Source organism: Mus caroli, unplaced genomic scaffold, assembly GCF_978045245.1.
Source record: "Mus caroli unplaced genomic scaffold, Mus_caroli_1 scaffold_22, whole genome shotgun sequence".
Classification (NCBI taxonomy): Eukaryota; Metazoa; Chordata; class Mammalia; order Rodentia; family Muridae; genus Mus; species Mus caroli.
In genome coordinates, this window is record NW_028227277.1 from 843055 (window position 1) to 904002 (window position 60948).

General features: G+C 38.7%; 1 protein-coding gene and 1 pseudogene across 1 annotated transcript; both read left to right on the forward strand.

The window, feature by feature from the left end:
* Nucleotides 1-39187: 39187 nt before the first annotated feature.
* LOC146999996 (vomeronasal type-2 receptor 116-like) lies at nucleotides 39188-48157 on the forward strand. Its single transcript, XM_085834300.1, has 6 exons — nucleotides 39188-39512; nucleotides 40802-41084; nucleotides 41462-42265; nucleotides 43103-43327; nucleotides 44467-44590; nucleotides 45745-48157. Exons 1-6 carry the CDS (start codon nucleotides 39304-39306, stop codon nucleotides 46650-46652), a joined length of 2553 nt encoding a protein of 850 aa, XP_085690426.1. The 5' UTR covers nucleotides 39188-39303; the 3' UTR covers nucleotides 46653-48157.
* Nucleotides 48158-55358: 7201 nt separating this feature from the next.
* On the forward strand, nucleotides 55359-56264 carry LOC146999997 (uncharacterized; annotated as a pseudogene).
* Nucleotides 56265-60948: the final 4684 nt, after the last annotated feature.

The window sequence follows — 60948 nt, forward strand, 5'->3', positions numbered from 1 at the left end:
ACCCCAGATATTTCTCTTCTTAACAATAGAAATTCAGACTTGTTTCCAATAGAGAGCTACAGACCACTAATATACACAGGAATCTAAGATTTTCTAAATATTGTCCTCTGGGAGTAGACTTAATAAGTCTATTTAATTGGGCCTAGATCCTTCTGTTGGGATCAAAGGGATTCTAATCTACTGCCTCTGATTGACCAGAGAACCTCAGATTTCATTTTACCCAAACTGTCTTCAAATATGCCTTCTGACCAAGGAGGAGGTTGCATTGTCCTCCTCTGATTTAGGGTCCTCAGACATTCCCCACCCTATCTTTAGGACCTATAATATTTCAATCTACCAGAAGCGACCTCCAGAACACCCAGAGTTAAAGTTTCACAGCCTAAGCTTAGCAAGTACAGCCCAGAACTGAAGCTCATTGCCTCAAGGCAGAAACTACAATGATATGTTCCCCACATTTCATTCCTAGACCTAGTGGATGAACATATTCTTTTTTTTTTTTAAATCAAAGGCATTTTAAATATATGAACATTTTCTGTGCTATATTGGTAATATTTTTTCTTTTTGCAAAGCATCATTTTTAAAGTAAAATTCAAAAAAGTATTTTATATCTGGTCCCTGTTGATTTATATTAGTTTAAATGCTAATATTTCTTTTTTTTTTGATTTTTAATATTTTTATTACATATTTTCCTCAATTACATTTCCAATGCTATCCCAAAAGTCCCCCATAGCGCCCCCCACTTCCCTACCCACCCATTCCCATTCTTTTGGCCCTGGCATTCCCCTATATTGGGGCATATAAAGTTTGCAAGTCCAATGGGCCTCTCTTTCCATTGATGGCCGACTAGGACATCTTTCGATACATATGCAGCTAGAGACAAGAGCTCCGGGGTTCTGGTTAGTACATCATGTTGTTCCAACAATAGGGTTGCAGATCCCTTTAACTCCTTGGGTACTTTCTCTAGCTTCTCCATTGGGAGCCCTGTGATACATCCAATAGCTGACTGTGAACATCCACTCCTGTGTTTCCTAGGCCCCGGCATCGTCTCACAAGAGACAGCTATATTTGGGTCCTTTCAGCAAAATCTTGCTAGTGTATGCAATGGTGTCAGCGTTTAGAAGCTGATTATGGGATGGATCCCTGGATACGGCAGTCTCTAAATGGTCCATCCTTTCATCACAGCTACGAACTTTGTCTCTGTAACTCCTTCCCTGGGTGTTTTGTTCCCAATTCTAAGAAGGTGCACAGTGTCCACACTTTGGTCTTCATTCTTCTTGAGTTTCATGCGTTTAGCAAATTGTATCTTATATCTTGGGTATCCTAAGTTTTGGGCTAATATCCACTTATCAGTGAATACATATTGTGTGAGTTCTTTTGTGATTGTGTTATTTCACTCAAGATGATTCCCTCCAGGTCCATCCATTTGGCTAGGAATTTCATAAATTCATTCTTTTTAATAGCTGAGTAGTACTCCATTGTGTAAATGTACCATAATTTCTGTATCCATTCCTCTGTTGAGGGACATCTGGGTTCTTTCCAGCTTCTGGCTATTATAATTAGGGCTGCTATGAACATAGTGGAGCATGTGTCCTTTTTACCGGTTGGGACATGTTCTGGATATATGCCCAGGAGAGGTATTGCTGGATCCTCCGGTAGTACTATGTCCAATTTTCTGAGGAACCGCCAGACTGATTTCCAGAGTGGTTGTACAAGCTTGCAATCCCACCAACAATAGAGGAGTGTTCCCCTTTCTCCACATCCTCGCCAGCATCTGCTGTCACCTGAATTTTTGATCTTAGCCATTCTGACTGGTGTGAGGTGGAATCTCAGGGTTGTTTTGATTTACATTTCCCTGATGATTAAGGATGTTGAACATTTTTTCAGGTGTTTCTCTGCCATTCGGTATTCCTCAGGTGAGAATTCTTTGTTCAGTTCTGAGCCCCATTTTTTAATGGGGTTATTTGACTTTCTGGAGTCCACCTTCTTGAGTTCTTTATATATATTGGATATTAGTCCCTTGTCTGATTTAGGATAGGTGAAGATACTTTCCCAATCTGTTGGTGGTTTTTTGTCTTATTGATGGTGTCTTTAGCCTTGCAGAAGCTTTGTAGTTTCATGAGGTCCCACTTGTCAATTCTCGATCTTACAGCACAAGCCATTACTGTTCTATTCAGGAATTTTTCCCCTGTGCCCATATCTTCAAGGCTTTTCCCCACTTTCTCCTCTATAAGTTTCAGTGTCTCTGGTTTTATGCGAAGTTCCTTGATCCACTTAGACTTGATCTTAGTACAAGGAGATAGGAATGGATCGATTCGCATTCTTCTACATGTTAACAACCAGTTGTGCCAGCACCATTTGTTGAAAATGCTGTCTTTCTTCCACTGGATGCTTTTAGCTCCCTTGTCGAAGATCAAGTGACTGTAGGTGTGTGGGTTCATTTCTGGGTCTTCAATTCTATTCCATTGGTCTATTTGTCTGTCACTATACCAGTACCATGCAGTTTTTATCACAATTGCTCTGTAGTAGAGCTTTAGGTCCGGCATGGTGATTCCACCAGAGGATGTTTTATCCTTGAGAACAGTTTTTGCTATCCTAGGTTTTTTGTTATTCCAGATTTATTTGCAGATTGCACTTTCCAATTCGTTGAAGAATTGAGTTGGAATTTTGATGGGGATTGCATTGAATCTGTAGATTGCTTTTGGCAAGATAGCCATTTTTACAATGTTGATCCTGCCAATCCATGAGCATGTGAGATCATTCCATCTTCTGAGATCTTCTATAATTTCTCTCTTCAGAGACTTGAAGTTTTTATTATACACATCTTTCACTTCCTTAGTTAGAGTCACGCCAAGATATTTTATATTATTTGTGACTATTGAGAAGGGTGTTGTTTCCCTAATTTCTTTCTCAGCCTTTTTATTCTTTGTGTAGAGAAAGGCCATTGATTTGTTTGAGTTAATTTTATATCCAGCTACTTCACCGAAGCTGTTTATCAGGTTTAGGAGTTCTCTGGTGGAATTTTTAGGGTCACTTATATATACTATCATATCATCTGCAAAAAGTGATATTTTGACTTCATCTTTTCCAATTTGTATCCCTTTGATCTCGTTTTGTTGTTGAATTGCTCTGGCTAGGACTTCAAGTACAATGTTGAATAGGTATGGAGATAGTGGACAGCCTTGTCTAGTCCCTGATTTTAGAGGGATTGCTTCAAGCTTCTCACCATTTACTTTGATGTTGGCTACTGGTTTGCTGTAGATTGCTTTTATCATGTTTAGGTATGGGCCTTGAATTCCTGATCTTTCCAAGACTTTTATCATGAATGGGTGTTGGATCTTGTCAAATGCTTTTTCCGCATCTAACGAGATGACCATGTGGTTTTTGTCTTTGAGTTTGCTTATATACTGGATTACGTTGATGGATTTCCGTATATTGAACCATCCCTGCATCCCTGGGATGAAACCTACTTGGTCAGGATGGATGATTGTTTTGATGTGTTCTTGGATTCGGTTAGCAAGAACTTTAATGAGGATTTTTGCATCAATATTCATAAGGGATATTGGTCTGAAGTTTTCTATCTTTGTTGGGTCTTTTTGTGGTTTAGGTATCAGAGTAATTGTGGCTTCATAGAATGAGTTGGGTAGAGTACCTTCTGTTTCTATTTTGTGGAATAGTTTGTGAAGAACTGGGATTAGATCTTCTTTGAAGGTCTGATAGAACTCTGCACTAAACCCATCTGGTCCTGGGCTTTTTTTAGTTGGGAGACTATTAATGACTGCTTCTATTTCTTTGGGGGATATAGGGCTGTTTAGATCATTAACCTGATCTTGATTCAACTTTGGTACCTGGTATCTGTCTAGGAACTTCTCCATTTCATCCAGGTTCTCCAGTTTTGTTGAGTATAGCCTTTGGTAGAAGGATCTGATGGTGTTTTGGATGTCTTCAGGATCTGTTGTTATGTCTCCTTTTTCATTTCTGATTTTGTTAATTAGGATGCTTTCCCTGTGCCCTCTAGTGAGTCTGGCTAAGGGTTTATTTATCTTGTTGATTTTCTCAAAGAACCAGCTCCTTGATTGGTTGATTCTTTGAATAGTTCTTCTTGTTTCCACTTGGTTGATTTCGCCCCTGAGTTTGATTATTTCCTGCCGTCTACTCCTCTTGGGTGAATTTGCTTCCTTTTGTTCTAGTGCTTTTAGGTATGTTGTCAAGCTGCTAATGTGTGCTCTCTCTAGTTTCCTTTTGGAGGCACTCAGAGGTATGAGTTTTCCTCTTAGAAATGCTTTCATTGCATTTCATAAGTTTGGGTATGTTGTGGCTACATTATAATTGAACTCTAAAAAGTCCTTAATTTCTTTCTTTATTCCTTCCTTGACCAAGGTATCATTGAGAAGAGTGTTGTTCGATTTCCACGTGAAGGTTGGCTTTCTATTATTTATTTTGTTATTGAAGATCAGCCTTAGTCCATGGTGATCTGATAGGATGCATGGGACAATTTCAATATTTTTGTATCTGTTGAGGCCTGTTTTGAGACCAATTATGTGGTCAATTTTGGAGAAGGTACCATGAGGTGCTGAGAAGAAGGTATATCCTTTTGTTTTAGGATAGAATGTTCTGTAGATATCTGCCAGATCCATTTGATTCATAATTTCTCTTAGTTTCTCTGTGTCCCTGTTTAGTTTCTGTTTCCATGATCTGTCCATTGGTGAAAGTGGTGTGTTGAAGTCTCCCACTATTATTGTATGAGGTGCAATGTGTGCTTTGAGCTTTACTAAAGTTTCTTTAATAAATGTGGCTGCCTTTGTATTTGGAGCATAGATATTCAGGATTGATAATTCCTCTTGGAGGATTTTACCTTAGATGAGTATGAAGTGTCCCTCCCTGTCTTTTTTAATGACTTTGGGTTGGAAGTCAATCTTATCAGATATTAGAATGGCTACTCCAGTTTGTTTTTTAATACCATTTGCTTGGAAATTTGTTTTCTAGCCTTTCATTCTGAGGTAGTGTCTATCTTTTTCTCTGAGATGAGTTTCCTGTAAGCAGAAAAATGTTGGGTCTTGTTTGTGTAGCCAGTTTGTTAGTCTATGTCTTTTTATCGGGGAGTTGAGTCCATTGATATTAAGAGATATTAAGGAAAAGTAATTGTTGTTTCCTGTTATTTTTGTTGTTAAAGTTGGCGTTCTGTTCTTGTGGCTGTCTTCTTTTAGGTTTGTTGAGGGATTACCTTCTTGTTGTTTCTAGCGCGTGGTTCCTGTCCTTGTATTGTTTTTTTTTCTGTTATTATCCTTTGAAGGGTTGGATTTGTGGAGAGATAATGTGTGAATTTGGTTTTGTCATGGAATACTTTGGTTTCTCCATCTATGTTAATTGAGAGTTTGGCTGGGTATAGTAGCCTGGGCTGGAATTTGTGTTCTTTTAGTGTCTGTATAACATCCGTCCAGGATCTTCTGGCTTTCATAGTCTCTGGTGAAAAATCTGGTGTAATTCTGATAGGCTTGCCTTTATATGTAACTTGGCCTTTTTCTCTTACTGCTTTTAGTATTCTATCTTTATTTAGAGCATTTGTTGTTCTGATTATTATGTGTTGAGAGGTATTTCTTTTCTGGTCTAGTCTATTTGGAGTTCTGTAGGCTTCTTGTATGTTCATGGGCATCTCTTTCTTTAGATTTGGGAAGTTTTCTTCTATAATTTTGTTGAAGATGTTTGCTGGTCCTTTGAGTTGAAAATCTTCATTCTCATCCACTCCTATTATCCGTAGGCTTGGTCTTCTCATTGTGTCCTGTATTTCTTGGATGTTTTGAGTTAGGATCTTTTTGCATTTTCCATTTTCCTTGATTGTTGTGCCGATGTTCTCTATGGAATCTTCTGCACCTGAGATTCTCTCTTCCATCTCTTGTATTCTGTTGCTGATGCTCGTATCTATGGTTCCAGATTTCTTCCCTAGGGTTTCTATCTCCAGTGTTGCCTCATTTTGGGTTTTCTTTATTGTGTCTACTTCCCTTTTTAGGTCTAGTATGGTTTTGTTCATTTCCATCATCTGTTTGGATGTGTTTTCCTGTTTTTCTTTAAGGACTTCTACCTGTTTGATTATGTTATCCTGTTTTTCTTTAAGGATTTGTAACTCTTTATCAGTGTTCTCCTGCAATTCTTTAAGGGATTTTTGTGCTTCCTCTTTAATGTCTTCTACCTGTTTACCAGTGTTCCTTTGTATTTCTTTAAGTGTGTTATTAAAGTCCTTCTTGATGTCCTCTACCATCATCAAGAGATATGCTTTTAGATCCGTGTCTAGCTTTTCTGGTGTGTTGGGGTACCCTGGACTGGGCGAAGTGGGAGTGCTGGGTTCTGATGATGGTGAGTGGTCTTGGTTTCTGTTAGTAAGATTATTACATTTACCTTTCACCATCTGGTAATCTCTGGGGTTAGTTGTTGTCGTTGTCACTGTTTAAAGATTAGAGTAGAAGCTGTGTTCCACTCACCAGAAGTCTCAAAATCCTGTGGCGGGGGTTGTCGGTAGCTGGCGGGTGTCAGACGACCCTGCGCCCTAGATACCCAGGTGCTTTTCTGACCGGAAGAGGCTTGTGGCCCTACTCAGGCCGGATTTCTGCCTCCCCAACCAAAGCAGTCTCAGGTCCCGCATGATTGGACTGGAGCAGAAGCTGTGTTCCACTCACCAGCAGTCTCAAAATCCTGTGGCGGGGGTCGTGGGTAGCTGGCGGGTGTCAGCCGACACTGCACTCTAGCTACCCCGGTGCTGGTCCGGACAGAAGAGGCCTGTGGCCCTACTCAGGCCGGTTTTCTGCTTCCCTAACTAATGCAGTCTCTAATGTCCTTTTGGGTCTGAGTTACCTCACTCTAGATAATATTTTCTAGTTCCATCCATTTTATTGCAAAACTCAGGATGTCTTCTCTCTCTCTCTCTCTCTCTCTCTCTCTCTCTCTCTCTCTCTCTCTGTCTCTGTCTTTCTGTCTGTCTGTCTGTCTGTCTGTCTGTCTGTCTGTCTCTCTCTCTCTCTCTCTCTCTCTCTCTCCTCCCTCTCTCTCTCTCTCTCTCTCTCCCCTCTGGCTGCCCCTCCCCGTCTCCCTGTCCTTCTCCCTCTCCCTGTCTCTCCTTTCTTCCTTTGTTTATTTATTTATCATTGGTTATATTATTTATTTCTTTACATTTCTATCCCTATTCTTCTTTAAGACAGGAACAATATCCATCAGAATTGTGACTGTGGGGTGGTATCCCCATCACTTACTTGAGCTTCCTGCTGGAGGTGGGTTCAAAAGTCCCTCTCTCTACTGAATGCGCTGGGTTTCCCCAAACCTCCTCTCTCCTGAGGTTGCTTTTTTACATTCTTTCTGCTGGCCCTCAGGGTTTCAGTCCTTTTTTCAGCCAATCCCAGACCAAGTTTCCCTCTCCCTCCAATTTCCCCCACCCTGTCCACTTTCCTTCCCAGGCCCCTCCATTTCTCCTCATTGTGTCTTTTCACATAAATGTAAAGAACCTTATGTTGTAGGCACAATTTGATATGCATTGTCCCTTTAATAAAATATTTCTTTCTTTGTAATGTTATCTGACATTCTTAACATCTGCCTAGTACATTTTATAGTTATTCCAAAGTACAGCGCTTCTGTGCTGTCATAGGCAATACTGTCATGTACTTCACACTGCTAATATTCACGCTTGTTTCTTATTTCAAATAAGTGCCTTTTATTGCAACAGGATTCCATGATATTTTAAATCTCATCAGAAACAATTTACCATTTTGTTGATATTTTATATTCCGTTGTTGTAAACACACACACACACACACAGTGATCAAAAGAAGCTTGGGGGCAAAGTGTTTATTTACTTATGTACCTTGGTCACAATATATTGAATGAAGCCAAGGCATGAAATTGGATGCAGGCACTCCATGAAAGCATGACGGATAATGGCGATGACTGGCTTTATGTCAATGTTGTCTTCAGACTTCTTTCTTATAACTCCTAGAACAACTCACCTACAGATGGTAGTGTTCACAGTCAGTATGGTCACCTTATATTAATCGTTAATTAAGTTCTTGGTTTACACACAAAACCACAGGTCAGGATGATGGTAGCATATCCTCAGTTGAGATTCCTGGTTCTCAATATCTTCAGAATTGTGTCCTTATGAATGAGACCATTTTTCACCAAAGTTTTGTAATTGGTATTACGATAGACAGTTCTGTACTGTTTCTTAGTTAAAATTTGTATATTATTTAAATTTTTATAAGATTAAGTACTAATTTTGTTAAGACAAAGAAAAAATATGTTGAGTATCATTTAACATTTTCATAGTATGAATATTTCAATAATGGAATTTATCTTTGTACTTACGTATAAAATTTGAATCTGGTCTAACTAAAATAACATAACACTTTGGGACAAAGATACACATTAGCAACCCTGCACTAGAAGCCAAGATTGAGAAAACCACCACAACCACCATGAACCTCCCGCTGGTGCTGTGGTAGACAGGGAGGAAGGTGATCCAGACACTGCAGAACACCAGCATGCTGAAAGTTAGGAACTTGGCTTCATTGAATGTGTCAGGAAGGTTCCTAGCCAAGAAAGCCAAAGTGAAGCTCACCAGAGCCAAGGAGCCCAAGTATCCCAGGACAATGTGGAAGGCAATGGTAGAGCCTTTATTGCAAAGAATGACAATCTTCCCATGTTCAGATTGTATATCTCTGTCAATAAAGGGAGGAGATGTTACCACCCAGATTCCACAGAGAACAAGTTGGATTAGGGTACAAATGGGAATGACCAACTTAGGAGCCCCTGATACCAAGATCCCTCTCATTCTTCTTCCTGGAGTAGTGAGCTTGAAAGCCATGACCACAGTTATTGTTTTGGCCAACACTGTAGAAACAGACACAGTGAAAAATATTCCAAATGTGCTCTGCTGCAAGATGCAGGTGACCTGGTCGGGATGTCCAATGAAGAGCAGGGAGCAGAGAAAGCAGAAGACTAGAGAGATGAGCAGGATGTAGCTGAGAATGCGGTTATTGGCCTTCACAATGGGAGTATCCTTGTACTTCACAAATGTGATGAGGACTAGAATTGTGATGGCCGAGAAGGACAGTGCCATGCAGCCTAGGGTCGTCCCCAGTGGATCTTCATAAGCCAAAAATGATATAGTTCTTGAGAGACAGTAGGTTTGCTCTACGTTGGCATACTTATCATCTGGACACTTCACACACTGTTCCATATCTGCTGGTAAATGTACATAAACCCTTATAAGATATCATAATTACATAGGTAATAATTTTATATTTGTGTTATTCATAGCAAATATTAATAAATAATTTAGTGTTGATGATCTATTCCCTTCCTTTTTGCTGTAGAACCACTAACTTAAAATTGCCCAGTATTGACCTATGCATTGTGATTGAAAAAAAAAATCATGGAAAGTGGAACAGAAAAATATTCTTATTGAACAAAAACAAAAATATGATGAATAATTATATGCATAATATCAGATTATTTAATTCCTGTAAACATAAATTCACTATTCACAGACAAGGGTAATGTGCAGACATCGGTACTGGTGTCAGTTGATGAAATGCATCACATACTTTGTTTGCTCTGTGGTTTGTGCCTTTGTATCTACACATAGGAACCAGAATATACAATTCCTCATTCAAATACTGTTTGCATAAAGGAATATTTTCGTTCTTGTAGCTGTACACCTCATAGACCTATGCATGTCGCTTTCATTGTTTTCCAATCTCTATCTTGCCAAATACACATTCCATGCTATATGGCAGGAAGCTTATGGATGTTCACATTTATCCCTCTTTCCTTATCTAAGATCTAAGCCATCTCTTGGTGCATTATGAAATCTTCACTCTTGTTCTATTTCTTTAAGAAGAAATACTTAATCTTTTGTCCATCTAACCTCTTAAAATATATTTCATTAAACAACAACCGTTACCCTGAGCATCTGGTCTTTTTCACTGTGTAAGCTGGGTGATAGAGGGAAAGATCGTGGACTGATCAGGTGGTCAACTTTCTATGTACAACAAATCAAAGAAAAATAAACATATGCATAGATTATTACATCTAAAATGTTTCTTTAAAACATTGTTATACAGGTATGTCCTCCTAAACACTTTCTATATAACATGAAAACAGTAACCATCATATTGTGAGAGAAAGGCCTTGTTTCAAGAAAATATTGGCCTAGTCGGCCATCACTGGAAAGAGAGGCCCATTGGACTTGCAAACTTTATATGCCCCAATATAGGGGAATGCCAGGGCCAAAAGAATGGGAATGGCTGGGTAGGGAAGTGGGGGGCGGTATGGGGGACCTTTGGGATAGCATTGGAAATGTAATTGAGGAAAATATGTAATAAAAAATATTAAAAATTAAAAAAAAAGAAAATATTGGAAGTTTTTTGCTGGGTCCAAAAGAAGTTGGCACTATTTAACTGATTATGTTTTCAGTCATGGAGATGTTAGGTCTTTAGTTTGCATCTAGGCCATTTCATATTTCTAGTTTGGATAGAGAAGGTATTCAAATTCAGCAAATTTTCTTCTGCATGCAAGCATGTACCTGTTTCATTGGAAACCTCATTTTCTGGGCACTGAACACAATCAAAGCAGCAGTCTGATGTTTCTTTCTGATAAATTTTCCTGAATCCAGCAGTACATATCACACTACACATGGAGGAGGGAACCTGAGGCAGTGCATAAATATTAGATAATATTCACGTGAGTCTGTGTATTTCATGTATTTATCATATGAATAATGACCCCATAGATTGATATATGGAGCACTAACAGAAATGGCTATACATATTCCTCTGATAACCTGTATCACTTTATAATATCAGGCACATTTTATTCATATTACCCTGCAACACACTGAGTGTCACACAAAAATTACTACATCATGTAATATTATTTATGTATCATTCAGGTTAGAGCAATTCATAAATGTACCTTCCTAAACTGATCAATCCAAAAAGAATGTTTAGGTGGCACAAGTTTTTCTCTCATGATTTATAAATTACAAAAAAGAATACTGTGATATATGGAGGGAGAATGTAGGGTAAATCAAGAGAGAGTAGTTTGATGACTATGAACAAAACATTTTAATAAGACTCCCATAATATTAATGAAGTACTCCTAAGTGTAAAAGAAAACCTTGAACAGACTATCCCTTTCTCTCTTTCCCCTGCATCTATGAGGGAGCTCCCTACCCACCCACTCCTGCCTCCTCACTCTAGTTTTCCCTGTTCTGGGGCATCAAGCCTTCCCAGGACAAAGGGATTTCCCTCCCACTGATGCCAGATAAGGCAATCCACCACGTAGGAGGGGAAATCATGAAGGAAGATAACATTTTAAATGTAAATAAATAAAAAACAATACAAAATATATAAATTAAAAAGAGAAAACCTTCAATATGGAGAAACGTTTTTGTTAATGAATCCATGATATACTTAATTAGGTTATAAATATATTTCTACAGAATTAAAAAAGTCCCATGTTAATATATAGTTAAAAATTTTCATTAATCATATATACATGTACATTATACTATAAACCCATTATATATATTCCTGTATTGTTGGTAATAGGCAATTTGGGTACTATTGAACATGGAATTCAGAGGCCATTGATCCATCCATTACCAGATATACTTGAAATTGACAATTATCAAAGTTTGATTATTGTAACTTTGGATGGTGTTTTGCAAAAGTAGCAATTGGTCTTAAACACAAAGAAACATATTTTAAAATTCAAATATCCTGAAAAAAATTATGGTATACCCACTGATGTTCCTCCCATGGCCCATTCCAAATCATCAGATATATGAAGTTGTTGACTCTTTTGAAAACAAGGTATATAGCTTCCTATTTTCACTTTTAATCCAAGGCCTTGTGGAAAATTCCAAATGATGAAAGTATCATACTCTGTACACTGATTTTCCCTATGCTTCATGTTCACCAGTTCTCCAACAGGGTTCGTAATACCCTGGTTTTCATCAAGAAAGACACCTAGAAGAGATTCATGCTTCCAATATCAATAAAGCATAACAATAAAGGTAACGCAAAATTGAGAATTCCCTAATTTCTTAATGACTTTCAGAAAAAACAGATGTATTGAAATAAACGTGTGTAGAAAAAAGCAGTATACCTCATTGATAAATGAAAATTTATATACTTCATATAAATGATAGCTGATAAATTGTGCTAGAAAAAATGATTACTGGTAAATAAGTAACACAGTGCATGAGTGTGAGTGTGTGTCTGTCTGTCTGTCTATGTGAGTGTCTGTGTGAAGATTCTTGTCAAAAATACTTTTTTAAAAAATGAAACAGTATATGAGAGACTGAAGGGGAAGTCTGAATACCTGGCAATTGTGAAAATAAACAAATCATTTTCATGTACATATAGTATATTCATATATTAAACGTAAACTTAATAAAACGTACAGTCTTAGTCATTTATGTTATTGTAAATTGTTAATGTAAATGGATAAATAATAAGCACAGCACATGGATCAATTTCTGAGAAACTATTCTTTAGCCAAACATTCCAGTCTAGTCATCACTTAGGCTTTTATGATAATACTCTTGGCTCCTATTCTAAATTTTGAACTCATTTAGTGAAATGTGAGACACCTTGTCACAAAACTCACTGATATTCATAAAAATGTATTGCTTCCTATTAAATATTATATTTGTGCATGATATTCATCCATGCAAAAGGTTTATTAGAGAATTTAAAGAATAATCTCTAACAAATGTACATTTGTTCCTCTGGGTCCATTTAAAAGATCACATTGATATATCTAAGCATAATGCAATGTAAGACACTTTACCTGCTGACAAGCAGTGAAATGTCTTTTGTGTTCTGGCTTTTTCTGAGACTCTACTTGTTGAAGAATACATTCATGGTAGGTGTGGGCCACAGCATAAACAGCATTATACAGATTGTAACCTTCATCACTCATGGCCATATCATAGCTGTGCAGTGCTGTCCATTCCAATGTGTTGTTGAAGGTAATATGATTCATTTTACTGCTGTTCTTAGAGAATGAACAATTAAAATAATTCCACTCCAATATAGTATGATTAATATGTACAGGGTATTTGGCAGTTTTCTTTGTTTGCATAAAATTCCTAAATTTAGGAATCTCAACTCTGTGGTGTGCAAAAGTAATAGAACCATGGAAGAGATTAAGGGTGAATTCTTTTTTATGTGTGATGACATCCCATTGTGAGGTTGTGATCCAGATTCTCTGAGCACCTAACTCTTCCCATCTTCTAAAACTTACTTCTAGAGTAGAGTTTATTTCACCATAAATGATAACAACCTTTGCTGAAGATGTCATAATTTGTTTATCATATATTGTAGCCCTTGTCATGTATATCTGCAAGCTTTCTGGGATCACATTAACAAAAGCTAAACAGATCCCATGACTTTGGCTCTCTTCTCTTACATCTGAGAGAAACTGAATACCCTGATCATCATCTGAGATGACCAGTCCTATCCAAGTCCATCTAAAATGAAACATCAAGGACACCATGCCACGTGATAAAACTGTGTCCTTGGTGGCTACCTGATGGACATGAGGTAACCGGTCAAGGTCGCGTAGGTTAGGATTAAATGGTCCAAAGAAAACCTAAAGGATGTAGAAGAGAGGATGAAACTTCCAATGAGGAATATGATTATTAGGATGTTTGTACTCATATACATGTAATGCTACTCACCTTCCTGAAATCCTGATAAAAAGAGTAAGATTGTACTATACATGTCATGTATCATTCCTATTAGATTCTAGAATATTCCTGACAAGTCTGAAATTCCAAGTACACAGTTTTACCTGTCTGTACAGTAAATCTATGAACTGATTATTTAATTCATACACACACACACACATTTATATATGTATTTATATAAATATATATATATATGTATATATATAAATGTGTGTGTATGTGTGTGTGTTTGTGTAGCAGCCAACTCATAAATGCATTCTGTCCAAGTTTTCTTGAAGGCACCTGTAAATGTGATTTAATGTTCTTAACCCATTCAGTGTCACAAATTCTTACCAGTGGCATCGAAGAATGCATTGCCAGTTTTAAGGATGTTTTCCATGATGGTCCTGTCAGACCTATGGTACATGAATGATCTAAATAACAGAAATAATTAACAAAATGCATATGTCCATATGTTTGTGTATATTCTTGATCCAGATCTCTCAATAAATTATGACAGTTTCCACCAATGATGGAGAACATCAAAGTCATGTTGGGTAAAAGATTAGGATTCTTGTTGATCTCATCAGTAGCAAAAAACATTACCAGAAGAAGCTCATATTCACTTGCTGCAATTCTACAAGAGGGCATAGTGATGATTAAGGGAGATGTGTGAAATATAAAATTTCAACTGCAGTAAAGTTTGTAATATGAGATATACTAAATTTCTGTCTAAATGTCTTGAAATAAGCCTGACATATTAGGGATCTTTAGAGCCGAATACAATTTAAGAATTCATACACATTGGGCACTGTGATATGATACATTTTGTATTCATGAAAATAAATGAACATTGTTTTATCTCTGAATGCCATCCTTGAACTAAATTACAGTCCTATTGTGTGAGACTGCTATAAAATAACCTTGGAGATGTAATTCCACAGATATATAAAAGAGCATGACTTCCACTACATATGAAATACCTAACAGATTGTCCTTATAATTTTTATTTAACTGTAATTTATACATCAATCATCTTAATATAATTGAAAACTTTGGGTATCAACTAATATATCTGTTTTTTTCAACTTTTTTATCCTTATCCTTTTATCATTTATGAATATTTAATAATATCCATAACTGAGGATACTAAAATATCATTTATGAATATTTAATAATATCCATAACTGAGGATACTATGTCTAATGTTCACTACTAAGTTATTACAAAACATACAAAATACTCTTTGGGAATTAAGCATAATAAAGGAGCATAAAATTTTATATAGTGAATCATTAAGAAATATATTCAAAAGCCCTTATTAGATACCACCTGACAGTATGAGAGTATTCAAAACCCACTATATAGTTGTGTTTCTTGACAAACAATCAGCTTACTTTAAGAAGATTATCAGTGTTTCAAGTAGAGAAAATATTTTATCAGTAAGAATATTTTACATATTTCCAAATAACAAAAACTCTATGAACTTAAGCATTATGAAATTGCTAATTTTATTCACAGGAAAAAAATTATGAATAATATGTTAGAACATGTTTTATAATTGTTTTGTATGTTTTTAGATCATGCTTTTAATATATTCAAATGTTAATATCACCAATCAGGCTACTCATTTTAATATCAATTTTATTTAATTTTATTTATCCATTTCAAGATATACACAATGATACAATATACCATATGACCAGAAGGGTCTTGTACACATCAAGTTCATGTTGCCTTTTAGTGTGTTCTTACTATTTCTATCTTGTAAAAGTTTTATCACATTTCTTTTAATACCTCAATCTTCCTAATACTTTGAGATCCTTTAAGTGATGTCTGAGCACAGAGAGCTTCTCTGCCCCAGCACAGTTGGCAGTTCATCTGTTATTCTCTATTGCCTCTTATCAGGAGTAAAGACACCAAACATGGTCTTTTGCTAAAATTTGTATTTTTCAATTAAGAGTTCAGCGCTAAGTTTTTCTTTCTAATCCAGAAAAGTTCATATATTTGTAATTTTAAAACTTATTTTGGCTTAAACAATTGTCATCAATGAGAATTTCCAAAATTTTTGCCAATAGGTGTGGAAAAAATGCAGAATACATCAGAAATATAATTCCTACTCACCTAACACTGAAGGATAATAATGTGAAGCAACCATCACAATCAGAGTGCACAGTGTACTGTGGCTACCAATTGAAAAATGTATTCCTTTATTCCCAAAGACATGAAAATTGAATAGGGGATGGGATGAGAGCCAAAAACATAAAAGCACAAGAAACCTTGGTTTATAAAAGAAAGAAGTAGCAGGCACATTGATTCGCTAAAAGGTAAATGATTTCAACACTCTTTTCCCGCATGATCTGCAGCCACAAATGATAACACCTCACACTTTGTTTCTCAGACCTAATAGCCACATGGAGAACAGATTCTTTTCCACTGGAATACAACAATTCTCCTAGACTTATCTTTTCAGACCTCAGATGTAGAGATTAAGGCCAGAATTTTCCCTATGTATCCAGGGCACATGACATAGGATGAATGGAAAGGAATTGTGAATAAATTTTACTTACTAAAAAATGTTAAGTTTATTGAGTAGTTAACAGAAATATTGACCTTGTATAAGATAGTGATAATAAGCCTAATCTGTGCCTGTGCATTTGTGTAATTGGATAAAAAGATTTTTCTGGTAACAGAATATGAGATTAGCATTCTTTTTCCTTATTCAGTATCAAATTCAGAACTGCAGGATGAGACTCATTTAAAGACTATTTTTAAAGCAAAGTATATGTATATTCACAAGTATATAAGTAATGTTATATATTTAACCAGGTATAATAGATGAAAATATTCACAAATATTTCAATGAAATGATGCATGTTCATCTGTCAGAAATCAGTATTAGGTAACACTTTTTTGAAGGCATTTAGAAGCATGATCATAATGAGGCATTGGCAGACAATTGAATATAGGCAGTGATGCAGTCTCTTCATATTGAGTTCTTGACAAAGGAGGGGATTGTGAATTCAAGGCAGATGAAGAGATATCTTTCAACATATATTATCCAAAAACACTCAAGAGAGAGAATCCAGATTTTCACATTGTCCAACATTGTAAACTGGAGTATAAAATTGCACTAAAACTCTACTAAACTGTGACACATTTCGAAGTATTAAAATAGTGATTGAAATAATAATTCGTTTTCAGGGGTTCTTAAAGTTACATGGTGAGGAAGAGAACAGAACCCACAGTTTCTGTATACAGCTAAATATGTCAAATTAGTGACATTGACAAAGGAAATAAAGTTAATGACTTACCGAAAACTTAAATCTGAATTATAAAAATTATCTTCAATAGGTTCATCATGTAACCAAATGTAAAAATGACATTCCCTTTGCAAATCTCCATCATTATCTTCACTATTCTTTATCCTCCAAAAGCACCTTGGTTCAGTCAAACAGCACAAGATGAGAGAAAACTTCAGAAACAAAAATGAAATTGTGAAAGCACAGAGCTTCTTCATGTCTGCTAGGATCTGAGATTGAGCAGTTGTGAAATCCGTTTCTGATGTAGAAAGACATCACACACACAGTTACATCTATGTTTCTGTTTTAAGGCTACTGCTGTTTGGAGATTCACTTATTATATTCACAGTTCCTTTCAATCCCTCCTATTGCAGGCTCCCTAGATACATAGGGAAAATTCTGGCCTCAGGTTCTACATCTGAGCTCTGAAATGTTTTCATCAACATATTTTTGAAAACATGTTTTGAGATCATGCTTTCTACCCTCAGGGGCCATGACTGCATTCATGTGCATAGAGTAAATCCCAAGGACAATCTTCTCCTGCATAGTTCATACCTGACCATGTGTCAACATCCATTATGTACGAACACAATGGATTGCATCAGAAGTTCTATACTGTGACAGAAGTTGAGAAGGTCATAAAAGTTCCATATCATTCAGATGTTGAGTTTAATCATGGAACATTATGTAACACATTGTCTAGTTTAGGGAAGGGCAGTCTCACATGCACCATTGAGCCTGGAGTTGACCATGCTCTCGGTTGTTCATATACTATTGTATGCTACTCATGTATACACAATCTCCTCAAACTTCCTGTGATTCCTGCCATCTGTAGAACACGTCAATATGCTAAATCCAAAAGTACCTGTATTTTACAGATTCAACACCCATCTGGTCTAATATCAGTACCTATGCAGACATTCACTGATATGCTGAACTTTTTCCTGATAATCAGTCCCTGGCAGTCAATGACATTTGATGAAACATTTCTTTGATTGATGTATGTTCACACCTCATTAAGAAGTTAGAGACTAATTTCATATGTTTTGCTCAAGGGAAAGAATTTAGGTGTCATTTAAGAGGTAGAATTTTATTGCTAATGCTGGCATATACCTCACACTTTTCATTTTTTTCTACTTGGCATTTGTTTTGAAATATTTCTATTTAGATTACATTTCAATAACATAGATGTTAGCTGCTAAGCTAATTTATGTAATTTGATTAGATTGCAATGAGTGACAAAGATGAAGGATTGATTTGATTTGTTATTTTTTTAACTACCTTATATTTTTGTTCAAAATGTCCATACTGAATTAAGTGAGTCTTACACTTCATTTTTGGAATGGTTGGTATGTCATGGTCTTATAATAAAGTCCTGCTATGGAATTTATTTTACTATCGTTGTTACTATGAATAAACATTTGTTTCATTCTTTGGTTGAATTACGACTATTTCATTGCAAATTTGTTTCAGTTCAAACCAATAGACTGGGTAAATTAAGTGTTCTGTTGTCATATTCTATAATTGTTATATACCTTGTGCTAATACCATGTCAAATTAACTGGGAATGTGCATGGAGGCAGACTCTTCTCTCCACTGTGACTGCTATTGTTTTGCCATCCTGGGCTGTGGCAGTCTTTTGGAAGTAATTTTGGTGCACATGAGCAATGGAATGGGTTCCATTCCATACTCATTAAAACAAGACTAAAGGTCAAACATTCAGGTCTTTAATAATCTTAAATTTGGGTTTGCTCATATTTAGAGGTGAGGCTCCATGTGCTTTTCTTCAGAGACATCCTCCATGTTGCATGGAACAAAAATAGTATTTCTTAAAATTTCTTTGCTTTTTGCCTAAAGCTCATGTTATGTACTTGATTTGGAGGCAAGAAGGCAGAGCACACATCATCGTGTCCTTCCTGATTATCAAGGCAATATTTATTTTCTATTTTCCTTTAAGTTATTCTGTTGGGTTGTAATCTTAAGCTATCCACTACAGTACTTTGTGAGTTTATCAAACAAAGTTTTCTTCTTTTTCACAAATAATATTCAATAGCTTCTTTCCAGTTGCTTGTCCCTTTATTTCTTGTTGAAATCGGATATATGATTCCATGTTATTCTATGTGTAATAGGTGATAGCCTCTATCCTATTTTCATGTCAGAGAATAATCTTAGAAGTGTTTCTGTTGTATATTCAATAAATTCAAATATCATTTAATATCAAACCATTCTTATCCTGTTTTTCCCCATTAATCAGATACTGATTTGTGATTCTTCAATCACTTGAAACAAGGTTTGATATGGCCCAGAAGTACCATTTATGCAAAGCATTGAAGCACTATTGAGGATGTGCACTAATCAATCTACATGGATGAAAATATATGTAATAGCAAAGATGTTATTCATGAACCACAGATATTTGAAAGGCAATGGGATGGCCATTATACAACTATGCACCAACAAATATAATTTCAGTTTCTTCATTACAAATATTATCTTAGTCTATTATAATTTAAATGATTTTTGTACAAAATTCAACTTATTCTAATGAAACCAAATCTGACATGTTATAGCTTGTTTACACTCAGTATTTTTAACCCAATGCATCATAATTGGCATGCCATATTACTTCACTAACACTCAACGTACATGCAGGATGCCTGATGGTGATTCTTCCAAGGTGTCCCCTAAAATCCCTTAATCCATAGAACTTAGCTTACAATAAAGGGTCCAATTTCCCTTCCAATCTTCATTGTCCAATATACATAACTATACTAATATTGAATACCAAAATTAGAATTTCAATATTATATAAAAATTTTACACTTGAAGGATCTCTGCAGTCTGAACTTATGAAAGCAGGGTATACCTCAATGACCTACCAACCTACCTGCCTAACAGAAGCTCTTCCATAATTAGAAACATGGGGGAACCCTTTGGCTGAATTCCCACATCATTTAGAACCTCCACAGAGATATGCACATGAGGTACTTATGATAAGTAAGTACCACTGAGGCATAGGATGAAAGTAGACATCTCAAGTGTTCTGCTACCAACTTGATGGGCTTGCTCTTCTCTTGATCCTGTCAATCTTTTTTCTAGTTAACCCCTTTGGAAATAAAGCACACCATTTTCCCACTGTTCTTACACGGAAAAAAAAAAAGCTCATTGTCTGAGATCTCTGGCTTTTGAAAAGGAGGTGATCAGTATTTATGTCCCAGGAGAGTCTCCAGGATATGCAATTCAGCTTCTGTTCAGTAGAGGGAGAACTTTAACAGAAAGGCAAAGCCTGTTTCCCATGACATAAACAATTCCTTGTCTGAACATTCTATTGTATCCTGGAGAGGTCTTGGTATCCCCTGTGATGTCATCAGTGTTGTAACAACACCAACTACACTTAGGGATTTCAAACAGTCCCTAGAGAGTTCAACCACATTTATGTTTGCAAGATGGTGGAGGAGTCTCCTTGAGAGTGAGAATTGAGAGTTTAGAGAAATAAGAGAGAGACCTAAGGAAGCTGGCTTTCCATCTCACTGTAAAGCATCAAGGAAGATGTGGTTCTGGGACTGACACAGTGAGTCAAGGAACAGTGATGTGAAAATTCCTGGAGTAGGCATACTTGAGTCTGGCTTCCCAGTAATGAATAACAGAAAATGCTGCCACTGTGAATTTAAGGAACTTTCCTGCTTATCATAATTCCTGAATGATGAGGATTCTAGTACATTATTTTGTCCATCCAGGGAGACAGGAGCAGGCAAGTCCAAAGCTAGTATAGTGTGAATTTTTATATTTTATTTTATTGGATTTTGGCTTGCCAAAAGGAGACCATAAAGAGTCAGGGAGGAAATGATATTTCCCAGTTTATATCTGTTCAATATTTTACTATATTCCCAGTTTGTTCTTCTAGTTACAGTGGCTATCAGACTGTACTAACTCAGAGCAAATTATTCTTATGAGACATTACATTCTCTGAACTCCTCTGAAAACCAACCCCTGAGAGTGACATCCTATGCATCCTGAATCAGCAGTTTGTGTGTCTGACATGTCTTTAATAGAGGAAAACAACTGTCAGAATCAGAGACAGGTACTTTTTCCAATTCAAGATTATTTAAGTCTTTCAATTGGATGAATTGTTCAGTCTTTTGATGATCGTTTGCCATACATAACTACTTATTCCACAGTCATGAGCCCAGATTTTTTTCTTTTAATTAGGTGTGTGCATTAGGGATCAAAGTCCCATTCCAGATGTCTACTGTATGTGAGGTCTATTAGATACCTTAAGTACTGTATGCATTTACATATGTTTATTCTTCCTGAATATACTATACCAGATAGGGAAATCCCATTTATGTCAATGGGATTGAATCATTCAAACATATTTACATAACATGATTTTGAGGAACAAACCTGAACTTTATGGTAAATATAAATGTTTAATCATCATGGTGTATTTTATGCAAGTAATACTGTGTCCTACATACTTTTCAATGATTGCTGAAGAGAAAAGGACCCGAGCGTTCATCCTTTCATGTGGTTCAATTGTGAGAAAATCTGTTCAATCTATTCTCTAAATGACTTTTTCTAATTCGATTCATGTAATATATATCTCCTTAAAATATTGGTAAAAAAAATCCATATTTTAAAAGTAACCTTTATAAAACAAAGAGTTATCTATTGATTTTAGAGTATGACTTTAGAGAGATCCCCTGAACCAGAGAGGTTATCATAGGATTTTAGATCAAAGTCAATTTGTTAAAAATCATTCATTACAGAAGAGCTGTTCTTGAAAAATAATGCTATGATAGGGCCTGCTCATGTGTAGAGTACCAAATATTCAGTCACATTATGCTCCAATGAATATGAATCTTGTTATGAAAATCCTGGTATGGAAAACACCCAACTATGAATACAAAGCATTTTATAATGAAACTTGGATGTGGAGACATTAGATAAATTCTTTATTGCCAAGGAGAAACCCATTAATTTTTCCATTTTTTTCCTTTTTTTATTAGATTTTTAAAATTTTACATTTCAAATGTTATCCTCCTTCCTGGTTTCCCCCTCTGAAAACATCCTTTCAGCATAGAGCCTTCTCAGGATCAAGGGCCTCTTCTCCCATTGATCTTCAACAAGGCCCTCTTCCACTACATTTGCAGCATGAGCCATGGGTCCCTCCATGTGAACTCTTTGGCTGGTGGTTTACACCCTGGAACCTCTGAGCTACTGGTTGGTTCATATTTCGCTCCTCCAATGATACTGTGAGCTGCTTCACCTCTTTGATTCCTTCCTCTAGCTCCTCCATTGCAGACCTTGGGCTCTTTCCATTGGTTGGCTGTGGGCATCCACCTCTGTATTTGTCAGACACTGGCAGAGCCTCTCAGGAGACAGCTATATCAGGCTCCTGTTAGTTTGTTGGCATCCACAATAGAGTCTGGGTTTGGTGAATTTATATGAGAAGGATCCTCAGATGGGGCAGTCTCTAGATGGTCATTCCTTCAGTCTCTGCTCTACACTTTGTATCTTCCCCATGGATATTTTGTTTCCCCTTCTAAAAGGACTGCAGTAGCCACACTTTGGACTTCTGTCTTGTTGAGTTTCATGTGGTTCATGAATTGTAACTTGATTATTCCAAGCTTCTGGGTTAATATCCACTTATCAGTTAGTGCATACCATGTGTGTTCTTTTGTAACTGTGTTACCTCAGTCAGGATGAGAATTTCTAGTTTCTTCCATTCAATGAGTTCATTGCTTGTAATAGTTGAGTAGTACTCCATTGTGAAAACGTACCACATTTTCTGTATCCATTCCTCTGTTGAGGGACATCTGTGTTCTTTCCAGCTCCTGGCTATTATAAATACGGCTGTGATACACATTCTGGAGTATGTGGCCTTATAACATGTTAGAGCATTTGTTGGTTATATGACCGAGAGTGAGAATTTGTCTTAATACAACTGAGTATAATATTTTTCCTGCAGATACAAAAACACAGTAGATGGCTAGGTTTTATGCTATTACAAAATTTAGCAAGTGATTTGTATAAACAGCAGAAATCTCAGTTGGACTTATCAGCTGAATATGATGAAAGCAGGAAAATATTCATAACTTTATTTGGGATGTCATGTATATATTATTTTATACCTTTCTAAATTTTCATTTTAAAATATGCCATGGACAATCTTAAAGTAAGTTGTTGTCGGGATGACTCTTTCAGGAGATCTGCTTAGGCCATCCTCTGCTACATATGCAATTACAGGCACAGTTCTGGGGTGTACTGGTTAGTTCGTATTGTTGTTCCTCCTATAGGGTTAGTAACCCCTTTAGCTCTTTGGTATTTTCTCTAGCTTTTTATTTAGGGGCCATGTATTCCATCCAATAGATGACTGTGAGCATCCACTTCTATATATTGCACTGGAATAGCCTCAGAAAAGAGAGCTATATCAGGGTCCTGTAAGAAAAATCTTGCTAGCATATGCAATAGTGTCTGGGTTTGGTGGTTGTATATGGGAAGGTTCCACAGGTGGGGCAGTCTCTGGATGGTCCCTTTTTCTTTTCAGCTCCAAAATTTGTCTCTGTAACTCCTTCCTTGGGTATATTGTTTTCCATTCTAAGAAGCAAGGAACTATCGACACTTTGATCTTACTTCATCTTGAGTTTCATGTGTTTTGCAAATTGTATCTTGGTTTGTCTGTTTCTGGGCTAACATCTGCTTATCAGTTAGTGCAGACATATGTGTTCTTTTGTTATTGGGTTACCACACTCAGAATGATATCCTCCAGATACATCCATTTTGCCTAAAAATGTCATAAATTCATTGTTTATAATTGCTGAGTAGTACCCTATTGTGCAAATGTACCAGAATTTCTGTATCCATTCCTCTGTTGAGTGACATCTAAGTTCTTTTCAGCAACTTGCTATTATAAATAATGAAATAAATATGAAAAAAATAGTCTCTTATCTTCTCTCCTGCAAAGGGGATGATATTGCGATGTCATCTACAACATTAATTCACTCTCTCACACAGTTTGTGTTTTCTCTTAGCAGTCAACTAATTCCAAAGTCACACATTCATTCAGATTCCAAAATAAGGTATCTGAGTTCATGTAAACTGTCATTCTGAATCAGAGTCAGAAAGGAATACTTCCAATGTGTAGTTACACCCAAGAGGTGTGTGTGTGTTTGTGTGTTTGTGTGTGTTTGTGTTTCTGTGTGTGTATGTAAATGTAACAAATGTGTTTGTAAATTAGGTAGTTATTTGTTTTATATATGTGCAGAGGGAATATAAGTGTGAGAGATCAATGTTGTAATATTTTAATATTTATCTTTGAAAACTGCGAAATTAGATATAACATGCACCCATTTGCATCCTCACCTGACTGTAGGGACACTGAAATCTTGAGAATTTTTAGTAAGTAACAATAACCCTATCGCTGAATGTAAAAAGGTCTGTTCTAATCATTCTTTGATTTTTTTTCTGGTTTATTTTCATTTCAAATGTTATCTGCCTTCTAGATTTCCCCTTTGAACACTCCCATTCCACCCTCTCATCTGCCTCCATGCCTGTTCTCCACCAAACATCCACCCACTACACTTTTCTGTGTAGCCTTGGTGTCCCGGAACTCACTTTGTAGTCCAGGGTGGCCTCGGATTCAGAAATCGGACAGCCTCTGCCTCCTGAGTGCTGGGATTAAAGGCGTGTGCCACCACTGTCTGGCTCTCCACATGTTATTAAGTGAGTTGTGTGTATACCTAGTGCTCACGAAGGCCAGGAGATGGTTCTTGGGTCTACAGACACCTGTGACCCAGGTTTTCTACAAGAGCAGCAAGTTTTTTGTTTTTTGTTTTGTTTTTTGTTTTTTTCGGAAGAAGAGAAGGACAGAAACAGAGACACAGATAGAGACATATATATATATATATATATATATATATATATGTATATATATATATATATATATATATATATATATATATATAGAGAGAGAGAGAGAGAGAGAGAGAGAGAGAGAGAGAGAGGGGGTACACAGAGGGAAAGAGAGACAGAGACAACGAGAGTCAGAGTTTATGCAACCTTGACTGTCCTGGAACCCACATGACTATTTTGACATCTTCTTGACTTAATTCTATTTTATAATTTGATTAGACAGTCCTTACCCTTCTACTCCCCAATAGTCATGTCTCCCTTGGCAAAACACTTGAGATTTCCATGGCCTTGATCATAATCTAGATATATTAAACAAAATAATTATTATAAACCAAAATAAATGAAGAAAGTATAAGCTAAAAATAACTGTCAGGTTATGTCTGAGGTAATTACTATGCTCTGCCAGAAATGAATTTTTCAAGGTTACTCTGGCCCTCATCAAACTTTGATGTGAATTGGTCTTTGTGATTTTTGCCTCTAAAAATGTTGTTCCCCTGAGCTTAGGTGCCGAGAAGCACTGTGGCATGAGCCTGCTCTTTGATGCTGGCTAGTAAAGGATTCACATTCATTTGGGGCATGGGCTTTGAGATAAGGTTCCATGTGGAGCCCTGCCTGTACTCGAGCCAGCTCTACAAACCTGGCTGACCTGAAACTCACAGAAATCCACCTGCATCTATCATCCAAGTGCTGAGTTTTTAATTAGGTATTTTCTTCATTTACATTTCCAATGATATCACAAAACTCCCCAATACCCTCACCCCCTAGTCCCCTACCCGCACATTCCCACTTCTTGGCCCTGGCGTTCCCCTGTACTGGGGCATATAAAGTTTGCAAGACCAATGGGCCTCTCTTTCCAATGATGGCCGATTAGGCCATCTTTTGATACATATGCAGCTAGAGACACGAGCCTCGGGGTACTGGTTAGTTCATATTGTTGTTCCAACTATAGGATTGAAGATCCCTTTAGCTCCTTGGGTACTTTCTCTAGCTTCTCCATTGGGAGCCCTGTGATACATCCGATAGCTGACTGTGAGCATCCACTCCTGTGTTTGCTAGGCCCCGGCATAGTCTCACAAGAGACAGCTATATCTGGGTCCTTTCAGCAAAATCTTGTTAGTATATGCAATGGTGTCAACATTTGGAGGATGATTATGGGATGGATCCCTGGATATGGCAGTCTCTAGATGGTCCATCCTTTCGTCTCACCTCCAAACTTTGTCTCTGTAACTCCTTCCATGGGCGTTTTGTTCCCAATTCTAAGAAGAGGCAAAGTGTCCACATTTTGGTCTTGGTTCTTCTTGAGTTTCGTATATTTTGCAGATTATATCCTTTATCCTGGGTTTTCTAAGTTTCTGGACTAATATTTACTTTTCCGTGAGTAAATATCATGTGAGTTCTTTTGTGATTGTGTTACCTCACTCAGGATGATGCCCTCCAGGTCCATCCATTTGCCGAGGGATTTAATAAATTCACTCTTTTTAATAGCTGAGTAGTACTCCATTGTGTAAATATACCACATATTCTGTATCCATTTCATCTCTTGAGGGACATCTGGGTTCTTTCCAGCTCCTGGCTATTATAAATAAGGCTTCTATGAACATAGTGGAGCATGTGTCCTTTTTACCAGTTGGGACATCTTCTGGATATATGCCCAGGAGAGGTATTGCGGGATCCTCCGGTTGTACTATTTCCTATTTTCTGAGGTATCATCATACTGATGTCCAGAATGGTTGTACAAGCCCACAATCTCACCAACAATGGAGGAGTGTTCCTCTTTCTCCACATCCTTGCCAGCATCTGCTGTCACCTGAGTTTTTGATCTTAGCCATTCTGACTGGTGTGAGGTGGAATCTCAGAGTTGCTTTGATTTGCATTTCCCTGATGATTAAGGATGTTGAACATTTTTTCAGGTGCTTCTCAGCCCTTCGTTATTCCTCAGGTGAGAATTCTTTGTTTAGCTCTGAGCTCCAATTTTTAATGGGGTTATTTGACTTTCTGGAGTCCACCTCCTTGAGTTGTTTATATATATTTGATATTAGTCCCCTATCTGATTTAGGATAGGTAAAGATCCTTTTCCAATTTTTTGGTGGCCTTTTTGTCTTATTGATGGTGTCTTTTGCCTTACAGAAGCTTTGCAATTTTTGAGGTTCCATTTGTCAATTCTCGATCATACAGCAGAAGGCATTGCTGTTCTATTCAGGAATTGTTACCCTGTGTCCATATTTTCGAGGCTTTTCCCCACTTTCTCCTCTATAAGTTTCACTGTCTATTATTTTATGTGGAGTTCTTTGATCCATTTATATTTGACCTTAGTACAAGGAGATAGGAATGGAACAATTTCCATTCTTCTACATGATAACTGCCAGTTGTGCCAGCACCATTTGATGAAAATGCTGTCTTTTTTCCACTGGATGATTTTAGCTCCCTTGTCAAAGATCAAGTGGCCATAGGTGTGTGGGTTCATTTCTGGGTCTTCAGTTCTATCCCATTGGTCTACTTGTCTGTCGCTATACCAGTACCATGCAAATTTATCACATTTGCTCTGTAGTAGAGCTTTAGGTCCGGCATGGTGATTCCCCCAGAGGTTCTTTTTATCCTTGAGAAGATTTTGTGCCACCCTAGGTTTTTTATTGTTCCAGATGAATTTGCAGATTACCCTTTTTAATTCGTTGAAGAATTGAGTTGGAATTTCGATGGGGATTGCATTGAATCTGTAGATTGCTTTCAGCAAGATAGCCATTTTTACTATATGGATTCAGAAAATCCATGAGCATGGGAGATCTTTTTATCTTCTGAGACATGCTTTAATTTCTTTCTTCAGAGACTTGAAGTTCTTATCATACAGATCTTTCACTTCTTTAGTTAAAGTCACACCAAGGCATTTTATATTATTTGTGACTATTGTGAAGGTTGTTGTTTCCCTAATTTCTTTCTCAGACTGTTTATCCTTTGTGTAGAGAAAGGCCATTGACTTGTTTGAGTTAATTTTATATCCAGCTACTTAACTGAAGCTGTTTATCAGGTTTAGGTTCTCTCTGGTGGAATTTTTAGGGTTACTTATATATACTATCATATCATATGCAAAGAGTGATATTTTGAGTTCTTCCTTTCCATTTGTATCTTCTTGATCTTTTCTTTTCAATTTGGTCTGGCTAGGAATTCAAATACTATGTTCAATAGGTATGGAGAAAGTGGGCAGCTTTTTCTCATCCCTGTCTTTAGTGGGATTGCTTCCAGCTCCTCACCATTTACTTTGATGTTGGTTACTGGTTAGCTGTAGATTGCTTTTATAATGTTTAGGTTGGGCCTTGAATTCCTGATTTTTCCAAGAATTTTATCATGAATGGGTGTTGGATTTTGTAAAATGCTTTCTCAGCATTTAATGAGATGATCATGTGGTGTTTGTCTTTGAGTTTGTTTATATAGTGAATTACGTTGATGGATTTCCATATATTAAACAACCCCTACATCCCTGGAATGAAGCCTACTTGGTTTGGATGGATGATAGTTTTGGTGTGTTCTTGGATTCCGTTAGCAAGAATTTTATTGAGTAATTTTGCTTCGATATTCATAAGGGAAATTGGTCTGAAGTTGTCTATTTTTGTTGGATCTTTCTGTGGTTTAGGTATCAGAGAAATTGTGGCTTCATAAAATGATTTGGGTAGAGTACCTTCTACTTCTATTTTGTGGAATAGTTTGTGCAGAACTGGAATTAGATCTTCTTTGAAGGTCTGATAGAACTCTGCACTAAACCCATCTGGTCCTGGGCTTTTTTGGGTTGGGAGACTATTCATGACTGCTTCAATTCCTTTAGGGGTTATGGGACTGTTTTGATCATTAACTTGATCCTGAGTAAACTTTGGTACCTGGTATCTGTCTAGAAATTTGTCCATTTTGTCCAGGTTTTCCAGTTTTGTTGAGTATAGACTTTTATAGAAGGATCTAATGGTGTTTTGGATTTCTTCATGATCTGTTGTTATGTCTCCCTTTTCATTTCTGATTTTGTTAATTAGGATGCTGTCCCTGAGCCCTCTCGTCAGTCTGGCTAAGAATTTATATTTCTTGTTGATTTTCTCAAAGAACCAGCACCTCGTTTCATTGATTCTTTGAATAGTTCTTCTTTTGTCCACATGGTTGATTTCGCCCCCAAGTTTGTTTATCTCCTGCCGTCTACTCCTCTTGGGTGAATTTGCTTCCTTTTTTTTTTTTTTTTTTTTTTGAGCTTTTAGGTGTGTAGTCAAGCTGCAAGTGTATGCGCTCTATAGTTTCTTTTTGGTGGCACTCAGAGCTATGAGTTTCCTCTTATAAATGTTTTCATTGTGTCTCATAAGTTTGGGTATGTTGTGGCTTCATTTTCATTAAACTCCAAAAAGTCCTTTTTTTCTTTCTTTATTCCTTCCTTGACCAAGGTATCATTGAGAAGAGTGTTGTTCATTTTCCACATGAATGTTGGCTTTCCATTATTTATGTTGTTTTTGAAGATGAGCATTAGTCCATTGTGGTCTGATAGGATGCATGGGACAATTTCAATATTTTTGTATCTGTTGAGGCCTGTTTTGTGACCAATTATATGATCAGTTTTGGAGAATGTACCATGAGGAGCTGAGACGAAGGTATATCCTTTTGTTTTATGATAAAATGCTCTGTAGATATTTCTTAAATCCATTTGTTTGATAACTTCTGTTAGTATCACTGTGTCCCTGTTTAGTTTCTGTTTCCATGATCTGTCCATTGGTGAAAGTAGTGTGTTGAAGTCTCCCACTATTATTGTGTGAGGTGCAATGTGTGCTTTGAGCTTTACTAAAGTTTCTTTAATGAATGTGTCTGCCCTTGCATTTGGAGCATAGATATTCAGAATTGAGAGTTCCTCTTGGAGGATGTTACCTTTGATGAGTATGAAATGTCCCTCCTTGTCTTTGTGTGTGTGTGTGTGTGTGTGTGTGTGTGTGTGTGTTATGATCATTTGAAAGGTTGAAATCCTGGAAGGATAATGTGTGAATTTGGTTTTGTTGTGGAATACTTTGGTTTCTCCATCTATGTTAATTGAGAGTTTGGCTGGGAATTGTAGCCTGGGCTGGAATTTGTGTTCTCTTAGTGTCTGTATAACATCTGTCCAGGCTCGTCTGGCTTTCATAGTCTCTGGTGAAAAATCTGATGTAGTTCTAATAGGCTTACCTTTATATGTTACTTGACCAATTTCCCTTACTGCTTTTAGTATTCTATCTTTATTTAGTGTATTTGTTGTTCTGATTATTATGTGTCAGGAGGAATTTCTTTTCTGGTCCAGTCTATTTGGATTTCTTTAGGCTTCTGGTATGTTCATGGGCATCTCTTTGTTTAAGTTTGGGACGTTTTATTCTATAATTTTTGAAGATATTTGCTGGCCCTTTAAGTTGAAAATCTTCATTCTCCTCCACTCCTATTATCCATAAGTTTGGTCTTCATATTGTGTCCTGGATTTCCTGCATGTTTTGAGTTAGGATCTTTTTGCATTTTGTATTTTCTTTGATTTTTTTGTCGATGTTCTCTATGGAATCTTCTGCAACTGATATTCTCCATTCCATCTCTTTTATTCTGTTGCTGATGCTCTCATGTATGGTTCCAGATTTCTTTCCTAGGGTTTCTATCTCCAGCGTTGCCTCACTTTGGGTTTTCTTTATTGTGTCTACTTCCCTTTTTAGGTCTTGGATGGTTTTATTCAATTCCATCCTGTTTGGTTATGTTTTCCTGCAATTCTTTAAGGGATTTTTGTGCTTCCTCTTTAAGGTCTTCTACCTGTTTAGCAGTGTTATCCTGTATTTCTTTAAGTGAGTTATTGAAGTCCTTCTTAATGTCCTCTACCATCATCATGAGATATGTTTTTGAATCCAGGACTATATTTTCGGGTGTGTTGCAGTGCCCAGGACTGGGTGGGGTGAGAGTGCTGGGTTCTGATGATGGTGAGTGGTCTTGGTTTCTGTTAGTAAGATTCTTACATTGTCCTTTCGCCATCTGCTAATCTCTGGAGTTGGTTGTTATAGTTGTCTCTTGTTACAGCTTGTTCGTCAGGTGATTATATTAGCCTCTATCAGCAGACCTGGGAGACTAGCTGTCTCCTGTTTTTCAGTGGTCAATGCACTCTCTGCAGGCAAGCTCTCCTCTTGCAGGGAAGATGCCCAGATATCTGGTGTTGGAACCTGCCTCCTGGCAGAAGTTGTGATCCACTCACCAGAGGTCCTAAGGTCCCGTGGAGAGTCCTCTGGGGACCTTGGGGGTGTCTGAAGACTCCACACTCAAGGTGGCCTGATGCTTGCATGGATCAGAAGGGATTTGTGACCCTGGTCAGGCTGGGTTTTCTGCTTCCCTAATTAATACAGTCTCATGTCCCACACAATTGAATTGGAGCAGAAGTTGTGTTCCACTCATGAGAGGTCTTAAGATCTCGTGGAGGGTCCTGTGGGGGACTTTGGGGATGTCCGTAGACTCCACAGCCAAGGTGCCCTAGTGCTGGCTCGGACCGGAAGGGCCTCTCCCTACCTCTTTATGGTCTCCTTTTGCCAACCCACGATCCAATAAAAGAAAATATAAAAATTTACACTATTCTGGTTTTGGACTTGCCTGGTCCTGTCTTCATGGATGGACAAATTAATGTACATGAATACTCACCATTCAGGAATTATGATTAGCAGGAAAGTTCATGAAATTCACAGTGGTACCATTTTCTGTTATTCATTACTGGGAAGTCAGATTCAAGTATGCCTACTCCAGGAATTTTCACAAAACTGTTCCATAACTCACTGTGTCTGTCCCAGGACCACATCTTCCTTGCTGTTTTACAGTGAGATGGAAAGACATCTTCCTTAGGTCTCTCTCTTATTTCTCTAAGCTCTCCATTCTCACTCTCAAGGAGGCACCTCCACCATCTTGCCAACATAAATATGTACTTTTTGAAAGCCCTAAGAACAGTTGGTGTTGTTACAACACTGATGACATCACAGGGGATACCTAGAGCTCTCCAGGATACCATAGAATATTCAGACAAGGAATTGTTTATGTCATGGGAAACAGGCTTTGCCTTTCTGTTAAAGTTCTCCCTATACTGAACAGAAGCTGAGTTGCCTATCCTGGAGACTCTCCTGGGACATAAATACTGACCACCTCCTTTTCAAATGCCAGAGATCTCAGATAATGAGTTTTTTTCTGTGTAAGTACAGTGGGAAAATGGTGTGCTTTATTTCCAAATGGGTTAACTAGGAAGAGCAGTGACAGGATCAAGGGAAGAGCTAGTCCATTAAGTTGGTAGCAGAAGTCTTGATCTGTCTACTTTCATCCTATTCCTTAGCCAAAAAACAAAAAAACAAACAAAAAAAAAAACAAGCAAAAAAAAAAAAAACAAATAAAAACAAAATCCAAACAAACAAACAAACAAAACAAACAAAACCTTGTTATAAATCATTTCCAGGGCCACCTTCAGTATGTAGTGATTCAGGATGGAAGGGATCTTCTCAGGTTGACCTTGCCTGGAGATGACGCCTGCAAACAGAAATGAGGAAAACAAGATACCTCAGATCTTACACTCTGACCCAGAGACAAAATGAAGTATATAGTATATTCTTTGTTTTACATGCTCAGTCAGTCAGGCTGTGAGATAATCATCTCACCAGACACTCCCCACCAGATGTATATCCAAATTGGTCAACATATATGGAAATTCTACATGTCCAAAACAGCTCTTGTCTGTCCCTTAGCCACTTCCAAACTGACTGCCTTCAAATGTGGTCTAAATGTCTAGAATCTAACAACACTGAATTACTTTATGCAGATCTCAAGCCTTATTTTCCAGGTGACAAGTGTTTTCTTGAGAGAGATAATGACTACCAAGCCTGAGCATAGACACTGATATCACGGGCCCTTCCTTGCTTTGAAAGAAAATATCCACTAAGAACTATGGGGCCATATATTCATAAATTTCATATTATCATGGAAAAGACAACTTTTTGCCCTTGGTGAATACAATCCTAATTATAATCTCAAAATTAATCATTTTATTTTAAAGACTGTCACCTTGCTTCTGCAGCCTACACACTCTCCTGAGCAGTCAAGTCTCTGAGAGACCAGGGATGCAAGATGGCATTCTCACCAGGTCTCTGGGTCCGGGCTTTCCCTAGAGGCCAGCTCTCCTCTGGTGAGGAAAGTACACAGAGTTCTGGGTCTCAGCTCTGCCTCTTGGCTGAAGTTGAAGGCCCAAAGGGACACTGTCCTAGAAGCTATGTTGCTTTTGCAGCTGGCCTGCACTCCTGCACAGATTGCTCATTGAGGGACCCAGGATAGAAGATGGCAATCTCACCTGGTCCCGGGGTCAGAGCCTTCTCTGGAGGCCAGCTAGAGCAATTAGACAGCAAAAAGATATCAAAGGCGATACAAATTGAAAAGGAAGAAGTAAAAAAAAAAATCAGTATTTGCAGATGATATTATTGTATATATAAGTGACCCTAAAACCTGATAAATGGCTTCAAAGAAGTAGCTGAATATAAAATTAACTCAAACAAATCAATGGCCTTTCTCTACACAAAAGATAAACAGAATGAGAAAGAAATAGGGAAACAACACCCTTTACGATAGTAACAAATAATATAAAATACCTTGGTTTGACTCTAAGGAAGTGAAAGTTCTGTATGATAAGAAAGTCAAGTCTCTGATGAAAGAAATCTAAGAAGATCTCAGAAGATAGAAATGTCTCCCATGCTCATGAATTGGCAGTATTAACCTAGTAAAAATCGCTCTCTTGCCAAAAGCAATCTTCAGATTTAATGCAATCCGAATCAAAATCCCAACTCAATGCTTCACTGAGTTAGAAAGCGCAATTTGTAAATTCATCTGGAATAGCAAAACACCTAGGATAGCAAAACTATTCTCAACAAACAAACAAACAAACAAACAAACAAACAAACACCCTCAGGTGGAATCACCATGCCTGACCTCAAGCTGTACTACAGAGCAATTGTGATAAAAATTGCATGGTAATTGTACAGTGACAGACATGTAGATCAATGGAATAGAATTGAAGACCCATAAGTGAACCCAAACACCTATGGTCAGTTGATCATTTGCAAAGGAGCCAAAATCATCCAGTGGAAAAAAGGCCACATTTTCAACAAATGTTGCCCGCTCAACTCTCAGTTATGTCGTAAAAGAATGTAAATTGATCCATTCTTATTCATTTGTAATAAGCTCAAGTTCAAGTGGCTCAAGAAACTCCACATAAAAATAGAGCCACTGAAACTTATAGCTGAGAAAGAGGGAAAAGCCTCAAAGATATGGGCACAGGGGAAAAATTCCTGAAGAGAACAGCAATGGCTTCTGCTGTAAGATTGAGAATCGACAAATGGAACCTCATAAAATTACAAAGCTTCTGCAAAGCACTGTTAATAAGACAAAAAGGGCCAGACTTGGTGGTGCATTCCTTTAATCCTAGCACTTGGGAGGCAGAGGCAGCCGGATTTCTGAGTTCAAGGTCAGCCTGGTCTACAAAATGAGTTCCAGGACAGCCAGGGCTATGCAGAGAGACCTTATCTCAAAAAAACCAAAAAAAAAAAAAAAAAAAAAAAGGACAAAAGGGCCACCAATAGATTGGGAAAAAAATCTTTATCAATCATAACTCTCATAGAGGACTATATCCAATATATACAAAGAACTCAAGAAGCTGTACTCCAGAAAATCAAATAACCATACTAAAGGATGTGGTATAGAGTTAAACAAAGAATTCCCAACTGAGGAATACTGAATGTCTGAGAAATACCTGACAAAATGTTCAATATTCTTAATCATCAGGGAAATGCAATTCAAAACATCCCTCAACAGAGGAATGGAAAATTTGGTACATTTACCCATTGGAGTACTACTCAGCAAATAAAAACAATGAAATTATGAAAGTATTAGGCAAATAGATGAGATCCATCATCCTGAGTGAGGTAACCCAATCACAAAGAGCACACATGATATGTACTCACTGATAAGTGGATATTAACCCAGAAACTTAAAATACCCAAGATACAATTTGTAAAACGCATGAGACCCAAGAAGTAGGAAGACCAAAGTGTGGATACTTTGTTCCTTCCCCTTCTAAGGGGGAACAAAATACCCATGGAAGGAGTTACAGAGACAAAGGTCAGAGCTGAGACAGAAGGAAGGACCATCCATAGACTGCCCTACTCGGCGATCCATCCAATAAACAACCACTAAACCCAGACACTATTGCTTATGCCAGCAAGATTTTGCTGAAAGGACCCTGTTATAGCTGTCTCCTGTGAGTCTCTGCCAGTGTCTAGCAAATACAGAAGTGGGTGCTCACAGTCATCTATTGAATGGTACATAGGGCCCTTAATGAAGGAAGTAGAGAAAGCACCCAAGGAGCTAAAGGGACCTGCAACCCTATAGGAGGAACAACAATATGATCTAGCCATTGCCCCTCCCTCCCCCAACAGAGCTTTTGTCTCTAGTTGCATATGTAGCAGTGGATGGCCTAGTAGGCCATCAATGGGAGGAGACGCCCTTGGTCTTGGGAAGATTATATGCCCCAGTTCAGGGCGAATACCAGGGCCAGGAAGCAGGGATGGGTGGGTTGCGGAGCAGGGCAGGGGGAGGGTACAGGGGACTGTCAGGATAGCATTTGAAAGATAAATAAAATACCTAATAAAAAAGAAAAATAACAACATCATCAACAACAGCAAAAAAAAAAAATTGTTTTCAGACCTCCAGTTCTTTTTGTTTCAGGAGCCTTAGATCACATGAAGGTGGGTGGAGAGTTCATAGGGGAATGGATGTAGTCCTGGGCTCTCATGCTGCTGAGTGAAACTTGGCCTTGTGCAGGGGTCTCAGAGATCAGGGAAGATGGGTGGTGTAAGGGAACCTTTCCTGTATGTGTCTGGAGTCTGATGAAGGTGAAGAAGAGGTTTAAATGTTTTTGTTGTTTCTTTTCCCATTTTTCGGTGTTAGCCTGTTTTGTACCATTCTAACATCTTTTAAATTGTATTTTATTTAGTGTCTTCAAGTGAATTATTTGTCTCCTTTCAAAAGGCTTCTACCTGTTAGCCTGTGGTTTTGTGTATTTCTTTAAAGGTGTTAATTTATCCTTATTAATGGTATTTGTCATCTTCATGAGATGCAATTTTAGATCAAAATCTTGCTCTTCATGTGTGTTTAAATATCCTGGGTAGGAAAACTGGGTTCTGATAATGCCAAATTACATTGGCCTCTCTCGATTATGTCCTTTTATTTTTCTTTCACCATCTGGTCATTTCTGTTGTTAACTTGTCTGGGTATCTGGGACTGGATCAGTACTCTTTGGATACAAATAGTGTAGTGTGACCTGGATTCCAGGAGTCCTCCTGGGAGTAAGGAAGTGCTGTATCTGGTTAAGGCATGCCTTAAATGTCTTTACTTGGTGCAACCATCATATCCCACTGTCTCTGGTTTAGGTAGATCTAATAGAAGCCACGTTGGCTTTGGGGTCTGGGGAAGGCATATTGATCTTCAATAGTTTCAGTTGGAGATGCAAACTGGAAAGACAATAGTATTCAGGAAGAGCTCGATAGATACCTCATGTGTTTAGGCTTGTGGAGGTCCCAAATGAAATGAGTATTCAGCCAAAGGGCTCACCTATGTTCTTAATTATGGAAGATCTCCTGTCAGACAGGTAGGTTGGTAGGGGTGGAAAGTAAACCCTGCTTTCATAAGTTCAGACGACAGATGTTCTTCAGGTGTAAAATTTTTAAGTAATATTGAAATTCATTTTTTGGTATTCAATATTAGTATAGTTATGTATATGGGACCAGGAAGATTGGAAGGGAAATTGGACCCTTTATTGTAAGCTAAGTTCTATGGATTAAGGGATTTTAGGGGACACTTTGGAAGAATCACCATCAGCAATCCTGCATGTATGTTGAGTGTTAGTGAAGTAATATGTGATGCCAATTATGATGCATTGGGTTAAAAATCCTGTGTCTAAAAAAGCTATAACATGTCAGATTTAGTTTCATTAGAATAAGTTGAATTTTGTACAAAAATCATTTAAATTATAATAGACTGAGATGTTATTTGTCATACAGTAACTGAAATTATATTTGTTGGTGCATAGATGTATAATAGGCATCACATTGCCTTGCAAATATCTGCGGTTCATGAATGAGATCTTTGCTATTGCATATGTAATTCATGAAAGAGGATGTCTTTCCATCCATGTAGATTGATGAGTGCAGATACTCAAAAGTACTTCAATAATTTATATTAATCATAATTCTGTGCCATATTAAACCTTGTTTCAAGTGATTGAAGAATCACAAATCAGTATCTGATTAATGGGGAAAAACAGGATATGAATGGTTTAATAATAAATGACATCAAAATTTAAAGAAAATACAACAGCAACCTTTCTAAGATTATTCTCTGACATGAAAATAGGATAGAGGCCACCACATGCTCCACATAGCCTGACATGGAATCAGATATCTGATTTGAACAAGAAATAAAGGGACAAGAAACTGGAATGAAGCTATGGAATATCATCTGTAAAACATAGAAGAAAACTTTGTTTTATAAACACATAAAGTACTGTAGTGGATAGGTTAAGATTGCCACCCAACAGAACAACTTAAAGGAAAATAGAAACCAAAGAGTCCCTTGATAATCAGGAAGGACACGATGATGTGTGCTCTGCCCTCTTTCCTCCAAATCAAGTCTATAACATGAGCTTTAGGCAAAAAGAAAAGAGATTTTAAGAAATACTATTTGTGTTCCAAGCAACATGGAGGATGTCTCTGCAGAAAAGCACATGGAGCCTCACCTCTAAATCTGGGCAAATACAAGTTCAAGATTATTAAAGACCTAAATGTTTGACCTGTAGTCTTGTTGTAATGAGTATGGTATGGATCGTGGTCCATTGCTCATGTGGACCATATGGCTTCTAAAAGACGGCCACAGCTCAGGATGGCATTTCAATATCAGTCACAGAGAAGTAAAGAGTCAGCCTCCATGCACATTCCCAGTTAATTTGACATGGTATTAGCACCAGGTATATAGCAACTATAGGATATTACATCAGAACACTTAATTTACCAATCTACAATTTTGCAAATGTACTGAAACAAATGTACACTGAAATTGTTGTAATTTAACGGAAGTATAAAAGAAATGTTTATTCATATTAACAAAGATAGTAAAATAAATTCCATAGCAGGATTTCATTATAATTCAGTGATATGCCAACCATTCCAAAAAATGGAGTTTAAGACTCACTTAATTCATTGTGGATATGAACAAAAGTATAAGGTAGTTCAAAAATTACAAATCAAATAAATGCTTCATCTTTGTCACTCATTGGAATCTATCCAAATTACATAAATTAGCTTAACAGACATACATCTGTGTTGTTAAATTTAATCCAAGATAGAAATATTTCAAACCAAATGCCAAGTAGAAATAAATGAAAAGTATGAGGTATATGCTAACACTAGCAATAAAATTTTATCTCTTAAATGTCACCTAACTTCTTTACTTTGAGCAAAATATATGAAATTAGTCTCTAACTTCTTAATGAGGTGTTAGCAAACATCATCCAAAGAAATATTTCATTAAATGTCATTGACTGCCAGGCACTGATTATCAGGAAAGAGATCAGCATATCAGTGAATGTCTGCACAGGTACTGACATTGGACAGGATGGGTGTTGAATCTTTAAAAACCCAGGCATTTTTGGAATTAGCATATTGACATGTTCTCCAGATGGCAGGAATCACAGGAATTTTGAGGAGATTTTGTAAACATGAGTGGCATACAGTAGTATATGAACAACAGAGAGCATGGCCAACTCCAGGCTCAATGATGCATGTGAGACTGCCCTTCCCTAAACTTGACAATGTGTTACATAATGTTCCATGATTAAACGCAGCATCTGAGTGATATGGAACTTTTAATGACCTTCTCAACTTCTGTCACAGTATAGAACTTCTGATGAAATCCATTGTGTTTGTGCATAATGGCTGTTGACACATGGTCAGGTATGAGCCATGCAGGAGAAGATTGTCCTTGGGATTTACTCTATGCACATGAATGCAGTCATGGCCCCTGAGGGTAGAAAACATGATCTCAAAACATGTTTTCAAAAATATGTTGATGAAAACATTTCAGAGCTCAGATGTAGAGCCTGAGGCCAGAATTTTCCCTATGTATCTAGGGAGCCTGCAATAGGAGGGATGGAAAGGAACTGTGAATATAATAAGTGGATCTCCAGACAGAGGTACCTTTCAAACAGACACATAGGTGTAAATGTGTGTGTGATGTTTTTCTACATCAGAAACGGATTTCACAACAGCTCCATCTTAGATCCCAGCAGACATGAAGAAGCTCTGTGCTTTCACTATTTTATTTTTGTTTCTGAAGTTTTCTCTCATCTTGTTCTGTTTGACTGAACCAAGCTGCTTTTGGAGAATAAAGAATAGTGAAGATAATGATGGAGATTTGCAAAGGGAATGTCATTTTTACCTTTGGGAAACTGAAAAATCTTATACTAATAGTAACTTTTTAAATTTAGTTTCAAATTTTAGGTAAGTCGTTAACTTTATTTAATGTATCAATGTTACTAGTTTGAAATATTTAGCTGTATACAGAAACTGTGGGTTCTGTTCTCTTCCTCACCATGTAACTTGAAGAACCCCTGAAAACGAATTTTTATATCAATCACTATTTTAATACTTCGAAATGTGTCACAGTTTAGTAGGGTTTTACTTCAATTTTATACTCCAGTTTACAATGCTGGACAATGTGAAGGTCTGGATTCTCTCTCTTGAGTGTTTTTGGATAATATATGTTGAAAGATATCTTTTCATCTGCCTTGAATTCACAATTCCCTCCTTTGTCTAGAACTCAATATGAAGAGACTGCATCACTGCCTATATTCAATTTTCTGCCAACACCTCATTATGATCATGCATCTAAATGCCTTCGAAAAAGTGTTACCTAATTCTGGTTTCCAACAGATGAGCATGCATTGTTTCATTGAAATATTTGTGTATGGGTTGGTCTACTATATCTGGCTAAATGTATAACATTACTTATATACTTGTGAATATACATATACTTTCCTTCATAAAATAGTCTTTAAATGAGCCTCTTCCTGCAATCCTGAATTTGATACTGAATGTGGAAAAAGAATGCTAGATTATATTCAATTACCAGACTAAACTTTTTATTCAATTACACAAATGCACAAGCACAGATTTGGCTTATTATCACTATCAGATACAAGGTCAATATTTCTATTAATTACTCAGTAATTTTAAAATTATTTAGTAGTTAATATTTATTCACAATTCCTTTCCATTCATCCTATGTCATGTGCCCTTGATACATAGGGAAAATTCTGGCCTTAATCTCTACATCTGAGGTCTGTAAAGATAAATCTATGAGAATCATAGTACTTCTTGTGGAAAAGAACCTGTTGTCAATGTGGGTATTAGGTCTGAGATCCAATGAGTGAGATTTTATCATTTGTGGCTGCAGATTATGAGGGAACGAGTGTTGAAACTTTTTTTACAAAATAGAAATAGTAAGAACACACTAAAAGGTAACATTAACTTGATGTGTACAACACCCTAAAGGATAATATTCTGGTCATATGGTATAACGTGTCATTTTGTATATATATCTTGAAATGGATAAATAAGATTAAATAAAATATATCCTAAAATAATTAGTCTGGCCAGGCTTTGGTGTCTCACGCCTTTAATCCCCGCACTTGGGAGGCAGATTTAACATATCTCATATTACAAATCTTACAGTATTTGAAATTTCATATTTCAAACATCCCCCTTATCATCACTATGCCTTGTTTTAGAATTGCAGCAAGTGAATATGAGCTTCTTCTGGTAATATTTTTTGCTACCAATGAGATCAACAAGAATCCTTATCTTTTACCCAACATGACTTTGATGTTCTCCATCATTGGTGGAAATTGTCATGATTTATTGAAAAATCTGGATCAAGAATATACACAAATAAATGGACATATGAATTTTGTTAATTATTTCTGTTATCTAGATGATTCATGTATGATAGGTCTGACAGGACCATCATGGAAAACATCCTTAAAACTGGCAATGCATTCTTCAATGCCACTGGTAAGAAATTGTGACACTGAATGGGTTAAGAACATTAAATTACATTTACAGGTGCCTACAAGAAAACTTGGACAGAATGCATTTGTGGGTGTGCTGCTACACAAATACACACACATACATACACATTATATATATATGAATTAAATAATCAGTTCATAGATGTACTGTGCATACAGGTAAAATTGTGTTCTAGGAATTTTAGACTTGTCAGTGATAGTCTAGAATCTAATAGGAATAATACATTATGTGTATAGTACAATCTTACTGTTCTTATCTAGAGTTCTGGAAGGTGAGTAGCGTTACATGTATATGAGTCCAAATATCCTAATAATCATATTCCTCACTGGAAGTTTCATCCTGTCTTCTATATCCTTTAGGTTTTCTTTGGACCATTTAATCCTAACCTACGCGACCATGACCGGCTGTCCCATGTCCATCAGGTAGGCACCAAGGACACACATTTATCACTTGGCATTGTCTCCTTGATGTTTTATTTTAGATGGACTTGGATAGGACTGGTCATCTCAGATGATGATCAGGGGATTCAGTTTCTCTCAGATTTAAGAGAAGAGAGCCAACTGCATGGGATCTGTTTAGCTTTTGTTAATATGATCCCAGAAAACATGCAGATATACATGACAAGGGCTACAATATATGATAAACAAATTATGACATCTTCAGCAAAGGTTGTTATCATTTTTGGTGAAATGAACTCTACTCTAGAAGTCAGCTTTAGAAGATGGGAAGAGTTAGGTGCTCAGAGAATCTGGATCACAACCTCACAATGGGATGTCATCACACATAAAAAAGAATTCACCCTTAATCTCTTCCATGCCACTATCACTTTTGCACACCACAAAGTTGAGATTCCTAAATTTAGGAATTTTATGCAAACAATGAACACTGTTAAATACCTAAAAGATATTTCTCATACTATACTGGAATGGAATTATTTTAATTGTTCAATCTCTAAGAACAGCAGTAAAATGAATTATATTACATTCAACAACACATTGGAATGGACAGCACTGCACAGCTATGATATGGCCATGAGTGATGAAGGTTACAATCTGTATAATGCTGTTTATGCTGTGGCCCACACCTACCATGAACACATTTTTCAACAAGTAGAGTCTCAGAAAAAGGCAAAACCCAAAAGATATTTCACTGCTTGTCAGCAGGTAAAGTTTCTTACATTTCATTATGCTTATATATATCAATGTGATCTTTTAAATGGAACCAGAGAAACAACTGTACATTTGTTTGAGATTATTCTGTCAGGGCAATGATTTCTATACTGCAAATGTCCCTAATGATTCTTTTACATGGATGAATATCATGAACAAAGATAATATTTAATAGGAGGCATTACATTTATATGAATAGCAGTTAGTTTTGTGAAAAGGTGTCTCAGCATTTCACCAAATGATTTCAAAATTAAAAGAGGAACCAAGAGTTTTATCATAAAAGTCTTAAGTGATGACAAGACTGAATATTTTTCTAAAATATAGTGTCTCAAAAATTGATACATGGGCTGTGGTTAATAGTTATTCATTTAAATTAACAATTTATAAAAACATAAATGATTAAGACTTCCCATTTTCTTAAGTTTATGTTCATTTTATATGTGTACACTGTATGTTCATAAAATCCAACATTTTTATTTTCACAATTTTCAGTCATTCAGACTTCCCCTTCATTCTCACATACATGGCTACATTTTTTAAAATTATTTTTGACAAACATGTTCACACAGGCACACACACACACACACACACACACACACAAACACACCATGTTACTTGCTATCTGATAATCATTTTTTCAGGAACATTTTACCATCAAATATTAATATGAAGCATATAAATTTTCAATTATCAATTGTGTATACTGTTTTTTACTACACAGGTATATTTCAATATAGCTGTCTTTTCTGACAATCATTAAGATAACAGCGAAATTTCTCAACTTGGCATTATCTTTATTGATATGCATATGTAAGCATGAATATCTTCTAGGTGTCTTCTCTGATGAAAACCAGGGTATTTACGAACCCTGTTGGAGAACTGGTGAACATGAAGAATAGGGAAAATCAGTGTACAGAGTATGATATTTTCATCATTTGGAGTTTTCCACAAGGCCTTGGATTAAAAGTGAAAATAGGAAGCTATATACCTTGTTTTCCAAAGAGTCAACAACTTCATATATCTGATGATTTGGAATGGGCCATGGGAGGAACATCAGTGGGTATAACATAATTTTTATTTTTCAGGATATATATATTTTTAAATATAAGATTCTGTGTTTAAGACCAATTGCTACTCTTGCAAAAGATCATTCTCAGTTAAAATCTTCAAAATTTGATAACTCTTAGCTTCATGTTAATCTGGGCATAGAAGAATCAATGTCCTCTGGATTTCATGTTCAATAGCACCCATATGCCAATTCAAACACAATACAGGAATAAATTTGATAAATTTATAATATAGTATATATTTACATATAATTAATTAAAGTTTTGTAACTATATATAACCCATGGAATTTTCTGACTCCCTGTGAACTAATGTATAGATTACTTAACTATAGCATGTATTCATTAACATAAATGTTTCTCCAGATTCAAGGTTTTTTTTTTTTATTTATATATCTTTGATTTAAAAACATTATTTACATTTCAAATGTTTTCCAACATCCTGTTTTCCCATCCTTTGTGGAGGATTGCCTTATCTGGCATCAGTAGGAGGGGAGTCCTTTAGTCCTGTGAAGACTTCATGCCCCAGCACAGGGAATGCTAGGGTGGTGAGGCAGGAGTGTGTGGGTGGGGGAGCTCCCTCATAGACACATGGGAGAAAGGTGAAGGGATAGTGTGTTCAAGTTCTTTTACACTTAGGAAAACTTTGTTAAATTTATGGGAGTCTTACATAACATATTTTGGTCATAGTCATCAAACTACTCTTCTTAGATTTACCCATATCCCCCAACTTCACCTCCCTCCATACACCTCACTATTCTTTTTTACTTTTTAATTTTTGGAATTTATAAATCATGATAGAAAATCAGGTGTCACATAATTGTTCTTTTGGATTGATCAGTTTAGGAAGGAAAAAAATTTAAATTGCTACAACCTGAATGTTACATATATAATATTACAGGATATAGTAAATATTGTGTAACATTCAGTGCATTGCAGGAAAATATAAAATAATAATGTGTCTGATACCTTTAAATAATACAGAAGAATAAGTAATATCAGAAGAATATGTATAATCATATCTGTTAGTGTCCCATGTATCAATCTATGGGTCATTATTCGCTTGACAAATGTGTGATATACACACTCACTCACACGCATATTATATAATATTTATTCACTTCTTCAGGTTCCATCCTCTGTGTGTAGTGTTGCCTGTACTGCAGGATTCAGGAAAATTCATCAGAAAGAAACAGCAGACTGCTGCTTCGATTGTGTTCATTGCCCAGAAAATGAGGTTTCCAATGAAACAGGTACATGCTTGCATGCAGGAGAAAAATTGTTGAAATTGAATACCTGTTCTTTGCAAACAAGGAATACAATATGGCCTAAATGCAAACTGACGACCTAAAATCTCCATGTTTCAGAACTTAATCAGTTAAATAATACCCACTTCGTTTGGACCCAGCAAATAATTTACAATATCTTCTTCAAACAAGGCATTTTTTTCACAATATGATAGTTACTGGTTATATATTATATAGAAAATGTTAGGGGGACCTACCTGTGTAACAATTTTTAAAAGAAACATTTTAGGCATAATCTATGCACAGGTTTATTTTTCTTTGATTCATTGTACAGGTAAACTTGACTAGCTGATCAGTCCATAATCTTTCCTTTCAAACCACAGCTTATTCCCTGAGAAAGACTAGATGCTCAGGGTAATACTTGTTGCTTAATGGAATATATTTTAAGAACTTAGATGGCTTAATGGATTAATAATTTCCTGTTAAAGAGTTAGAACAAGAGTGAAGTTTTGAAGAATGCAGCAACAGATGGGATACTGCTTATCGTCAATCACTCCCTCTCTAAGGAAAGAGGGATGAATATGGACAACCATAGCCTTTATGACATGGAGCTTGGAGTGTGTATTTGTGAAGAAAGAGATTGTAAAACAATGAGAGGGACATGTATATGTATATGAGGCATATAACTTCAAGAATGAAAATATTCCTTTATGCAAATAGTACTTGCATGAGTAATTGTATGTTCTGGTTCCTAGGTATGTATACAGACGAATGGCATACCCACAAAGAAAACAAAATACATGATGCACTTCATCAAGTGGTATCAACAAAGATGTCTGCATACTACCCGTGTCTGTGAATAGTGCATTTATGTTTGGAGGAATTAAATAATCTGAAATTATTATTATTATTATTAGTCATCATATTTTGTTTTTATTTAATAATTATTTTTTTCTGTTCTACTTCATATGATGGTGTTTTGTTCAATCACAAACATAGGTTAATACAGAGCAATCTTAAGTTCGTGGTTCTACAGCAAAATGAATGGAATAGATGCTCAACAACAAAATATTTATTGATATATCCTATGAATAACACAAATATAAAATTATTACCTATGTAATTATGATATCTTATACGGGTTTATTTTCATTTGCCAGCAGATATGGAACAGTATGTGAAGTGTCCAGATGATAAATATGCCAACATAGAGCAAACCTACTGCCTCTCAAGAGATGTATCGTTTCTGGCTTATGAAGATCCACTGGGGATGGCTCTAGGCTGCATGGCACTGTCCTTCTCGGCCATCACAATTCTAGTCCTCGTCACATTTGTGAAATACAATGATACTCCCATTGTGAAGGCCAATAACCGCATTCTCAGCTACATCCTGCTCATCTCTCTAGTCTTCTGCTTTCTCTGCTCCCTGCTCTTCATTGGACATCCCAATCAGGTCACCTGTATCTTGCAGCAAACCACATTTGGAGTATTTTTCACTGTGGCTGTTTCTGCAGTGTTGGCCAAAACAATAACTGTGGTCATGGCTTTCAAACTCACTACTCCAGGAAGAAGAATGAGAGGGATGTTGATAACAGGGGCACCTAAGTTGGTCATTCCCATTTGTACCCTAATCCAACTTGTTCTCTGTGGAATCTGGTTGGTAACATCTCCTCCCTTTATTGACAGAGATATACAATCTGAACATGGGAAGATGGTCATTCTTTGCAATAAAGGTTCTGTCATTGCCTTCCACATTGTCCTGGGATACTTGGGCTCCTTGGCTCTGGTGAGCTTCACTTTGGCTTTCTTGGCTAGGAACCTTCCTGACACATTCAATGAAGCCAAGTTCCTAACTTTCAGCATGCTGGTGTTCTGCAGTGTCTGGATCACCTTCCTCCCTGTCTACCACAGCACCAGGGGGAGGCTCATGGTGATTGTGGAGGTTTTCTCCATCTTGGCTTCTAGTGCAGGATTGCTAATGTGTATCTTTGTCCCAAAGTGTTATGTTATTTTAGTTAGACCAGATTCAAATTTTATACAGAAGTACAAAGATAAATTTCGTTATTAAAATATTCATAATATGAAAATGTTAGATGATACTCAACATATTTTTTCTTTGTCTTAACAAAAGTAGTACTTAATCTTATAAAAATTTAAATAATATACACATTTGAACTTACAAACATGGTCTCATTCATATGGACACAATTTTGAAGATACTGAGAACCAGGAATCTCAATTGTGGAAATGCTACCATCATCCTGACCTGCAGTTTTGTATGTAAACCATGAACTTAATTAATGATTAATATTAGGTGACCATACTGACTGTGAACACTACCATCTCTAGGCAAGATGTTTTTGGAGTTATAAGATAAAGGTCTGAAGACAACATGGTTGTAACGCCAGTAATCGACATTTTCCCTCATGCTTTCACGGAGTTCCAGCATCCAATTTCAGGCCTTGGCTTCATTCAATATACTGTGACCAAGGTGCATAAGTAAATAAACACTTTCCTCACAAGCTTCTTTTGATTGCTATGTGTTTTTTTTTTTTCAGCAACGGAATATAAAATATCAACAAAATGGTAAATTGTTTCTGTTGAGATTTAGAATATCATCGATTCCTGATGCAATAGAAGGCACTCATTTGAAAAGAGAAACAAGCGTGAATATTAGCAGTATGAAGTACAGTGACAGCACAGAAGAACTGTACTTTGGAATAGCTTTAAAATGTACTGGGCAGATGTTAAGAATGTCAGATAACATTACAAAAAAGAAATATTTTATTAAAGGGACTATGCATATCAAATTGTGCCTACAATATAAGGCTCTTTACATTTATGTGAAAAGACACAATGAGGAGCAATGGAGAGACCTGGGAAGGAAAGTGGTATTGGCTGAGGGAAAAGGACTGAAACCCTGAGGGCCAGCAGAAAGAATGTAAACAAGCAACATCAGGAGAGAGGAGTTTTGGGGAAACCCAGGGTGCACCAGAGACCTGGAAGGTGAGAGAATCCCAGGACTCAAAGGAAGGGACCTTATATGAAATACCTGACAGTAAGGAGAGGGACTTTTGAACCCACCATCAGCAGGAATATCAAGTATGTGATGGGGTTGCCACCCCACAGACACAATTCTGACCCATATTGTTTCTGTCTTAAAGAAGTATAGGGATAGAAATGGAGATGAGCCTGAGAAAAGGAAGGTCCAGTGGCAGGCCAAAGTGGGGTCCAGCTCAGTGGGAGGGCCCAAGGCCTGACACTATTACTGAGGTTATAGAACACTTACAAAAAGGGGCCTATCATGACTGCCCTCCAAAAGACCCAGCAACAGCTGACAAAGTCAGGTGCAAATATTTGCACCCAACCAATGGACAGAAACAGCTGACACCTGTTGTTGAATGAGGGAAGCTGAATGAAGCTGCTAAGAAGAGCCATCCTGTGTGAGGACCAACAGTCTCAGGTAATCTGCACCCCTGAGTCTCTCAAACACTGCACCTCTTAACCGGCAGTTTACACCCACTGATATGAGACCCCTAACACACATCCAGTAGAAGACTTCCAGGTCTGTGTTCATTCAGAGATAATGCACCTAATCCTCAAGGGACTGGAGGGCCCAGGGCATATAGAGGTCAGGTGAAGTGGGTGTGGAGGTAGCCACATGGAGACGGGGTGAAGGCATGGAATATGGAGCAGTAAGAGGGTGGATGGGGCTGTGGTGAATGTAGTGTAAAATATAAATGAAAAATAAAATTAAATTTAAAAAGAAATGTAAAGAAATAATATACCCAATGATAAATAAATAAACAAAGGAAGAAAGGAGAGACAGGGAGAGGGAGAAGGAAAGGGAGAGGGGGAGGGGCAGGCAGAGGGGAGACAGAGACAGAGAGAGAGAGAGAGAGAGAGAGAGAGAGAGAGAGAGAGAGAGAGAGAGAGAGAGAGAGAGAGAGAGAGGACATCCTGAGCTTTGCAATAAAATGGATGGAACTAGAAAATATTATCCTGAGTGAGGTAACTCAGACCCAGAAGGACATGCATGGCATGAACTCAGTAATAAGTTGATGTTAGCCAAAAAAGTACACAGCACCCATGATACAGTCCATAAAACTCAAAAAGTTTAACAAGATGAGGTCCCAAGTTAGAATGCCTCCATTCAACTTGGGAAGAAGAAGAAAGAAATCACATGGGAGGGAGGCAGGGATGGAAGGAACTGGTTGGGAAATGGGACAGGGAGATAGAGAGGAGAACATGATAAGGTATTGGGTGGAGGGAAAGGACTGAAGCCCTGAGGGCCAGCAGAAAAAATGGAAACAGGCAACTTTGAGAGGTAGGAGTGTGGGAGACCCTGCAAATTGTTCCTGAGAGCAGGGAGATGAGAGACTCTCATGACTCAAGGGAGTGACAAGGAAATGCTGTGCAGTACGTAGAGGGACCTTGTAGAGCCCACTTCCTGGAGAAAGATAGGGCATCAATTGTTCGATGGGGTTTCCATTCTACAGTCAAAACTCTAACCCATAATTGTTCCTGTCAAAAAGAACTGCAGTGAAAAAAATGGAGAGGAGATTGAGGAAAAGGAGGTCCCACCACAGGCTCAAAGTGGTGTCCAACTCAAGGGGAGACCCAAAGGCCTGACCCTATTACAGAAGCCATGGTGTTCTCTCATCACTGCCCTCCTAAAGACCCAACATGCAGCTGAAAGAGTTAGATGCAGATATTTACACCCAACCAATGGAAAGAAGCTACTGACCCCCTTGGTTGCATTATGAAAAAACTGGAGGAATTTGAGCAGGAGGGCAACCCTGTATGAGTACCAGCAAGTAGTCTCAATTAACCTGGACCCTGAGATCTTTTAGACATTGGACCACAAACCATGCAGCATAAATCAGCGGATATGAGACTACCAACACATATACAGTAGAGGAGTGTGGGGTCTGTGTTCAGTTAGAGAACATGTACCAAAACCCTCCAGAGACTTGAGGCCCAGAGAACGAGGAGGACTAGTGGGGTCCAGTGTGGGGAGAAAACCTCAGAGATAGGGGGAGGACATATGGGATATGAACAGTGATAGGGTAGACCACCAGGGTGATAACGACTGTAGTATAAGAAAGATTATATAAAAATATTGAAAATATGTATAAATTGCCTGATATGATAACTAGATATAGAACTCCAGTCCTCAACCAAAAGAAAATACAGCCATTTTCATTGATTTCTTTGCTTGTTCCTTCATTTATTTATTCATTTACAAATTCACTTTATATCTCTTGTGTAGTGGCAGTTCCTTTTCTCCACCTACTTTCCCTTCAATCAGCCCCACCCCTCATTTACCCACGTCTTCTCCTCTGAGAAGAGGGATTCCTGTTTTGGGTATGAACTTACCCTGGCCCATTAAGTAACTGCAGTACTAGAATCATTCTCTTCACCATCTTCAAGTGAGTCTGGACAACACAGTCCTGTCAGGGTGAGCAGGATCCAGAGACAGGCATCAGAGACAGGGACAATGCCCAAACCAGTTGTTGTGTGACACACAAAGACAAAGCTGTACATGGTTTAAACGTGTTTGGAGGCCTATATCAAGCCCATGTTAGCATTTTGGTGGTTTGTTGTTGAATCACAGTGAGTCCTCAAAGGACCAGGTTGGTTGTTTCTATTGGTCTTCTTGAGTCTCTATCTTCTTTGGGTCCAGGGATCCTTCCCCCAGAAGAGACGTTCTGCATCCGGCCTAATGTTAAACTGAGTGTCTCTGCACTTGTTTCCATTGTTGGATGGAGCCTCTCAAGCACAGATATGCTAGGCTTCTGTCTGCAAGTATAACATGGTGTCATTAATAGTGCCAGGGATTGGATTTTGTTCATGAGATGGATCATCAGTTGTGCCAGTCGTTGTTTGGCCATTCTATCAGTTTCTGTTTCATTTCTTCACTGAATGTCTTGTAGACAGGACACATTTTGGGTTCTGTGCATGTTTTGGTGACTTCATTCATCCACTGGGAGTCCTGCCAGGTTATATGAGGTGACCTCATTGGTTTCCATATCTCCCAATACTAAGAGTCTTAGAGATTCACAGCAGATAACTTCAAGCATGGCCCCAGGCACATCTTAAAGATGCCACCATACCACACTCCAATTATTTCCTTTCTGTTAACACTGCTCTCCCTCCATATGATGTCCCTACCACAGCCAGTCTCATACATTGCCCTCCCAATATATACCATCAAAACAATTTTATTTTGCCTTCTGAGTGAGATTCAAACACCTTCCCTTGGGCCCTCCTTTTTATTTGGCTTCTTTGGTTTGTGGACTACTTTATATTTACACTTTATGTTGTGAAAAAGATGCACTAATAAGTGAATACATACAATGCATCACTTTTTCAGTCTAGGTTACATCACACAGTATACTATTCATCAGTTTTCTCAATTTTCTTGCAAAATTAATCATGTCTTGTATTTAGTAGCTCAATAGTATTTCATTGTATAAAAGAGAAGCATCTAATTCACCCATTCTTCAGGCGAAGGACATGAGTGTTGTGTCAACTCTCCAGTTATTAAGAACAAAGCTGCTAGGAATATAGTTGAACAAGTGTCCTTGTGGGGTGGCAGAGCAAATTTTGGTTAAATACTCAGGTGTGGCAAAACTGATTAATAAGATAGAGATAATGACAATTGTGTGAGGAACCACAATATGCCATTCTGAAATAAATGTAGAAGTTTGTATTCCCATGTGTACTGGATAGTTTTGGGTCAACTTGACACAGCTGGAATTATCACAGAGAAAGGAGCTTCGGTTGAGGAAATGCCTCCATGAGATACAACTGTAAGGCATTTTCTCAATTAGTGATCAAGGGGGAAAGACCCCCTGTGGGTAGGACCATCCCTGGGCTGGTAGTCTTGGGTTCTATAAGAGAGCAGGTTGAGCAAGCCAGAGGAGGCAAGCCAGTAAAGAACATCCCACCATGGCCTCTGCATCAGCTCCTGCTTTCTGACCTGCTTGAGTTCCAGTCCTGACTTCCTTTGGTGATAAACAGCAGTTATGGAAGTGTTAGCCGAATAAACCCTTTCCTCCCCAGCTTGCTTATTGGTCATGATGTTTGTCCAGGAATAGAAAACCAGACTAAGACAAATTGGGGTATTCCTGTGACAACCTGACCATGTTTGGGGGAGGACTGTGGAAGGACTATGGAACGTTGGGCTAGAATATCCATTCATTGTTAAGAGCTCTGTCAGATGTTTTGTAGGAGCTTGGAAGATAGTGTTGAGAACAGTTCAGAAGATGGAGGCCTCGATTGTGAAATTTCAGAGGGAAAATTAAAGACACTTTTCAGGGCCATTACTGTTTTGATTGTGAAGATTCTGTAGTTCTGGTTAGCTGGGGCTGAAGAATCAGCTGTGATTAACAAGATACCAGAACTACTAAAGCAAAAACTTTGCATTACTGGGACTATTGATGCTGGTTAGCTGGAGCTAAGAAATTAGCCGTGATTAAAAAGAGACCAGCATCATTGAGGTGACATCTTCTGGGAAGTGTTTTCTGAAAGCACAAAGAGGCTGTGTTCCAGAGATAGGCAAGGTTGTACTCCTTCTGCAGTGGGACTTGGTAATGTGTAAGGGTCACCCAGGTGGTACTGGTTTTGAAGGCATGAAGGGGTCATGCAGAGCAGCTGAGGCTCGGCACTGTGAGAGGGCATGGAAGGTCATTGGTGAAGGTGCAGCCTGAGTTGCAATTGTAGGTCCAGGACTGAAGGGGGTCACGCTGGGTTTTGGAGATGCCAGTACCATGAGATGACCACCAAGAGTAGCAGCAGCAGTGGAGTACAGGCATTTGGAGCCTAGAGGACGACACGTGTGCTACAAAGGGCCTGGCTGGAGAAGTGACCCAAGCCCTTGGAGGAGCCCAGAAGATCGTGAGTTGGATCCCATACATTGGACGGTTGGAGATTGATTTTTGCTTTTGATTGTGACTGTGCCCTGATATTTTCCCTCTTGAAGGAAGAAACTGTTTTAGTGGAGCCCACAGTTAAGAGACTTTTAATTGTAAAAAGACATTGAATTTTAAAAATGATGGATATTTTAAAGAGATTGAAATTTTAAGAATATGTAAAGACTGTGGGAGTTTTAAGTTATTTAGATCTTGGGGATGAGTAAGAATGTAAGCGTTGAGGATTACTAGTGATGTGTTTGTGTGTCAAGTTGACAAGGTGTCAATTGTACTGGCTGGTTTTGTGTCAACTTGACACAGCTAGAGTTATCACAGAGAAAGGAGCTTCAGTTGAGAAAATGCCTCCATGAGATCCAGCTGTAAGGTATTTTCTCAATTAGTGATCAAGGGGGGGGGGAGCCCATTGTGGGTGGGACCATCTCTGGATGGTAATCTTGGTTCTAGAAGAGAGCAGGCTGAGCAAGCCAGGGGAGGCAAGCCAGTAGAGAACAGCCCTCCATGGCCTCTGCACCAGCTCCTGCTTTCTGACCTGCTTGAGTTCCAGTTCCTGACTTAATTTGGTGATGAACAGCAGTTATGGAAGTGTAAGCCGAATAAACCCTTTCCTCCCCACCTTGCTTTTTAGTCATGATGTTTATGCAGGAATAGAAACCTTGACAAAGACATTCGCCAAAGGAAGTCAGGACAGGAAATCAAGCAGGTCAGGAAGCAGGAGCTGATGCAGAGGCCACAGACAGAGGGAAGTTACTTACTGTATTTCTCAGATTGCTTTCTTGTAGAACCCAAGACTACCAGCCCAGGGATGGCACCATCCACAATGGGCACTCCCCACCTGATCACTAATTGAGAAAATGCCTTGCAGCTGGATCTCATGGAGGCCCTTCCCCAACTGAAGCCCCTTTCTCTGTGATAACTCCAGCCTGTGTCAAGTTGACACACAAAACCAGCCAGTACAGTATTTGTTATGAGCAGCCTCTCTCGGGACACGTTGAATTGCCTTTTAGAGACCCTGAGAGTTCATCAAAGCCAGCTCAGACTTCTGGACTCCAGCACTAGGAGAAGATGAATGGGTGTGGCTTTAAGGCAAGAGATTTGTGATTTCTTGCACAGGAGTTTGGCTCCCTTTCTCATCCACATAGTTACCACGGAGCTTATGGACACTGGCCTTCAGAGCAAGTACCTCAATATCAAAGTGGTACCTAGCATCTTCTGGGAGGTTGAGCAATAGCACGTGCTGGATACTCAGCAGATGGGATTGTATGGCTTAGAGGAAGCAACTCACTGTTCTCTCACCTTCGCCCCCAATTTGAACAGGAACTGACTCTGAGTTAAGATGATGAGACCTGCAGAAGAGTTCCTCAGAGAATGTGTGTGTATGTGTGTGTGTGGAAGGCTTTTATGCACATGATGTCAAGCACAGGTGGGAATCGACATGGTTAAACAAATGCTTCAGTTCCTCACTGTCCACTAAGAGTCCAATTCTCTCTTTCTGTACCCTACTGCCTTCAACTCCAGGGAGGAACTGACAGCCCTATCATTCACTGAGAGAAGAAAGCCAACTTAACTGTACGTCTAAGTTCCGGAGAATGGCATTAAATGGTGGTTGAAAGCTCAACTTGATCATTGAGTAGCCTGCTAACTTTTGACAAGTCAGGCAACTTCCTCGTGCCGTTGGCAACATCTCTGTGCCCCCAGCCACGCATGGAAATTAGTGGCTGAACACACACTTACCCAGAGAGTGTTCATAGAAAGCTGAGATGGAGTCAAAAATGACCATCTCCTCCAGTAGTTTCCTGGCTGGTCTCCTGCCCAAAGACTCAAACCCATCCACACTTGTCCTTCCAACACCAACTTTCATACTTCTAAAACCTGCATCTTTTCTCTTTTTCCCTTGTCCACACCCTCCACGTCTTTGGCACCTCCCATCGAAGTGTATCAAAAAGAAATTTAACATGGATTCCAGTGCCCTCCAGAATTTCCTTCTTGGAAAGGGGGACAAAATATTCACAGGAGCAAATATGGAGGCAAAGTGTGGAGCAGAGAGTGATGGAAAGGCCATCCAGAGACTGACCCACCTGGGGAGCCATCCCATATATAGTCACCCAGACACTACTGCAGATGCCAAGAAGGGCTTGCTGACAGGAAGGAACCTGATATAGCTGTCTCCTGAGAGGCTTTGCCAGAGCCTGACAAATACAGAGGCAGATGCTCACAGCCGACCAGGGCGCCCAATGGAGGTGTTAGATGAAGGACTGAAGGATCTGAAGGTGTTTACAATTCCATAGGAAGAAGAACAATATCAACCAACCAGTGTTCTTAGGGTCTAAATCACCAACCAAGGAGTACATGTGGAGAGACCCATGTCTCCAGCCTTATATATAACAGAGGATGGCCTTGTTGGGCATCAATGGGAGAAGAGTCCCTTGGTCCTGTGAAGGCTCAGTGCCCCCTTGTAGGGGAATAGGAGAGCTGGGAGGTGGGAGTGGGTGGGTGAGTGGAGGAACACCCTCATAGAAGCAGCGGGAGGGAGGATGGGATAAAGGGCTTCTGATGGGGGGAATCTGAAAGGGGATAACATTTGAAATGTAAATAAATGAAATATCCAATTAAAAAAGGATTAAAAAGAGAAGTACAATACTTCCTTGAGTTAGATTGAATTAGCCACCACGTCTTGCCCCTCCCTTTCTCGAGGGTATGGCCTGTTGAGGGCGTGGCAAAAGATTCTGGGAGAGCTCTGCAGGAAGGGGGAGGGGCTTCCAGGGCTTTATTTAAAGCCAGTCATCTCTCTTATCAGTACCATTTGCCAGTGAGCTCCACCCAAGGACAGAGCCAGAGACATGGCCCTGGGAGCAGACCTGAGTGAAATGCTAGTCGAGAAGCCTGAACATATGAATTTAGAGGTGTCCATCCTGGCTCCTTCCAAGAGAAAGCAGCCCCTAGACAAGAAGGCAGGAGACAAACAGCCCTCTGAGAGTCGGGGTAACAATGGCAGGAGTTCCAAGTCCTCTCCCATGGGCAAAGAGAACATCTGGCCAAGTCGAGAGGCTAAGGTCCCCAGCCAGAAGCGATCTGGGCAAAGCTGGGCTGTCTCCTCCTGCGGACCCCACAAGAGAAGCAGCAAGCTGGAGGAGAAGAGGAAGAACAGACCGTCTCGTTCCATAAAGAGAGGAAGGGACAAGCCGGGGTCCACCCACAAAAGAGATTCCTCGCACACAAAACTGCATGTAAAGGACCGAAGGTCCCTGCCAAGATCTTCTGTGAGGACTCTGAAGCGCAGTCGCTCTGGAGACAGGCAAGGTGCCCCGTAAAACTCTGCCAAGAGGCGCAGACAGACTTCTCCTCCAGAAGAAGCCAGCTCATTACCAACATTCTCGCTGCTCATGTCCAGAGTCTTCACCAATGTGGATGCCTTGCAGGTGACCCTGGACGATCTGCAAGCCCCCGGAGGTGCCTTCCTGCGTGTGCCCTCAAGCAGCACGGAGCCCAGTGTCTCGCAGCGGGCCTGGCTCACTTGGCAACTGTCCCATGCAGGAGCTGCACTGCACTGGGCGCTTCACACAGTTAATTCCATCTTGACTGCGCAGGCCAGCCTGCCCAGATACACCTGGCCCCAAGGCTATTCCTTCACTTCTGACCCTAGACCCGTGCCCACCTCCAAGATCCAGGCCAGCCAGCTGGCTCAGAGACCAGGCGACTTGGCATTTCCCAACCCTTCCGTGGATGCGAGAAGCATCCTGGGCTGAGCACAGCAGGCCAGAGAGGACAGAAGGCAGGCTTTGAGACCAGTGAGCAACAAACTATCTACAGACTCCAGAGGAACTCAACTTCAGAGCCCAGCGTCTCTCCAGTCAACGACACAGGAAGTGACTGTGAAGAAAACCTGGGAAGCCTCACTCGGGAACTTGGACTGTTGAAACCTTTCATAGATGTGGACCCTTCTACCTTGCCCTTTAGGAGAAGTGTTCCATTTGAGAAACGACCGACTCTTAGAATTCAATCAGCCAGAGGAACTTGGATATCATATAGACACCCTCCTCCCCTTTTGGACAGGGTCCCTTATGCCAACTGAGGGTTAAACTGCCCATGTATGGCACAGGCCACCACAACACATTGACTTGGAGTTCCCGGGGTCAAACTTCTGCCCTTGTGCATGCTAGCAGTGCAGATCCCTAGCCGAACAACCCTTTCTGGGCACGGGAAAGCCTGTGCTCCGTTCCTTCAGTTTGAACTGCATTCTTTCTTTCTGCAGAGCACTCAAGCACTGCCTAGAACTCAGACTTTACTTCAGGTTAGCAAGCTGGACTAGGAACGCTCCGAACACAGCTCACCGTTCAGTAGACTTACTCTCTGACACAGCCAATCCATTTAGTACTCTAAATCTATGACCTGATTTTTATCCACTTCATTTCCGACATGGTCACATCCTGACTTGTAATGCTTCATCGTGGTTTTCACTATTTTAATAAAGTTTTATTTTTTTCTACAAAAAAAATTAAGTCATTCCTTCTGTCTGAGACATCAGCTGCTCATTCTTTAGGGCTTACTCTCCTCGTATCTCTCAGCTGCAGTATCGTAGAAATAGCACTTAGTTTAGTGGAGAAGGTTAAAATTCCAGTGAGACCTTGAACAAGTTGATTTGCTTCCGGAATTTTATGTACCCAACTTGTAAAATAGAAAGGACAATATTTACCTCATATAAATGTGAATGAAAACCTGAGACTTAATGGACGGTTCTTGTTCCTCTTTAAAGATTATAGCTATAATACAGATTTCTATACTGGACCAGGTACCCAATGAACTGATGGGAAGGAAGAGCAGGGCTCCCACAGACATCTCACAATGAGGTTTCAGTCCCCATGTGAATGTCTCAGAAGAACGATGATTTAGGAAAAGGAGATCAAGAATGGTATCCAGGGAAATGGCTGGGCTGGTGGTGAAAACACTCACTATACAAGCTTGAGGGCCTAAATTCAATTCTCAGAATCCATGTATAAAAGCCAGTACAGTGATGTTCACCAGTAATCCCAGCACTCCTACCATGGCATGGGTAGTAGAGAAAAAATTAACTGGAACCTTGATTATTATTTATTTAGTATGCCTAAAACATACTAACTAGATAATAGGAGAAACAAGAGAGACCTTGATTCAACAAGGTCAAAGTGACAATCAATTCGCAAAAATTGTCCCTTGACCTCACATGCACACTGTGGCACATGTGCATATGCACACACGCCCACACACACACAATAACAACAACAACAACAACAAAGCTATGTACCCCCTCCTAATTGTAGTTAAAAAGGGAGGGACAAGCAATGACTAATGTGAAAATGGTATAGTCTATTATTAGATAGATAGATGTATATATATATATATATATATTCTTAGTATATACTAATTTAAAAGCTGTAAAAAACTTTAAAGAAGCTATATGTCATTTACCAGGCTTCTGCTGAGCAAGCATTTTATAAATAAATGCAGTTAAGGAGTTGAGCATGGCCCCTAGACAATATTTTGAGGAACAAATGGAGGCATAAAAAAAAGATCATTTCATACATGGAAGAGCTAGACACTCAATTTGGGTATTCCTACTTTCAAAACACTGGCTTAGGCAAACCAAACATGTTCAAGAGCATCATGTGCAAGTGTCAGGGTCAAGATAGTCAGCTAGTAGGAGAAAAAATGATCGCTTTTGGATTAAATAGTGAGATTTAGTTGCATCAGATACACGCAACAGCAAAATGTTCTTCTCAAATCACCATAGCTAAAGTGTCAGATGTTGGTATCAAGACAAGGGGTATAGATTATTCTTAAAACATGTATTGCTATATATAATCTACAGTTATGATAGGAGACAGTACTTGTCTTAGTCAGGCTTTCTATTCCTGGACAACATGTCACAACCAAGAAGCAAGTTGTAGAGGAAAGGGTTTATTCAGCTTACTTCCACATTGCTGTTCATCACTGTACTGGCTAGTTTTGTGTCAACTTGACACAGCTGGAGTTATCACAGAGAAAGGAGCTTCAGTTGAGGAAATGCCTCCATGAGATTCAACTGTAAGGCATTTTCTCAATTAGTGATCAAGGGGGAAAGACCCCTGTGGGTGGGACCATCCCTGGGCTGGTAGTCTTGGGTTCTATAAGTGAGCAGGTTGAGCAAGCCAGAGGAGGCAAGCCAGTAAAGAACATCCCACCATGGCCTCTGCATCAGCTCCTGCTTTCTGACCTGCTTGAGTTCCAGTCCTGACTTCCTTTGGTGATAAACAGCAGTATGAAAGTGTAAGCTGAATAAACCCTTTCCTCCCCAGCTTGCTTATTGGTCATGATGTTTGTCCAGGAATAGAAACCCAGACTAAGACAAATTGGGGTATTCCTGTGACAACATGACCATTTTGGGGGGAGGACTGTGGAAGGACTTTGGAACGTTGGGCTAGAATATCCATTCATTGTTAAGAGCTCTGTCAGATGTTGTGTAGGAGCTTGGAAGATAATGATGAGAACAGTGCAGAAGATGGAGGCCTGGATTAAGAAATTTCAGAGGGAAAATTAAAGACTCTTTTCAGGGCCATTGCTGTTTTGATTGTGAAGATTCTGTAGTTCTGGTTAGCTGGGGCTGAAGAATCAGCTGTGATTAATAAGATACCAGAACTACTAAAGCAAATACTTTGCAGTACTGGGACTATTGATGCTGGTTAGCTGGAGCTAAGAAATTAGCCGTGATTAAAAAGAGACCAGCATCATTGAGGTGACATCTTCTGGGAAGTGTTTTCTGAAAGCACAAAGAGGCTGTGTTCCAGAGATAGCCAAGGTTGTACTCCTGCTGCAGCGGGTCTTGGTAATGTGTAAGGGTCACCCAGGTGGTACTGGTTTTGAAGGCATGAAGCGGTTATGCCGAGCAGCTGAGGCTCGGCACTGTGAGAGGGCATGGAAGGTCATTGGTGAAGGTGCAGCCTGAGTTGCAATTGTAGGCCCAGGACTGAAGGGGGTCACGCTGGGTTTTGGAGATGCCAGTACCATGAGATGACCACCAAGAGCAGCAGCAGCAGTGGAGTACAGGCATCTGGAGCCTAGAGGACGACACGTGTGCTACAAAGGGCCTGGCTGGAGAAGTGACGCAAGCCCTTGGAGGAGCCCAGAAGATCGTGAGTTGGATCCCATACATTGGACGGTTGGAGAATGATTTTTGCTTTTGATTGTGACTGTGCCCTGATATTTTCCCTCTTGAAGGAAGAAACTGTTTTAGTGGAGCCCACAGTTAAGAGACTTTTAATTGTAAAAAGACTTTGAATTTTAAAAAAGATGGATATTTTAAAGAGATTGAAATTTTAAAAATATGTAAAGACTGTGGGACTTTTAAGTTATTTAGATCTTGGGGATGAGTAAGAATGTAAGCGTTGAGGATTACTAGTGATGTGTTTGTGTGTCAAGTTGACAAGGGGTCAATTGTACTGGCTGGTTTTGTGTCAACTTGACACAGCTAGAGTTATCACAGAGAAAGGAGCTTCAGTTGAGGAAATGCCTCCACGAGATCCAGCTGTAAGGCATTTTCTCAATTAGTGATCAAGGGGGGGAAGCCCATTGTGGGTGGGACCATCTCTGGGCTGGTAATCTTGGTTCTATAAGAGAGCAGGCTGAACAAGCCAGGGGAAGCAAGCCAGTAGAGTACAGCCCTCCATGGCCTCTGCACCAGCTCCTGCTTTCTGACCTGCTTGAGTTTCAGTTCCTGACTTAATTTGGTGATGAACAGCAGTTATGGAAGTGTAAGCCAAATAAACCCTTTCCTCCCCAACTTGCTTTTTGGTCATGATGTTTATGCAGGAATAGAAACCTTGACAAAGTCAATCGCCAAAGGAAGTCAGGACAGGAAATCAAGCAGGTCAGGAAGCAGGAGCTAATGCAGAGGCCACAGACAGAGGGAAGTTACTTACTGTATTACTCAGATTGCTTTCTTGTAGAACCCAAGACTAACAGCCCAGGGAACGTACCACCCACAATGGGCCCTCTCCACCTGATCACTAATTGAGAAAATGCCTTGCAACTGGATCTCATGGAGGCCCTTCCCCAACTGAAGCCCCTTTGTCTGTGATAACTCCAGCCTGTGTCAAGTTGACACACAAAACCAGCCAGTACAGTATTTGTTATGAGCAGCCTCTCTCGGGACACGTTGAATTGCCTTTTAGAGACCCTGAGAGTTCATCAAAGCCAGCTCAGACTTCTGGACTCCAGCACTAGGAGAAGATGAATGGGTGTGGCTTTAAGGCAAGAGATTTGTGATTTCTTGCACAGGAGTTTGTCTCCCTTTCTCATCCACATAGTTACCACGGAGCTTATGGACACTGGCCTTCAGAGCAAGTACCTCAACATCAAAGTGGTACCTAGCATCTTCTGGGAGGTTGAGCAATAGCACGTGCTGGATACTCAGCAGAT

Coding starts and splice junctions, on each gene's coding strand:
- LOC146999996 (XM_085834300.1), top strand. CDS start 39,304: ATGAAGAAGCTCTGTGCTTTCACTATTTTATTTTTGTTTCTGAAGTTT. Junction 39,513..40,801: donor AATTTAGTTTCAAATTTTAG/GTAAGTCGTTAA, acceptor GCCTTGTTTTAG/AATTGCAGCAAGTGAATATG. Junction 42,266..43,102: donor ATTTCACTGCTTGTCAGCAG/GTAAAGTTTCTT, acceptor AATATCTTCTAG/GTGTCTTCTCTGATGAAAAC.